At 43.3% G+C, this 70,027-nt stretch overlaps 6 protein-coding genes across 7 annotated transcripts; 4 read left to right on the top strand and 2 right to left on the bottom strand.

Moving 5' to 3' along the window:
* The first annotated feature begins 22,709 nt into the window (after positions 1-22,709).
* On the top strand, positions 22,710-23,735 carry LOC122010731 (F-box/kelch-repeat protein At1g80440-like). Its single transcript, XM_042567224.1, has one exon. The coding sequence runs from the start codon at positions 22,710-22,712 to the stop codon at positions 23,733-23,735; it is 1,026 nt and encodes a 341-aa protein (XP_042423158.1).
* Positions 23,736-31,725: 7,990 nt separating this feature from the next.
* Positions 31,726-32,754, top strand: LOC122010730 (F-box/kelch-repeat protein At1g80440-like). Its single transcript, XM_042567223.1, has one exon. The coding sequence runs from the start codon at positions 31,726-31,728 to the stop codon at positions 32,752-32,754; it is 1,029 nt and encodes a 342-aa protein (XP_042423157.1).
* A 14,189-nt stretch (positions 32,755-46,943) lies between these two features.
* On the bottom strand, positions 46,944-52,744 carry LOC122008704 (ABC transporter G family member 39-like). The gene is made up of 19 exons (XM_042564531.1): positions 52,347-52,744; positions 52,138-52,258; positions 51,979-52,067; positions 51,661-51,905; positions 51,520-51,596; positions 51,385-51,435; positions 50,900-51,292; positions 50,546-50,827; positions 50,005-50,482; positions 49,817-49,920; positions 49,586-49,745; positions 49,305-49,513; positions 48,901-49,233; positions 48,545-48,835; positions 48,260-48,477; positions 47,956-48,183; positions 47,717-47,888; positions 47,383-47,637; positions 46,944-47,300 (listed from the first exon to the last, which is right to left on the bottom strand). Exons 1-19 carry the CDS (start codon positions 52,697-52,699, stop codon positions 47,043-47,045), a joined length of 4,317 nt encoding a protein of 1,438 aa, XP_042420465.1. The 5' UTR covers positions 52,700-52,744; the 3' UTR covers positions 46,944-47,042.
* Positions 52,745-53,267: 523 nt separating this feature from the next.
* On the bottom strand, positions 53,268-54,496 carry LOC122008708 (ras-related protein RABA5a-like). Its single transcript, XM_042564535.1, has 2 exons — positions 53,786-54,496; positions 53,268-53,703 (listed from the first exon to the last, which is right to left on the bottom strand). The coding sequence occupies exons 1-2, from the start codon at positions 54,108-54,110 to the stop codon at positions 53,384-53,386; spliced, it is 645 nt and encodes a 214-aa protein (XP_042420469.1). The 5' UTR covers positions 54,111-54,496; the 3' UTR covers positions 53,268-53,383.
* A 125-nt stretch (positions 54,497-54,621) lies between these two features.
* On the top strand, positions 54,622-60,048 carry LOC122008706 (acyl-protein thioesterase 2-like). Of its 2 annotated transcripts, XM_042564533.1 has the most exons (11): positions 54,627-54,757; positions 54,923-55,005; positions 55,194-55,307; positions 55,403-55,517; positions 57,512-57,548; positions 57,759-57,828; positions 57,958-58,062; positions 58,443-58,593; positions 58,693-58,775; positions 59,460-59,553; positions 59,636-60,048. In XM_042564533.1, the coding sequence occupies exons 3-11, from the start codon at positions 55,277-55,279 to the stop codon at positions 59,721-59,723; spliced, it is 774 nt and encodes a 257-aa protein (XP_042420467.1). In that variant the 5' UTR covers positions 54,627-54,757; positions 54,923-55,005; positions 55,194-55,276; the 3' UTR covers positions 59,724-60,048. The 2 variants fall into 2 exon arrangements, with proteins under 2 accessions (XP_042420466.1, XP_042420467.1); XM_042564532.1 differs by lacking the exon at positions 54,923-55,005 and having other exon boundaries at positions 54,622-54,757.
* A 489-nt stretch (positions 60,049-60,537) lies between these two features.
* LOC122008707 (zinc finger CCCH domain-containing protein 28-like) lies at positions 60,538-64,099 on the top strand. Its single transcript, XM_042564534.1, has 2 exons — positions 60,538-61,626; positions 63,778-64,099. The coding sequence occupies exons 1-2, from the start codon at positions 61,152-61,154 to the stop codon at positions 63,954-63,956; spliced, it is 654 nt and encodes a 217-aa protein (XP_042420468.1). The 5' UTR covers positions 60,538-61,151; the 3' UTR covers positions 63,957-64,099.
* Positions 64,100-70,027: the final 5,928 nt, after the last annotated feature.

Here is a 70,027-nt window from a genome sequence, read left to right as displayed (position 1 = left end):
ATCCATCAAGGGGTTAGGACTAGGTCATTCTTTAGAAATGAGTCCAATGAGGTCGCTTTGATCTCGGAAATTGAACCTAGATTAATTGATGAGGCATTGCATGATCCTGAGTGGATCATAGCTATGCAAGACGAATTAGGTCAATTTGAAAGGAGCCAAGTATGGGACTTGGTTCCCAGACCTAAGAAGACCACCATTATTGGAACCAAATGGGTCTTCAAGAACAAATTGAACCAAAAGGGAGAGGTAGTTAGAAACAAGGCAAGACTTGTAGCCAAGGGCTATAGTCAAGTTGAAGGCCTTGATTATGATGAGACATATGCTCCAGTGGCCCGATTAGAGTCCATTCGCTTAATGCTAGCTTTTGCTGCACATAGAGGTTTCAAGCTCTATCAAATGGATGTAAAATCGGCCTTCTTAAATGGTCTCATTAAGGAAGAAGTTTATGTTGAACAACCACCGGGATTTGTGAATACCGAATCTCCAAATCACGTGTACAAGCTCAAGAAAGCACTTTATGGGCTTAAACAAGCACCACGAGCTTGGTACGAAAGGTTGTCAACATATCTACTAGAGAAGGGCTTTGTTAGAGGACAAATAGACCCAACACTATTTCTACGTAGAGATGGTGAAAATATTTTTGTAGCCCAAGTATATGTCGATGACATAATTTGTGGCTCAAACAACAAGGGCTATTTAAATGAGTTCATCACTCACATGGAGAGTGAGTTTGAGATGAGTCTAGTGGGAGAATTGACTTTCTTCCTTGGACTCGAAATCAAACAAACTAGAGATGGTATTTATGTCCATCAAGCAAAATACACTCAAGAGATGCTCAGAAAATTCAATATGAGTGACTCTAAGGAAGTGTCCACTCCAATGGCGACAAACACTCGCCTTGACAATGATGAGAGTGGAAAAACAGTTGATCTAACGCAATATAGAAGCATGATCGGTAGTCTTCTATATCTCACAGCCAGTAGACCCGATATACTTTTTGCTGTGGGCATGTGCGCTAGGTATCAAGTCTGTGCAAAGGAATCTCATTTAATTGCAGTTAAAAGAATTTTGAGATATCTTAAGGGCACAATAAGAGTAGGTCTTTGGTATCCTCGTACCGAGTCTTTTGACTTGATAGGTTATACCGATTCCGATTATGCTGGGTGCAAATTGGATCGGAAAAGTACGAGTGGGGGTTGCCAATTTTTAGGGTCATCTTTAGTTAGCTGGTCAAGTCGGAAGCAACATTGTGTTACTCTCTCCACGACCGAGGCTGAATATATTGCCATGGGAGAGAGTGTATCGCAATTGTTGTGGATGATACACACCTTAGAGGATTATGGATTTTCTTACAAGGGCGTACAAGTGCTATGTGATAACATTAGCACGATTAACCTAACTAAAAATCCAGTCCATCATTCAAGGACAAAACACATTGAAGTGCGTCATCACTTCATTAGAGATCATGTAGCTAGGGGAGACATTGCACTCACATATGTTGAGTCAAAGTCAAACCTAGCTGATATTTTCACCAAACCCCTTCCGGAAAATGAATTTAGTCATTTAAGGAGGGAGTTGGGAATGTGTTTGGCTCCTTAGGTCATTAGAGTTTCACCATGATCAATAAGGACTATTAAAATGACAAGAGTAATTGGGACAAAAATTTGGGCAACTTGGGAACATCTCACATACACTATAAGGTTTAACAAAATGTTTTTGTTTGCTAGAAATGGGGTGAGATGCTAGGATCAACCAAATTATTCAAAATGTATCATGCATCCCTTGAATAATTAGGTTGAAGAGACATTAATTGAGTTTGGGGAACACCATTACACAATTCATGTGTATTTGGTTCCTAGATCTTACTCATACATTCCAACCAAGGAATCTTGGTTGGACTTTTGTCTAGAAATTGTCTAACATAGTTAATGTGTGTGGTTGATACTTTTTGCTTGATACATTTCATGACTTTGATTGATGTTAGGACAAGTTGATAAAGAAGTATTAGGAACTAAGACTTATTTTGACAAACTTGAAACTAATCATAGAAAGGACGAATTTTGGAATAGGTTATAGGTAGCCTATGTCAGTTTTGGGACTTTGCTTCACTACAGATTGTAGTTTCAGCAATTTCCTAAGTTTGTGGAGATTCACTGATTTTGAAGCTAAGAATCGAGAAGGTTTAAATTTTGAATTTCTAAGCCTTGAATGAGTTCAATTCTTGAGAGCAAATCATTAGGAATTATCCATCTGATATCACTAACTATAATCTATGGGCTTCTAGGATCCTAGGAAGTTGTTGGAACAAAATTTAGGACTTTTGATACGAGTTTCAGATATCAGAAGTCTGAAGTATCAGACACTGATCGGTCGCTGGACCGGTCAGGAGACTCCCTGATCGGTCCACAGTCCGGTCAGGGGCTCTCTTGCGACAATCATATCTGAACGGTCTGCAGACCGTTCAGATATCGAACAGAGAGTTTGCGGACCGATCAGGAGGTTTCCTGATCGGTCTGCCGACCGATCAGGAAATTTCGATAGGTTCTGTTCGCGTTTTGAACGGTCCGGAGACCGATCTGAAGGATGCCTGATCGGTCCAGGGACCGATCCGCTATCTCCGATCCAAGGATCTGATCGTTCAATCCTTCTCCTGATCGGACGGCCGTCCGATCGGGTTGGTCACCTACCCTCTTAAAACCTCCCATTCTTTGGCGTCTCACGCGAACCCTACCTCTCCGCTTCTCTCGTTTCTTCTTCCCAGCGCCGGCCGACCCTCGTTTCTTTCTCCGACGAACGAAGTAATGCCTCCAAGGTAACTTCCTCTTCCCATTCTATTCATCCTTAGCATTTTTTTTAATTTAGTTCTCACTGCATTTGCGTTTTTGGGTCGGTACTCATCTGTTGTGGCATTGTGCTCCCATGTGTACCCCGGTCATGTCCCATTTCCCATCCTTAGGAAGAAATCTGCAGGGGAGGGTACCTCTAAATCGGATAAGTCCAAATCTAAGGTTCCTACCTCTTCCCGACCTCAACCATCCAGTTCGGGGAGATTCCCGAACCAACAGTTTGAGAAAAACTTTAAGGACAGGATTTTCAAGTTGCTCCCGTGTAGGTCGGTTGATAAGAAGTACATGAACGAATTTTGTCCGTCCATAACCGAAACTATCGCCTACTACAAACTTGACGCCTTGGTATATTTGGAGAGAGACATCAACCTTGACTTAGTCTCGGAATTCTATAATAATCTTCATCAGACCTTGGATGGTAATTATAGAACCCGAGTGGCTAAGCAAAACGTTGATTTCAATATGATTGACTTCTTGGGTTATTTGGCTTGTCGTGTAAGTACGGGGTTGCTCTCTTTCTACCCTGATTTGCCAGACCCCGTGCCTCCTCCTCTCGATGCCTCACCTGACTCAATCTATGAGTATTTCTTTGGACACCCCAGACAGGATGGATTAAATGAGTTGGATGACGACTTTCCCACATTTCCAGCCCTTAGTCTTTCTCCTCCTGACTATATCCTTTTTAAAGTGGTCACACAATGTCTTCTACCGATCACCACTAAATCGTTGGCAGAGATTCGCCCGTATCACTGTCTGATGCTTTACGGGTTACGTCGGCGTCTAGATTTTGATATCATGTCCAATATCTATGCATCCATCGTATTCCATAGCACGCCAAGCGGCGACAATGTCTATATGCCTTATGGGCATGTCATTACTGATTGGCTCGAGACTTTGGGTATAGATGTCTCTAAGGGGAGGTTGGTGAAGATGGTTCGCCAGGATTGTCGACTTGGGAAGCGTGCGTTTTCCAAATCTGGCATCCTCAGTCAGGATGGGACCATTAGGTGGATGGATGGGAGGGCACTGGGTGAGTTACCACTCCCACGACAGGGTGCTCGTGCTCCTGCTCCAGCTGCACTTGTCGAGGCGGATCCAGATCTGCGCTGGCAGATCGCGGAGTTGGAGGACCGATTTGATCGCCACGAGGAGATGGTGGCTGCTGAGTTCGTTGGTCTACGTCTCCACATTGACCGACGCTTTGAGACCCTACAGAGACATCAGCTGGCTACTCATCAGGCGTTTATGGGATGGATGGCCAGCCACCCACCACCTCAGCCTTCTACAGACGATCCATCTTCAGGCAGCGGCGTGCCCCCTCAGGGATTCTCTTATCCTGTTGCTGATGACACTGCTCCTCATGATGAGGATGCGAGTTGATTTTGATTATGTGATTGATTGTTGATTGTGCTACTTTATTCTAGATACGATGTTGATTGCCTGTCCTGGATGGTTGCTATTTTAGACATTATGTTTATTTTCATGCGTTTTGTACTCCTATGATATCTTTTTCATGCTATGTATATGACATTGCTTGAGTTCTATCATATCTTACTTTTTTTTTGTGGATTATGATATGGGTTTAAGGGGGAGGTGTTTGTCAGTCCTCACATTTGTTTTTATATATATACCTTTTCGGTGTTTGACAAAGGGGGAGAGAGTATTTGAAGTTTAGAGACGAATTGCAAACTCAATATGAAAAAGGGGAGAAGATATTTGAGATATATCCGTCTTAGGGGAAGGATCCGATTTCCTAAAATTATGGATATGAAAGCATTTCGATCTAAACTTAAATCGTGTTGTCAAACAACAAAAGGGGGAGATTGTTGATACGGTCTGACCTGGATGTTGTTTTGATGTTGACACGATTTAAGTTTCAATCGATATTGAATTAACTCCAACAAATCAGGGTTGACTTGGTTGACCTGATTAATCTGATTGGGAAAAGTCCGAGCAAGGAGCTTGGCACGGGAGAAGTCCGTGAGTGAAGCCAGGCAATTGGAAAAGTCCCGGTGAGTGAAGCCAGCAATTGGAAAGTCTGGTGAGTGAAGCTAGATTGGAAAGTCCCGGTGAGTGAAGCCGGAATTGGAAAGTCCGGTGAGTGAAGCTGGCAAGGGAAAATCCAGATGGATCAAGGGTGATCGGACATCCGGTATTGGGAAAGTCCAAGTATGGAAACTTGGCATGTATAGTCGGAGAAGAGCTCGGTAGCTCGGTCTCTGTGTCAGGATTAAGGGTAGCAAGCTTGGAAGCTTGCCTCTTAAATCATGACCTTGGATCGGTCGATGACCGATCCGATGCTAAGTAGCACGGGTGATCGGTCGGCGACCGATCCGGTGTTACTAAGTGTGCTCGATCGGTCTACGGACGATCAAGTAAACACCCATAGCATATTGTGTTATTCTGATCGGTCCGCCGACCGATCGGTGAGAACTTCGATGGCATCTGCGAATACCGATGCTATCAGATCGATCTTGACGGTCTCGGGACCGTCGATTGATCTGATCGGTCCGGAGACCGATCGGGGCTTATCGACACGATCGGTCGAGGACCGATCGAGTTGTCTGATCGGTCGCGGACCGATCGATGTGATCGAAAAGAGATTTGAACGTATGGATCGGTCGCGGACCGATCCATACTATAGTCTGTTTTGCATGCACTTTCTCCGATTCTTTCTGATTCAAAGTTGCTTTTGCCTAAATATTTCTAACCATCTGCTGCAAGATTTTGAGGTGCAGGTTACTGGTAATTTGCAATTGGTTGATTTCAAATTGAGCTTCATTAGTAGAGGATACCAGAGAGACTTTTGCTATGTTCCACTGTAAACCTGTTAAAGCAGCAAAGTCGTGGCTGCGATCTGGCGGTGATCCGGCATCGATCAGCTCAACTCATGGTGATTGGGTGGAGCTCAGAGACACCAGTGAAGACCAGAATTCCATTGGTGTGAGCTCAGATGATCAGATGAGAAAGAAGCGTGATTGGCGATGCTATGGCTGGATGCAGAGATTTGCTGCAGTTTGGCAGGGATCCGTTGCGGGCGAAAGGCAGAGATGGCAGAGACATAAAAGGCTGGTTGAAGAGAGGGTTAAGTAGAAGTTTTTCTCAGAAAAAAAACACTCTCTGTCGATCGGTGCAAAAGCTTTGACGCTCGGGGCTGAGAAGCGGCTGTCTCGACTTGCTCTCTCTTTCACTGACCTTCGCGTGACTGTAAGCTTAATTTTGATTCTCCTAAGTCACCAAGCTCAGTAAGTCTTGTGCTATATTCTACATACCTGTTGAGTTTTTGTTGAGAGGTCACTCCACCGAGAAGGAGAAAGTTCATAGCCGGGTGTTCACCGGGGTTGATCTACCGAAGATCGGCTTGTCCACCTTACGGACACCGAGGAGTAGGGGCAAGTTATCCCCGAACCTCGTAAACACTTGAGTCACTGTGGTTTGCTTTGTTTCTTCCCTTATTCTTATTCTGTTCTTAACTGGTTTTCCGCTGCGCTAACCACTCGTGTGAGTTTTATCTTTAAGTTTTAGCTTTTGAAGAGGCTATTCACCCCCCTCTAGCCATCCAAGATCCTAACAACCTCAACGCGTCGATGTAACGAGGTTCGGAGATAAACTCCTACTCCTCGGCGTGTCCGTAAGGTGGACGAGCCCTATCAATCCGTCGGTGGATGAGTCCCCGGAGAACCGGCTAATAATCACTCCTTCTGGGTGGAGAAACCTCGCCACAAAGTTTTGCAAAAGCAATACAAGAAGGAGTATACAGCAAGAAGCAAAATACAATACAATTGTAAAACCTTCGCTTACTTGCCTTCTCTTCGACTGGATGAAGCAGCAGCTTCAAGCAACGCCTACAACAGCAGGAAACCAGTCGTAGAAGCTCACACGAAGCTTCGGAACTCAACAAAGCTCAAGAGCACAACAGCAGCTCAGTAGAAAGAAGAGGAAGAAGTTATCGCGCAGCAGCAGCCCTCGACCCCTTTATACCTGCGAAGAAGACAGCGAAGAAACTAGCCGTTATCAGACACCGATCGGTCTACGGACCGATCAGGCCGATCGGTCCCGGACCGATCGGTTAGTGCACGAACCTTCATGCGTACTTCGATGCGTGGACCGATCAGATGGATCGGTCCACGACCGATCCCTGCCTTCTTCCGCGACATCGTCTCTGATCGGTCCCCCGATCGGGACATCGATGCGGACGATCGGCTGCCTCTTTTCGCCCTCTGCTGCGATCGGTCACGGGCCGATCGATAGAGTTTCGATATCGATCGGTCATCGACCGTCGAGCAAACAAGGTATCACCGGATTGGTCCGGTGACGATCCGAGCTTGGTTTTGCCCAAACCAAGTCCCAAGACTTCAAACCAATATCCGGTCAACCTTGACCTATTGGTACTTCATCCCTAGCATCCGGTCACTCCCTTGACTGCTAGAACTCCTTGCCAAGTGTCCGGTCAATCCCTTTGACCTACTTGGACTTTCAACACCGGAAGTCCGATCATCCTCGATCCATCTGGATTTTCCCTTGCCCGGCTTTACTCACCAGGACTTTCCACCTGGCTTCACTCACCAGGATTTCCACACTGCCTAACATCCCAATTAGGACTTTCCCACTACCTGGCTTCACTCACCAGGACTTTCCAACTGCCTAACATCCCAGTTAGGACTTTCCCACTGCCTGGCTTCACTCACCAGGACTTTCCCCGTGCCAAGTCTCCATACTTGGACTTTTCCAGTGCCAAGTCTCCATACTTGGACTTTTCCAGTGCCAAGTCTCCATACTTGGACTTTTCGCGTGCCAAGCTCCCTGCTTGGACTTTTCCGTGCCAAGTCTCCATACTTGGACTTTTCCAGTGCCAAGCTCCCTACTTGGACTTTTCCGTGCCAAGTCTCCATACTTGGACTTTTCCCGAATCAGGTCAACCAGGTCAACCCTGACCTACGGTTGCACCAATAATCTCCCAAACATCTATTCTTGTCCCACATCAAGAATAGAACTCTCTCACGAGTGTCAAACATCAACATGCAACACAACTAGGTCAACCTTGACCTAAGGTTGCACCGACAATCTCCCCAAGTCAAACATCAAAATACAACTCGAGTCACGTCAACTCGAGTCGGGTCAACCAGGTCAACCTTGACCTAAGGTTGCACCAACAGAGACGAGCTGAGACGAAAAAGTCAACACTATTGACTTTGGGCACCGGGGCGCCCGGAACCCTTCCGAGCGCCCGGACCTGGATTTTGACCAGGATCACGTCAAACGTGATCTGATCCAACGAATAAAATTTTATCCCCCCAGGGCACCCTGACCAGTGCTATAAATATAGCACTAATTTGCACAGATCATTCATCTAACTTGTAATTTATTTTTCTCTGTGCTTTATTTTCTTTTGTACTGTCAACGCTGTAAGAGGCTACTCCGCCCAGAGGAGAATCAGATAGAGCGCCATCTTTGCCTTGGATTAGCAATCCTCTGATTGCAAACTAAGTAAACCCTCTGCGTCTGTTTTAGATTCTGTTTATTTAGTCTCTGTTTCTTTTTAATTACAAGTTTCTTAAATTAGTTGAATATCCGAGAAAGGTTTTGTGTTTATTCTTGTAGGGCAATTCACCCCTCCCCTCTTGCCGGCCTCCAAAGGGATCAATAAGTGGTATCATAGCAAGGCGCTTCAGGAGGACTAACCGCCGATCGAAGCAACAAGATGGTCGGACCAAGCATCGTCCCACCAAAATTTGAGGGGAACTTCGCAGACTGGAAGCGTCGTATGGAGGTATTTCTAAGAACTAATTTTGAAATTCGGTTTATAATGAAGTATGGTTTTTTAGCTCCGACGAATCAAGATTGAGAAGAAAAAGAAGAAAGCAATTGGACAAAGAAGGAGCAGAATGAATCTGTAGCAAACAGCTGTGCGGAATATCACCTACTGAGCATGTTACCGCCTCAAGAGGTCAACTGTATTGGAAGCTATTCATCTGCTAAAGAACTCTGGGAGAAGTTCCTGGAACTCCACGAAGGTACGTCTGAAGCAAAGCTCGCGAGAAGAGACATCCTCCGAAACAAGTTGATGAACATTCGTCTGGAAAAAGGTGAGAAGGTAGTCAATCTACACGCAAAGGTAAAAGAACTAATTACTGATCTTGAGAACCTCGGAGAAACGGTAACAAATCGAGATAGCATACGCTACGCACTCAACGCGTTTTCTAGAACTCCAGAGTGGACATCAATCATCGACGCCTACTATATTTCAAAAGACCTGGAGGTAAGTACTTTAGAAGAGTTGTTTTCTACTCTTGAGCTACATGAAACCAGGTGTGCAGTTACAACAAAAGACTCAAGTCAGATAATGGCGCTGAACGCAACCAAGAAGGATGAACCTGAGTCAGACTCCGAAGAAGACCAAGAAGTATATATGGTAAGAAACTTTAAAAAGTTTTTTAGATCTAATAAATTTAAAGAAATGCAGAATAAAAAGAATCCAAGAAATAGAAGAAAAGTGCGTTGCTACCAGTGTCAAAAGGAAGGACACTTAAGAGAGGATTGCCCAGAACTAAAGAAAGACAAAATGAAGACACCCAAGAAACACAAGAACCTAAAAGCCACTTGGGACGACACTTCATCATCTAAGTCTGAGATTCAAGAATATGCGGGGATAGCACTGATGGCAAGCTACGAAGGACAAAGTACATTAGAACCCAGCATCGATGAAGGGGAGCGACCTCAGATAGAAGTAGCGAAGTAGGGGGAGATTCAGGCTTCAAGTCTGATATGGTAAGTGAGGTATGCCTCTTACCCCCTGATGAACTTTACTTTGGTATTAAGGCAATGGCAAAATCCATGTATAAATTAGAAAATAAAAATACCAGATTAGAAAATGAAATTTTAGAAACAAAAAGAATTTTGGCAAAATCATGTCTTATAGAGGATTTTGAAAAATTGAAACTTGAAAATGAAAAACTAAAAGAAGAAATAGAAAGATTGAAAAAATATAATGGTCCAAATATTTCTACTTTTAGAAATTATAGAAGTTTAAATTGATATTATAGATTTCATCAAAGTAAAATTAGAAATATATCAAAAATCTATGTACCTAGGAAATACTTGGTTAATCCTGTAGGTAGGAACCTCTACTGGGTTCCAAAAACATGTTAAATTTAAAATTAAAATTAGACTTAGCATTTTCAGCAAGGAAATTAAACAACTAATTTCATTATGAGGCTTTGTCTAAGGAAGTGGTTGTTGCTCCAATAACCAAGAAGTTCTAGTGCCTCGCCACGACCTGGAAGTCAAGTATCGAAATGAAAATTTTAATTGACTAACTGAAAAAGCATTAATTTAAAATACTTAATGCTTTAAAAGAGTTATCCAATTTGTGTTAAAAAAATATATATTTAAATTTTTTAACTTGACTTAGAAATTTTGTTTAAAAATTATCTTAGAAATTGTTTATGAAAGTTAACTTAGAATTTTTTTTTTTGCCTTAAGATTTTTTTTAAAAAAATTTTGACTAAGAATTTTTTATAATAATATTGCCTTAGAATTTTTTTTTTAAATTGACTTAGAATTATTTCTTATGAATATTATCTTAGAAAGTTTTTTCTAAAAAATGTCCTACTTAAATTTTTTAGAATTTACCTTAGACTTGTTTATAACCCTAATTTTTTATGTGATCAAAGGAGGAGAAGTATGTTAAGTCTAGGGGAGGTAATATAATTTTTCAACTGAAAAATATTTGAATATAAATTATTTTTATTGCATATGGTTACCCTAACTTAACTTGGGTTGCTCACATCAAAAAGGGGGAGATTGTTGGAACCCCAAGGTGTTTTGATGTGATCAAACAAGCTAAGTTAGGTCCTGCGTTTGTTTAACCCTTGTGTCTAAGTGTGCAGGAATTTAGGAACACAGGAAGTCAAGCGGAAGACACGGCTAGCGAGAAGGACGACACGGGGAGAGAGCCGACGGGCTCGGTGCGTCCGAGGGACGAGGTGACCGCGGAAGAGTACACCGGTGGATGAGAAAAACGTGTGTGGCGTTCAAGGGACGAGAAACCGGGAAGTAAGGCTGCTCGAGGAAAAGGTCGGAACTTGGGTTTGGGTAAGCCCTATTCCGGATGGCCGAGATCACCCAAGTTAGCAGAGCTAGAGCGAACAAGACCCGGACCGAGACGAGCTGAACCAGAGACGAAAAAGTCAACGCTGTTGACTTTGGGCTCCGGGGCGCCCGGAGCCCTCCGGGGCGCCCAGAACCCTTCTGGGCGCCCGGACCTGGATTTTGACCAGGATCACATCAAACACGATATGATCATTGGGGGATAAAATTTTATCCCCCCAAGGAGTCCGGAACCCCTTCGGGGTGCCCCGACCAGTGCTATAAATATAGCACTGGTTTGCACAGATCATTCATCTAACTTGTAATTCATTTTTCTCTGTGCTTTATTTTCTTTTGTACTGTCAACGCTGTAAGAGGCTACTCCGCCCAGAGGAGAATCAGATAGAGCGTCATCTTTGCCTTGGATTAGCAATCCTCTTATTGCAAACCAAGTAAACCCTCTGCATCTGTTTTAGATTCTGTTTATTTAGTCTCTGTTTCTTTTTAATTACAAGTTTCTTAAATTAGTTGAATATCCGAGAAAGGTTTTGTGTTTATTCTTGTAGGGCAATTCACCCCTCCCCTCTTACCGGCCTCCAAAGGGACCAACATCCACTTGTTACCCGTCTTGGAGACCAGCACCACATTCGCGAGCCAGCTTGGGAATTGCACTTCTCGTATATGTCCGGCTTCCAGAAGCTTCTCGACTTCTGCTCGGATGATGACATTCTGTTCCGCGCTGAAGTCCCTCTTCCTCTGCTTGATGGGTCGAGCGTCCGGTTGGATATAAAGCTCGTGCTGTGCAACGCTCGGCGAGATGCCTGGTAGCTCGTGTGTCGACCACACAAAGACGTCATTGTTACGCTGTAGGCATTTGATCAGCTTCCCCTTTGGGTCAGCTTCCAAGTCAAATGCAACGAAGGTGGTGGCCTCCGGTCGGCCATCTTGGATCTGCACTTCTTCTTTTTCTTCATAAACTAAGGTGGGAGGTCTTTCAGTTATAGCATTTACCTCGATCTGGGGGGCCTTCCGAGCGGACCTCGACTCAGCTCGGACCATTTCCACATAGCAGCGCCGCACTGCCAACTGATCGCCTCTAACCTCTCCCACTTGGTCCTCGACAGGGAACTTGATCTTCTGATAGAATGTTGAGACGACGGCTCGGAATTCATTGAGGGCTGGTCAGCCCAAAATGATGTTGTACGCTCAGGGCGCGTCTACTACGATGAAGTTAGTGGTCCGCGTCCTTCTGAGCGGCTCTTCACCGAGCGAAATGGCCAATTTCATCTGGCCGACCGGCTAAACCTCGTTACCAGTGAATCCGAACAGGGGCAATGTCATAGGCAGCAGCTCAGCCCTGTCGATCTAAAGTTGGTCGAACGTCCTCTTGAAGATGATGTTGACCGAGCTCCCTGTGTCAATAAAGATGCGATGAATAGTATAATTTGCTATTACCACTCGGATAATGAGGGCGTCGTCGTGAGGCATTTCAACTCCGTCGAGGTCGCCAGGGCCGAAGCTGATCTCGGGCCCGTTCGCCTTCTCTCGGCTGCACCCTACGGCATGGATCTCCAACCGCCGGGCGTATGACTTGTGGGCTCGGTTGGAGTCTCCGCTGGTTGGCTCTCCAGCAATGATGTTGATTTCCCCCCGAGCGGTGTTGCTCCTAATTTCTTCCTCCCAAGCAGACGATCTGGCTCGCTCTTGAGAGGCTTGGGGGTTGCTTCTTGGTTGATGCGGATGTCGCTGCTCGGGTGACCGTCTAGTTGTTCGACGTCCGACGTTTTGGTGATTATGATGTCGATCAGGCAAAGACGATAAGCGGCGATAGTTCCTTGGCTTAGTGACCGGGGCGAGACTCCGACAGTCACGAGTGTTGTTGGTTGCTGACTGATGAAGTGAGCAAAACATGGGAGTCCATACCTTTCCTCTCGTCTTAGGCCATTCGACCTCCATGTGTTGGACAGCGTGCGGTCTTGACTCCTGATGTAGCCTCATCCCCTCGACCCGGGGTCCTCTAGGTGGTTGATGAATGGCTTGAGGTTGCCGCTCGGCCGGTGTTGCTAACTCTGTCGGTGTTTCCTTTTTACGGGTCGCTTGCGCTTCCTCCACGTTGATGTATTCGCTCGCCTTTTTCAACATATGGGCATAATCGCGTGGCGGCTTCCTGATGAGCGAGCGGAAGAAGTCGCAATCCATCAACCCCTGGGTGAAGGCGTGCATAATGGTTTCGGATGAGATTGCGAGAATGTCTAGAGCAGCTTGGTTGAATCGCTGGATGTACGCTCGGAGAGTCTCTCTGGCCCCCTGCTTCATGGAGAACAGACTAAAGCTGGTCATTTGGTAGCGCCTGCTGCTTGCAAAGTGGTGGAGGAAAACCGTTTGAAAATCTTTGAAACTTCGAATCGATCCGTCTGGCAGCCTCCGGAACCAACGTTGTGCGGAGCTGGACAGGGTGGTGAGGAAGACCCTGCATTTTACTCCGTCAGTGTATTGATGAAGAGTGGCAGCGTTGTCGAACTTACCGAGGTGGTCGTCCGGGTCGGTTGTACCATTATACTCTCTGATCGCTAGCGGGGCGTAATGCTTTGGGAGTGGGTCTTGTAGAATCACCTCAAAGAACTGGCGATTGATCCGCTTGGGAGATGACTCGGATCGAGGCGCCTTTCCTTTCCTAGCATCCCGCACGGGCGCTTCATCGGATGATCCCTGGTTGGCTTGGGCCAACTCGGACGGAGTCTGGAACAGGGCCCAATAGAAGGGAATAGGGGCAGCGGGTGCTTCTCCTGGTGTTCCGATCTACCCTCTATTCTGCGCCCACGTGGAAAATTACTCCAGTCGGTCTTCTAGTGCCGCTCGGCCCCCTGATGCTGAGGTGGCCTGCTGTGCCAACCGCTCTGCATGAGTCTTTTGATGCTGCTCCACTATTTTCGTTGCTCGCGCCTGGATGAGCGCGTCGAGCTCCCCTTGGGAGAGCGTCACGGTATGTTGACGTCCAGCTTCTTCCATCTTCTTTGCTCAGATTCAGGTGCGTTCCCACAAACGGCGCCAATTTGATCCTATCCGAGAGTTGATGTTGGTGCGGGTAGCACTAACGGTCTAACCCAGGTTTTGATGAATGACAAATAGGTTAAGTTAGTTGTGTTGTTGTCTGACACTTTGATCAAGTGTGTAGGAAAAGTCCAGCTAGGTCGACGGGCTGACCGGATAGCTGGCGAGAAGTCCAAGCGGGTCGACGGGCTGACCGGACGCTTGGCGAGAAGTCCAGCTAGGTCGACGGGCTGACCGGATAGCTGGCGAGAAGTCCAAGCGGGTCGACGGGCTGACCGGACGCTTGGCGAGAAGTCCAGACGGGTCGACGGGCTGACCGGACGTCTGGCAGGTAAGTGAGGTAAGTCACTGGAGGGGAGTGACTGCGAGGACGCGTTCCCGGGAAGGGAACATTAGGCGTCGATCCGGCTTAGATCCATTTCGGATATCTAAGTCGAGATCGTGACTAGATTCCGGTCTCGGAAAGACGGAATCTAAGTCATACTCTTGTTGTTAATTTTTATTACTCAGCGTATCTATAAAAATGTGCTTACAATCTGTGCAGGGTTTTATTTTGCCTCGGACTAACACTGTTTTGCAGGTAGGGGTCCGGGGGGCCGGAATGGCTTCGGGCGCCCGGGAGGTCGGGGGCCTGGGAGGGATCCAGGCGCCCGGAGGCAAATTTTATCCCAGGACGACATTGACACTTGGAGCATGCTGGTTGGGAGTGTTACGTCACACTCCAGGCGCCCGGAGCAGCATATAAAAGAAGCCCCAGGCAGGAGCTTCAACACATCAGTCTTCTGAGAACTCTGAGTCCAATCACTCTGCTACTCTGCGCTCCAACAACGTTCACAAAGCTCCGACGACTCACTCCGGCTCTCTTTTTAATTCATTGTTTGTCGGTTAGCTTTGTTTTCTTTCTTTTCATTAGCAATATTTGTACGTAAATTGTAATTATCCGAATTGCTAGTGAATTGCCCAACGAAAGTACTCAAGGAGTACGGGCCTTCGAGTAGGAGTCGTCACAGGCTCCGAACGAAGTAAAAATCAACAGTGTTCATCTCTTTACTTCTTTACTTTTCCGCTGCGTCTTAACTCGAGATTTTCGAATCGATATTCACCCCCCCTCTATCGAATCTAACGGTCTTACAGAGTGTATTAGGGTACCGCTCTGATTTGGTGCAACCACCAATCAGACAGGGGGTGAAATCATTTTTTTTAACAATTCAAAACTGATATTATTATCTTTTTGGAAGATTTTTTCTCGTTGCATTTAAAATCTAAATTGGTACAACACCAACTTAGAGTTTCTATTTCTCCCGCACTGCTAATCCAAGACGAAGTCTTGGGATTTTTTTCCAGTTAATTTAGTGTGTGCAGGATAAGATGTCTCAACAAGAAGGCTTCAGCACAGTACGTCCTCCCCTATTCAACGGGGATGACTTTTCGTACTGGAAGAGGAGAATGGAGGTCTACATGAAGACAGACTACGACCAATGGATGAGCGTCACAAGGGCTTACAAAATTCCAGTAGACAACTCCGGGAACATAGTAGACCCTGAAGACTGGACAAATGATATAAAGAAAAAGGCATCAATTGAAAACAAAGCCATCAATACTCTACACTGCGGACTAACACGAGAAGAACTGAACCGGGTCGGACCACATCAAAACGCTAAGGAGCTTTGGGATAAACTGATCGAGCTGCACGAAGGAACAAGCGACGCGAAGGTAACAAAAAGAGATTTGCTGTTAAATAAAATTTTTAATATAAAAATGCAGGAAGGAGAAACGGCAAGTCAGCTCCACGCGAGGGTCAAAGATATCCTCAACGGTCTCCACGCGATAGGCCACCAAATGGAGAACCGAGACTTAATCAGGTACGCGTTAAATGCCTTTCCGCGAAACAATTTGTGGGCATCAATCGTAGATGCCTACAAAATTTCAAAAAATTTATCTAAATTAAAATTGGATGAACTCTTTTGTGAATTAGAACTTCATGAGCAAACTAACGCCGGGGTCGAGAAAGGTGTAGCTTTATTTGCAGGTTCCTCTAAAGAAAAGAAGAACAAGCCCGAATCTGAAGAAGATTCCGATCAAGACTCTGAAGACGAAGAACACCTGGTGAACCTGGTAAGGAAAATGTTCACCAGGAAAAAGAGAAGCTTCAGCAAACAGGATCTTCAGAAGATCAGTTCGCCAGCCGACTCAAGAAATGTCACATGTTTCGGATGTAACAAAAAGGGGCACTACAAGAACGAATGCCCAAGATTGAAACTTGACAAACCAAAGTCAACAAAGAAGAAAGCCCTCAAAGCAACATGGGACGATTCCTCCTCAGACGAATCGGAGGGAGAAAGGCAAAAGCACCAAAGTCACCTCGCGCTGATGGCTCGCGAAGCTGAAACGGAAGACGAATCAGAGGAATCGGAAGATGGGTCCGAACCCGAATCGAGCCACGAGTCCGCACTCGTTTCCGAAGGTTCCGAAGAGGTATACCTAAACTTAAATCGTAAATTCTTTAGAATTATCTCGTGTTTAAATAAAAAATTAGTTAAATTGGAAAATAAAAATAAATCGCTTCTTGAGGAAAATCAAAACCTCAAGGAACAATTAAAAAATTCGAATCCAACTCAAGATCGAACACTTGAGGAGGAGAATTTATCATTAAAAAATGAAATTAATAAGTTAAAAGAATTGTTGGAAAAATTCACAACAAGATCTAAAAATTTAGATTTAATTCTAAATAACCAAAAGACATGCTACAATAAAACCGGACTTTGATATAAGTCAAACTCAAACAAAACCTTTAAATCATTATTAACCCAACACAAAGCAACTAAACAAGCTTGGGTCCCGAAAGCGTGCTTAACCACGCAAGTAGGACTTAATCAATTCTATATACCTAAAGATAAAATACATTATATAAACTTGAATAAATCAGATCAAAAACTAAAATATAAATCTAAATTAAAATCAAAATTCAAAACTCAACAAAATTTAGATTATCACCAAGTTGATTATAACTACAAAAAGAATCGACACAAACCCAAAATCTAAATTAATGGCCAATAATTCAGGGGGAGGCTCCAGAATAGCTGGCACCTCCAAAACTAACCTACCCGACAGGGTAACCCAAAACAAACTAACCCGGCAGGGTAATTAGGATTAGTTAAAGAGAGACCAAGTCTAACTTAACTCATGGTACTGGTAAAGTTTTTGGATGATAGTACGTTAGGGAAGCTTGGGCATCGCATGTCTAGAAAGATATGGCTTCGATCTGGTGCATTTGGCCAAGTGGAACTGACCGAAGCTACCCTTAAACGAATCCTAACCAGTTAGACAAAGATTTAGTACTAAGTTCCGTGGATAGGACTATTCGGAAAACTTCGAAAGGTTGGTTACTTCTAATGATGTCCATGTGACTCACCAAGCTTAGAAATTTATCCGAAGAATGTCTATTTGTGGAAACCTAAACTAAATCTGAATCTAACACACGTTAAACCAAAACTCCATAATTAAAAATCTAATTTCATCTCACAAAATTATAGGATTCCCTGATTGATAATCTAGATCGGGTGAGATGAATAAGGATCAAATTAATTTTCAAATTAAATTAAAATTAATTAAAATTAAAATTTCAAATTTCAAATTGAATTTTAAATTAAAATTAATTAAAATTAATTAAAATTAAATTTTGAATTTCAAATTAAAATTAAATTTTGAATTAATTAAAAATTAAATTTCGAATTAAAACTAAATTAATTTTAAAATATATATATATATTAAATTAACTTTAAAAATTATTTTAAAAATTAAATTAACTTCAAAAAATTATTTAAAACAAAAATCAACTTTAAAAAAAAATAATTTTAAATTTAGCTTTAAAAATTTTATATTTAACTTAAAAATTTTATTCTAAACTTAAAAATTATTTTAAAATTATTTCCAAATTTTTTTAAAAAAATTATTTTAAAAAATCTTTTAAAAATCATTTTAAAAACTTTAAAAAAAAATTCTTTTAAAACATTTTAAAAATTATTTTAAAAACTATTTGAAAAATCATTTTAAAAACTTTAAAAAACTCTTTTAAAAATTCTTTAAAAAAAAACTATTTTAAAAATCATTTTAAAAACTTTAAAAAAAATTATTTTAAAAATTCTTTTAAAACATTTTAAAAATTATTTTTAAAAACTCTTTTAAAAATCATTTTCAAAAACTTTAAAAAATTCTTTTAAAACCTTTTCAAAATTATTGTTATTTTAAAAATTATTTTAACATAAAAATTATTTTAACTTAAAAATTATTTTAACTTAAAATTATTTTAATATAAAAATTATATTATTTTAACTTAAAAATTATTTCAAAAATTATTTTAAAAACTTTTAAAAATCATTTAAAAACTAGTTTAAAAATTATGTATCATTTTGAAAAATTCTTCTTATTTTTTCACTATAATAAAATTCTTTTAACTTAAAAAAATAGTGATCCGGCGGTAAGAATGGGGGACCCCATTTAGTAGAGTCAACATCACGTGGAGGTCGAAAGGTAAAAGGCCAACCAGAAGCTTGGCCGAGCTGATTATGATGGTGATAACCGGCTGAATCTTCCGAGCGGAAGCGATACACCCCGGCGGGGAGTCGGGGTTCCGACGCTCATGATGAACAGTATAGTAGAGCCGAGCGGATGGCCCGCTCGGCCGAAAGAATGAAACACGGCGAACAGTCCCGAGCACGCGACCAGGAAGCTCCCGAGCGGATCAGGAAGCTCCGACCGGTCGGACGTGAGGAAACCGCCGACCGGTCGGACGCTCGGCATGGAGACAAGGACAGAAACATCCTCTGACAGCAGGTGATACGCAGGATCTTAAGGCATGGGCTCACTGTCCCATAAATTTTGTTTGAAAAATATTTTCTTAAAAATTTCTTAAACCTATTTTTGAAAACTCAACTTTTCAAGTATTTTAAACCATGGTTTTGACACTAGTACTTTTGAACTTTAAAATTTTGATTTTTTGAAAATTAGATTTAATTATTTTACTTTATCGAAATTAGTTCTACCAAACTCTTTTGAAAACTAAAAGTAAAGTTCAAAATCAATATTTGCAAACTGAAATTTGATTTGCAAAAACTCAGTGTTGAAAATTATGAAAGTTAGAATTTTCAAACTTAAATCATTGTCAAAACTTAAGTTTTAAATTAAATCGTTTACAAACTTAGTGTTGAAAAATAAATAAGTTTTTGGAAAAATAAATTTTTATTTAAACTATCTAAACTTAGCTAGCTTTCTAAAAGCTAAAAGCTAATGCTTTAAACAAATTTTCAAAAGCTTAAACTCTCACAAGTCAACTTGACTATTTTTTTACTTGGTGTTAAAAATTACACTTTTATCGTTCAAATTTTGAACCAAACTTAGATATCTTTCAAAATTTGATTACCTGTCACAGTAACACTTCACTATGATTGTTTACCTTTGTTCATTTTTTGATGAATGCCAAAGGGGGAGAAGGGTTAGGTGGTTAAGTTAACTAAACCAATTTGAAAACACAAACTGACTTTAAAACCACACAAATGCATGTTGTTTCGTACATATGCTTTCACTAACTTAACCAGGTTGTCATTCCATCAAAAAAGGGGAGATTGTTGGTGCGGGTAGCACTAACGGTCTAACCCAGGTTTTGATGAATGACAAATAGGTTAAGTTAGTTGTGTTGTTGTCTGACACTTTGATCAAGTGTGCAGGAAAAGTCCAGCTAGGTCGACGGGCTGACCGGATAGCTGGCGAGAAGTCCAAGCGGGTCGACGGGCTGACCGGACGCTTGGCGAGAAGTCCAGCTAGGTCGACGGGCTGACCGGATAGCTGGCGAGAAGTCCAAGCGGGTCGACGGGCTGGCCGGACGCTTGGCGAGAAGTCCAGACGGGTCGACGGGCTGACCGGACGTCTGGCAGGTAAGTGAGGTAAGTCACTGGAGGGGAGTGACTGTGAGGACGCGTTCCCGGGAAGGGGACATTAGGCGTCGATCCGGCTTAGATCCATTTCGGATATCTAAGTCGAGATCGTGACTAGATTCCGGTCTCGGAAAGACGGAATCTAAGTCATACTCTTGTTGTTAATTTTTATTACTCAGCGTATCTATAAAAATGTGCTTACAATCTGTGCTGCAGGGTTTTATTTTGCCTCGGACTAACACTGTTTTGCAGGTAGGGAACAGTGAGGGTCCGGGCACCCGGGATGGTTCTGGGCGCCCGGAAGTCCGGGCGCCCGGAGGCAAATTTTATCCCCAGGACGACGTTGACACTTGGAGGATGCTGGTTGGGAGTGTTACGTCACACTCCAGGCGCCCGGAAGGGATCCAGGCGCTCGGAGCAGCATATAAAAGAAGCCCCAGGCAGGAGCTTCAACATGTCAGTCTTCTGAGAACTCTGAGTCCAATCACTCTGCTGCTCTGCGCTCCAACAACGTTCACAAAGCTCCGACGACTCACTCCGGCTCTCTTTTTAATTCATTGTTTGTCGGTTAGCTTTGTTTTCTTTCTTTTCATTAGCAATATTTGTATGTAAATTGTAATTATCCGAATTGCTAGTGAATTGCCCAACGAAAGTACTCAAGGAGTACGGGCCTTCGAGTAGGAGTCGTCACAGGCTCCGAACGAAGTAAAAATCAACAGTGTTCATCTCTTTACTTCTTTACTTTTCCGCTGCGTCTTAACTCGAGATTTTCGAATCGATATTCACCCCCCCCCCCTCTATCGAATCTAACGGTCTTACAGTTGAGTCGATGGGCGTTGGGGGTGTGGCGCTCTCTGCTGACTCCACATAGACTCTGGGATGACGTGGTCTCAGGTGAACTTGCAATAAAACCGAGCCGGGAAGGGGATCCCGGCGACGGCCCTCCGACGCTCAAGTCAGGCGAGAGGAAATCGAAACAGCGTAACGAGGCCAAGAGCTACAGTAGATGAGAATGCATACCTTCGTCAAAGGTTGGAGACCCTTATATAGGGCTCCCTGGAGGCGCGTGCACGCTCTTCGAAGCGTGCACGCTCTTCGAAGCGTGCACGCTCCTCAAAGCATACCTAGAAATGGCTGTGTCAGAAAAGTGCGTCTGACGCCATACCGCAACTGTCTGAGCATATCTCTGATGCGATAGTAGAAACTTCCACCGTACGATTATCTGTCTAGTCCAACCGCTGACCCTGCTATCTGTCTCCTTTGTCCTTTTTTGTGTCTTGTCTATTCCTGGGTCCGCCCAACCAACCACCCAGGTGGTCGGACGCATAGGCGTGCCGAACCGAACGGGGAGACCCCCTGATTGCTCAGACGAGCATACGTTCTTTAGTTGGTCAACAACTCAGCCGAGCAGACGAGCCGCTCGGTGCAGCAATTCCTTAGTGGGCAGATTGAGCATCGGAAGTCCGACCCATGGTCGAGCTATATTAGCGCCAGCTCCGGCGACTCCTGGCCGATCGGACTTTAGATCTGGCCGATCGGACTTTAGACCTCTTCGCTCTGCGAAATCTTTTGGTTGATCATGACCTCCACGCGTCGTTGACCGTCGCCCATGTGGGCCCCTCCCTACGCTTACCACCGGATCAACTATTATGAATGATGTTATAATTTTTTTTTTTAGTTTATCCATCCTTATCTCATGCTTAGCTTCAAACTCTAGAGTCTATTTGGTGTCAAGATGAGATCCTCCGGTCATCATATCAGAATAGATTTTCTTCTCTTGAAGTCGGGTTAAGACCATGCGGTTATTGAAGTTACTACGAGATACTATAGGGCAATGATGGAGTGAACGTACTCTAATATCAAGTTGATAGGAATCTGGGTGTCTATCACGTGGAAAAAATCGAAAGAGAAAAAAATGGAAAAAAAAAAAAAAAGATAGGGTGATCGCTTCGAAAAAATATTAAGAAAAAGCTCAAAAATACAAACATAAAATGATAGATCCACAAAAGTAAAAAAATGATACATCATGAATTTATATGTATATTCCTAAACTTTACCCTGATATCATTACTTAAAATAATTACAATGTTTCCATAATTAAAAAATGCATATGCATAAAATATGCATTTTTTAGTAAATAATTTGTATACAATTTTAGAAATTGTCTAAAAAAAATTGAATCAGGTAATACTTAACTTGAGGCGCTGGTAGGCTTCCAAAATCAAATAGATGGATGATTAATAATAATAAATTTGATTAGAATTTGGTGGGCCAAAATTAAATTATATATATATATATATATATATATATATATATATATATATATATATATATATATATATATATGTAATTAATATATAGAGATGATAATTATTAAAATATTTTAATAATGATTTACAAAATATATTCTGGTTTACCGATTTTAATCATTTAATACTATCCGATAAATAATTACATATTTAATATCTCTTAATATTTATCTAGACTTTGTCTTATCATTTGCTCCGAAACAATTAATTAATTAATTTTCTTTTTTAATAAATAATTAAAAACTTTCTCACCTAATTTAAATTAACAATATACAATGATATGCGTTGAGAAAAAAAATATAGTGTCTATTCACACGTAAATTCAGGATCCACTATTTTTACTTTCTTGGATCCACCATTTTTACGAGTCTATCATTAAAATTTTTCCCTCGAATATCATTTTTTTTTAATTAAATTGTTGGTAAATAGCTATATAATCCAGATTTAGGGTTAACAATAATCTTAATTAATTATCTAGGAATAATATGGAGGCGGACTTGATACCAGGATTGCCCGCCGATATTGCTCTGGAATGCCTCCTCCGGCTCCCCTTCCATGCCTTGGCCGGCGCTCGGTGTGTTTGTAAGCGATGGAGGCAAAAAATCACTTCTCCGTCTTTCTACGGCCTCCGAAAAGCCGGCGGTCACGCTCGCCCTCTTATTGCACTCATTCAATGGAATCCTTCTGGAGGCCCTGGCTACAAGAACCTGAACTTGTTCGAGCCGACCGCGGGGGTATGGACCAGGCTGCCCGCCGTCCCTGACTGCTCTAGCTACTGCCAGGTGGCCGCCGTAGGGCACGAACTGGTAGTGATAGACGGTGGCAGGCCTCCCACCGGCACAGTCCACGTGTACAATTTGTTGACCGGCGTCCGGCGTCGAGGGGCGACTATACCGGGCCCACGGAGGACTGCCTTCGCGTTCGCCGCCTCAGCAGAGGCACGGATGGCGTACGTGGCCGGGGGAAAGAACGAGCACGGGGAGTCGCTGCGGTCGGCTCTGGCCTACGACGTGGCGGCGGACGCGTGGGTGCGGCTGCCGGACATGGCGCTCTCTCGGAAGGAATGCAGGGGGATCTTCGTAAACGGAGCGTTCTGCGTAGCCGGAGGCCAGGAGATGTACCACTGGACCTCTGAGGTGTTCGACGTCGCGGCGGGGCGATGGACGGCGAAGCATGGGATGCTTCTGGAGGAATCGTTGATCAATCCGTTTATGGGAGCGGCGGCGGCGGCGGAGAGCAGGTTGTATAGGTGCGGCGGGAAAGTAGAAGTGGATGTCTGCTCGGGCAACAGCGGCGAAGGCGTGGGCGGGTGGAGGAGGCTGAGGGTGGTTCCAGAGAAGCTAAATTGGTTACCTGCACAAGTGGCGGCTGAGAACGGCGGGGTGATGGTGTTGGGAACCTCTCTGGCACGGCGAATTCCGTGCATTTTGGAGGAGGGGAAGTGGCGGCAGGTGGTGATTCCGACGGAGTTCGCCGGCCTTGTCCGGTCTTTGTGCGGCTTCCAACTTTAGCGATCATCGACTGAAAGTATTCAATTTTATTCTTATTTTTAATTTGTCATGATTAAGAGTTTAGGGTTTTTGTGGGCACGAATTTGTGGGCTTTCCATTTGTTAATGATTAAGCGTTCAATTTGGTGGGCGAACCTGAGATTATGCAATTTCCACTTGTATTGATAAGAATAGTAACATAAGATGTGTTTATTTGGTGTTGGATGATAGGAAAAAAAAACCTTCTAAAATTTATGGTTGTCATGTGTACGTATATTATATGACGCTGCGTATTTTTAGAGCATGCATATTATCAGAGAATGTCAGGTGTCAGGGTCTGTCGGATGAGAGAGCATGTACCTGACAAGAGGTTATATCATTCCCTGATATTGTTGTCGCTTAGCGCTTTCCATCCTGTCCGAGTTCAGCTACAGATAGCTCGGGATGACTGTTCAGATATACTACCGGCTTGAATCTTGATGAGAAGGGCGAGCTGTGGCGAGGAACCCATCTTTCACGCCTTGATCGCTAAAGGGCTGGCCAGGAGTTATCTTAGTGAAAGCACCAAGTCGGGTTACACGGCTTGAGTTGGGGAAGTCCGATCAGTTGGGGGCAAGTTAGGAACTAGTATAAACTCCATCTTATGTCTAATATGGGGGACCTGCCCTGCCTGTGTCCGACTAGGAATTATACGGCTGATGACGTTAGACGGTCTAACTCCCTCTATCTCCTGACTATTAACTGTCACGTCCCCTTAACTTTTGACTGTCACGTCCCCTTGACTATTAACTGCCCTTGACTGTCACGTCCCCTTGACTTTTGACTGTCTGGCCTTATCGGGTCCCACTTTTATACACCGTATCATAAGCATCCCCTCTAAGTCTAGTCGAAGGAGGCTCAAGTCCGACTGACTAGAGCCTAGCACGCTTATGACTCCACTTGCACACAAGGGACTAGCGTGTAGCTGATTATCTTTGGCAAGACTGAAATCGGTATCCTTGTCACCGTGCTGCTATCGGCCCAGTGAAGGTGGCGAGTCATAGTATTGCCATTGGCCCGACAATGTTGGAGCAGATGAAGACGATCCAACACTCAGGTTGTTAAAAAGTGTTCGCAAGAGCAGTGCTAGCTCATACCTTGTGCCGGGGTGGAAGTCGTAGCCCGATCGAGAGGTTATTGGTTGCGAGATCATACTCGCTTATAACTCGGCTAGGGCGAGAGTCTAGAAAGTCGACCGAGAGATCGTTGGTCGTGAGAGCATGTTCACTTATAACTCGCGCTGGGGCAAAGTCGAGAAAGTCGACCGAGAGGTCATTGTGAGAGCATGCTCACTTATAACTCGCGCTGAGGCGAGAGCTTGGAAAGTCGATCAAGAGGTCGTTGGTCGTGAGAGCATGCTCACTTATAACTCGAGTTAGGGCGAGAGCCTGGAAAGTCGACTGAGATGTCGTTGGTCGAAAGAGCATGCTCACTTATAACTCCCGCTGGGGCGAGAGTCTGGAAAGTCGATCGAGAGGTCGTTGGTCGTGAGTGCATGCTCACTTATAACTCGCACTGGGGCGAGAGCCTAGAAAGTCGACTAAGAGGTCGTTGGTCGTGAGAGCATGCTCACTTATAACTCCCGTTGGGGCGAGAGTCTGGAAATTCGACCGAGAGGTTGTTGGTCGTGAGTGCATGCTCACTTATAACTCGTGCTGGGGTGAGAGTCTGGAAAGTCGACCGAGAGGTCGTTGGTCATGAGAGCATGCTCACTTATAACTCGCATTAGGGTGAGAGTCTGGAACGTCGGCCGAGAGGCCATTGGTCGTGAGAGCATGCTCACTTATAACTCTCGCTGGACAAGAGTCTGGAATGCCGCCTGAGAGGCTGTTGGTTGTGAGAGCATGCTCACTTATAACTCATGCTGGGACAAGAGTCTGAAACGCGGGTCGAGAGGCCATTGGTCCTGAGAGCATGCTCACTTATAACTCGCGATGAGGCGAGAGTCGAAAATGCATGCCGAGAGGTCATTGGTCGTGAGAGCATGCTCACTTATAACTCGCGCTGGGGCGAGAGTCTGAAACCCCGACCGAGAGACCGTTGGTCGTGAGAACATGCTCACTTATAACTCGCGCTAGGGCGAGAGTTGAGAATGTCGACCGAAAGATCGTTGGTTGTGAGAGCATGCTCACTTGTAACTCGCGCTGGAGCGAGAGTCTGGAAAGTCGACCGAGAGGTCGTTGGTCGTGAGAGCATGCTCACTTCTACCTCGTGCTGAGGCGAGAGTCTGGAAAGCCAACCGAGAGGTCATTGGTCGCTTGCAGACTTATCTTCTTTGACCCTTGGAGCAACTTGTAGTCATAGCTCCCGTTTTGTCATTAGGCCTTGGCAAAATTTGAATCTTACTCTATTTTGAGATTGGAGTCAAACGTCAAATTATGATCAATGTTTCCCACCGCCTTCTACTCTTATTCCCAAGCTAATCGCATGGAATTCTTGGTCTTCTAGGCATGACACCAGTTTCACCAAATCAACCTCATGATTTCCCTATCTTTTTCATCATAAATGTCATTTTATAGGAAAATGACACATGTCTGACTGGTTTCCTTTGATATGACGGCTGACATATGCTTTCTGCACGAGACTCGATAGCGCCTCCCTTCTGGCGATCTGACGGTTATCCTTTGCAGTGCCGGTTCGATTGTCTAGCTCACATCCCGATGCCCCTTAGTGGTTTCAGTTTAAACACCCTAAAGGCATCGAGCGGCTGTTCATCGATACTTCTTCTTCCCTGCTTGCTTGCCTTAGCGTTCGTGCTTTTCTTTCGTAAGTGTTCCTTTTCCTTTTCTCTTGCTTCTGCGTTTTTCAGATTATGGCCAGATAAACTTTAGTCCCCTAGTATGTCTTCTTCCGCTCCGATTTTGATAAAAGTGATCTTAAGTCGGTGAAGTCTAGCCTGCAACTTTCTGACGACTACACCTTCCACATTCCTAGGCCCGATAATCATCCCTGTCATCCTCCTCCTGGTCGTGTGACCTTCTTCATGGATCAGCTTCTTGGTGGTCTGTGTTTCCCTATCCCCTCTTTCTTTTCAAAGTTAAGTCAATACTTTTGTATCCCCTTATCCTAGTTTGCTCCTAATGTCTTCCGTTCTGTGTGCGGAATGGTAATCCTGTGCCGTCTATATGACCTTTCTTTGACTCCTCAATTTTTTCATCATTTCTATTCTCTCAAACGATCGGAGTCCGACGTTTTTATGGCGCAAGCTTAGCCCGGGTGTAAGTGTTGGAGCAATCTGGGTACCCTAGGTTTTGATGTTTGCGCAAAGGTTTAAGTTAGGATTATTGTTGTATTTGATATGCATTGTGAGTGTGCGGGATACAGGTACAACAAGGAAAGTCCAAGGGTGAGTCTTGGCGGTGTAAGTCCAAGCATGTAGTCTTGGCAACGTAAGTCCAAGTGTGATCTTGGCAAAGGAGGAAAGTCCAAGGATGAGTCTTGGCGGTGTAAGTCCAAGCATGTAGTCTTGACAATGTAAGTCCAAGTGTGACTTGACAATGGATGAAGTCCCGGAGACGCGACCTCTTGGAAAAGGATGACTCGACAACAATGCCAAGATCGATGGAAGCTCCAGAAGGCAAGACGTGAAGGATGGGGAGACATTCGAGGGACGCAAGGCTGATAGAGGAGGTTAGAAGGCTAAGTCTAGGTTGGTCGAGCGAGGACGAGTGCTGAGTGAATGTACTCGGGGGTTAAATCCTAGGATTAGGGGGGTACTGTAGCGTTACTATAGCAGTACTGTAGCAATCGACTGGTGGTTTCATCAGTCGACTAGTGTAGTCGACTGGGGCAGTCGACTGGTAGCGAACAGAGGGTTGGTATCGAGCCGTTGGGCTGCAACGGTCGAATTTCCATGAAGGGGCAGTCGACTGCATGTTTTGGCAGTCGACTGGTAGGCGGGGTTTTCTAACTCGTGACCTATATAACCAAGCATTGGAAGCTTGGTTGAAGTTGACGAAATAGACTTGGTTAAAGTCTATTAGAGTCTCCCAAGCCCTCGTGTGATCGGTGTGCTTGTATTCAAGTGTTTGTGGCGAGGTTTCTCCACCGACAAGGAGCTTGAGCTAGCCGGAGGTTTTCCGGGGAGTCATCCACCGACGGATCGGGATCGTCCACCTTACGGACAGTCGTGGAGTAGGAGCTTTATCTCCGAACCACGTTAAATCAACGTGTTAGGTTTGCTTTCTCTTGTTAGTAGTTATTTTTGTATTTCCGCTGTGCACTAACATTATAGGAAGTGATCGATTTGGGTGAGCCGCTATTCACCCCCCCTCTAGTGGACGTCAAGGTCCCAACAGTAAGTTCTTCATAGGCATGCCTTCTTCTAATAAGAGCTGGAAGTCCCGTTTTTTATATGTGCAACTACCTGATCCCGTGGCTTGGCCCACTGAGTGGCGCTCAGGTCTTCCCCCTCCTTGTGAGTTAAGTGACCATCAACACCAGCCAGATTGCTTCACTGCTTCTGAGAAATTGGTCGCGATGCAACTCCAACTCCCCTCCTTGCTGCGGAAGAGTGTGTTGTATACCTTTGGGCTGAGTCCCATCCAGACTCCCCTGATTGCTTGATAAAATCAAGCAACTCTACCCTCATGTTTTCACTAACTGAGGTATCTTCTTTCTTCTGTAGAAGTCATCATGTTCATTAATACCAAGTCAATGGTCGGCTACCAGTCGACTGATGAAAATACCAGTCGACTGCTACAGTAACGCTATAGTATGCTGCAGTAATGCTACAGTAACCCCTAATCCTAGGATTTAACCCCCGAGTACATTCACTCAACACTCGTCCTCGCTCGACCAACCTAGACCTAGCATTCTAGCCTCCTCCATAACCCTTGCGTCCCTCAGATGCCTCCCCATCCTTCACATCTTGCCTTCTGAAGCTTCCATCGACCTTGTCATTATTGTCGGGTCTTCCTTTACCAAGAGGTCGCGTCTCCGGGACTTCATCCATTGTCAAGTCACACTTGGACTTACATTGTCAAGACTACATGCTTGGACTTACACCGCCAAGACTCATCCTTGGACTTTCCTCCTTTGCCAAGATCACCCTTGGACTTTCCTTGTTGTACCTGTATCCTGCACACTCACAATATATATCAAATACAACAATAAACCTAACTTAAATATTTACCCAAACATCAAAACCTAGGGTACCCAGATTGCTCCAACAGTGAGGTGGACCCGGCCGGTTCATTAGAGTTTGTTAGAAGATGACATCATCTGCAATCATAGTTCAAGGAATCTTGTTTGTACCCAGATGTACTTTCTTTGTCGTTTAGTTCACCTACAGAAGTTTCTAGAGAATATTTCCCATCAAATGAAACAGTTGTCATATGATCACATATTGTTCACATATCATTAATATAACAGATGTATTTATATATTGAGAATATTTTCTGTTAAGCTAATTTTGATCAAGTATATGTAAAGGATGTAACAAGATTGGAGCATGTTCACCTCGCCCTCCGCTGCCTTGCGATCTACCGCCGTCACCAAGAACTCGAACACCACGACCACCACCACCACCATGATGACCACCTCTATATTCTCCTCACAATCTGCCGCTATCACCGGGACACCGACTGCCACAACGACCACCTCCATATCCTTTATCGTCAGACATCAAGAGAAACCAAGTTTAGGGTTTAGGAAGGCCGGATCACATATTGAGATAGAAAGGGGTGAGCGAGCATAGGAATGAGCTGTGAGCGTAGGAATGCTCGCATTCATACGAGCTACATAGGAGAGCTACAAATGAGGCAGTTGTTTCTATTCTAATATGGGCAAGCTTATAACGACTATGTTTTAATTTAGTATTAATTTTAAAATATATTTTTCTTTAAAATTTTATTTTCTCGTATTGAATCATAGTCGTTAACTCGCAACACAATCATGATTCATCGAACCGAACATGACACAATTATGGTCATGCTACCACATACAACACTATGCCCAAATTTATTAGTTCAGATTCTCTGTCCCGAAATTTCTCTGTCCCCATGTCCCACTGTCGATCGGGTGGTCCAGATTACATTTCAAGACATCATAACATCTTTAAGATGTGTGCAGTATCCTTGTGATGTGCAAGACATCCTTAAGATGTAATCTGGACCGTCCGATCGACAGTGGGATATGGGGATAGAAAAGTTTCGGGACAGATGATCCGAACTACAAATTTATTGATACACGACTTAACCCATTTTATATAGAGTATCACAAAATATCTATAATTATAAAATTTCAAGACCCCAATTTCTTATTTTCCGTATGATCAATAAATATAAGTTGAAAAAACAAAGTTTGAAAATTGTCATTGGTTATCGTCTTATAAAAATGGATCAATGTATTAATATTTTGAACAAAAAAGAGCAGAGCTAGTCAAAAAACGAGCAACAACAATGATGAAAGTGGTTCCTGATTCAATTGGACTGCTCTCTTGCTGATTGCCGGGTAGTAAAAGGGAAGGATGAACGACAGTTTCACGAGGAAGAACCGAAGGAGCTAGCAGAAAACCATCAATCCAGTTTGGATTAATTATTTAGTTTTACCTTCGTAAAATAAATAAAAAATTCAAATTATTTGTTTATTTATTATTATATTAAAATTTATTTATTAAAAATTTCATCAAGTCAATTTTTTTAATTGTAGACATTATTATTTGTATAATTTGATTAAATTGTTTATCTAGTAAACGAAACACATGATGTACAAATAAAACATGTTGTTTTATCAATTTTTGACATGTTAGAAATTTAAATATAGGTTTTTATATATGCAAATAAAAATAAATCATGAAAATAATCAGGATTAAAACGTGTTATATTTTATGTCCAAACTGAAACCTCGCAGGCAAACAAGGAGAAGACTGTCTACTAAGTCGGCCAAAGCACAAATAATTAATTATAAAAAACAAATACATAAATTATATGACTATGTTCTCATGCAATCACGTAAAACTTTACTCCATATTCATCTAGATAAGATGGCTTATCATTCCCAATATTAAACAATATCTTCTTGACGAGACTACCACATGCCATTTTAATACCCAACATTCATTGATAATGCCGCACAAACTCCATTGCTAACTCTGTAAACTAGTCGTATACTTCCTTGATTCCTTGGTCACACACTGCAATAGTATTCCGCTTGTTACAATTGGTATTATGGTTAGTGATGAATTCAGAAATTTAAACATGAAAGACGATTATTACGTAGAATAAAAGATAATATCCTCTATCTCTATTAATAAAACTCATAATACTAAAGATTTCATAGTCGGTAAAGGAGAGCGATCACCGATGTCGTCTCTCTCTGAATCCGCCCCTGATTGTGATCACTGTTCTTGATGTCAAGACTTTGGTTTTATATTGAAAAAATTATCTTTCCGCATGTAAGCTGTTGTAATATGATGATAGTGAATGTCAAAAAAAAAAAAAACATATAATAAAGTTTTATGATTTTCTTTTTAAAATAGTAAGAATTAAATAATCACCTACTTTTGCACACACAAAAAAAGAAAAAAATAATAATTAGGAAATATGTACCAAAATTGAAAAACAAATTTAAAATAGTAAAACTTAATCATATAATTAAAATGATCTAAATTGATCAAATTAAAATTACATTAATTAGCCAACTATATATTATTGAATAACTTCTTGGTATATCTTGAATTTTTATGTGTCTTAAGAATAAATCAAATTAACAAATTTGCTAAGTCACTGATAAAGATTATGTTTAATAAGAATATATAGGTAATTAAGAATTTTCTGTCTTTTATTACACTTAATTTTGTTTTTTTTATATATTTTTTATATTATGGATTTATATATTACATGTATTAATAATACATAAATAAACTTAGGTAACTAAAAAATAATTATAAGTATACCATATATAAATATGATAGTTAATTATAATCCAGGTTTAGGTTCAGGGTTCAGGATTAGGAAATTACGCGCGATAGGATGGATGCAGAGTTAATACCAGGCTTGCCTGACGATGTTGCTCTCATATGCCTCCTCCGCCTCCCTTTGCATGCCTTGGCCGTAGCTCGACGTGTCTGTAAGCGATGGAAGCAAGAAATCACTTCGCCGTCTTTCTATCACCGCCGGAAGGCCGCAGGCCATGCTCACCCCATCGTTGCACTTGTTGAATCGAATCCTAGCAGTCGTTACAAGAACCTGATCTTGTTCGAGCCGACCACAGGTGTCTGGAATAAGCTGCCCACCGTCCTGGACTGGCGTGTCCTGAAATGGTGCATATTCCGGCAGGTGGCCGCCGTAGGGCACGAGTTGGTGGTGATAGGCGGCGGAGGCATGCGTCGCAGCGCTCCGGTCCACGTCTACAATTTGTTGACCGGCGTTCGGCGTCGGGGGACGACGATGCCGGGCCCCGGGAGGATCTCCTTCGCGTTCGCCGCCTCAGCGGAGGCACGGATGGCGTACGTGGCAGGGGGACAGAACGAGCACGGGAAGCCGCTGCGGTCGGCGCTGGCCTACGACGTGGCGGCGGACGCGTGGGTGTGTCTGCCGGACATGACGCGCCCTCGGAGGGAGTGCAGGGGAATCTTCGTCGACGGAGCGTTCTGCGTCGCCGGCGGCAAATGGAGGCTTGACTGGACCTCTGAGGCGTTCGACGTCGCGGAGGGGCGGTGGACGGCGAAGCAGGGGAAGTTTCTAGGGAAGGCACTGATCGATCCTCTGACGGTAGTGGCGGCGGAGGAGGGCAGGGTGTACAGCTGCGGTCGGAATGGGGTGGTGGATGTCTGCTCGGACATAGACGGCGGAGGGTGCCGAAGGCTGGGGGTGTTTTCCCAGGAGCTATATGGGTTTCCTGCACATGTGGCGGCGTGGAATGGCGGGGTGATGGTGATGGGAACCATTCGAGCAGGGAAAACGGCGTGCATTTTGGAGGAGGGGAAGTGGCGGCAGGTGGCGTTCCCGGCGGAGTTCACTACCGGCTGTGTCCAGTCCTTGTGCAGCTTCCAACTTTAGCGATCATTGAATCCAGAAACTATCCAATTTTATTTTATTTTAAATTTGTTCATGATTATGCCTACAAATTTGTCTGCCAACCAGAAATTATGCAATTTTTACTTGTGTTGCTAAGAATAGAAAGTAATAACAAGTTATTTGGTGTTGGATGATAGAAAAAACTAATAATTGTCGTGTTGCACAAATATAATTAGGAGGGTCAAATAAATGAATCCGATCCAATGATCTAATATGAGTCAGATCCGAAAAAAATTAAATTCGAGTTGAACATTTTAAGATTTGGATCGGGTTCGGATTGAAAGGTTTCAAGTTGAAATTTTTTGAGTCGGATTCGGGTTGACCCAAATTTAAAGTTTAGCGGATTTTTTAGAATTTAAATTAAATTTTATTTTAAAAATTAAAATCTTTTTACGTATATTAATATAATGTTAATATGATAATAATAAAATATTGAGATAAAAGTAAAAATTATAAAAAAAACTAGTTAAAAAATCATTTTCAATCATATTATTCCGATTGGATTCGAATTGATCGGATTCAAATTTAAGTGTTTTGGATTGAATTCATATTAATTCAAATTGAATTCTAGTTAGGTAAAAAAAATTAATCCAACTCAAATATAATCCAATCTATCTAAATTGATATCCTTAAATATAATATACTTCCAACTCTCTATAAATGTGATGTGCAGTGCAATTGTAAAATTAACAATAAGAAAATTGAAGTTATATATATTACAGGTTGACTTTTAATTGTTTCGTATTTATAAATCAAGGAGAAAGCTATCTATTTCGAGAATTAGTCGAGTGAAAATTAAATATTTAGATTATCAATATATACTTCAAATTATATTACAATGTTCCCATGCAGTCTTGCACGCAATTCTGCATGGGTGATCTAACTCCAAAAATCCGTCGGTTCGGATTGCAGGTTACAATTCATTTATATAAAACTGAAATCGCTAGTAATCATTGGTTAATCGTGATATATTTGATATGGTACATGATAATAAGGTCGGATAGTTAATATGGTCGGAAATCAAGTTTACAGGACGGTCAGAACTCAGAAGTCAAGTCCATGGAGTGGTCAAAAGTCAAGCTCACGTGGTCAAAAGTCTAGCCTACGTGGTAGTCAAAGGTCCGGATTACAGGATAGTCCCGGTCGGGCATAAGTGACATTCTTGGGTTAAGCCTACATGGCAAGTAGGAACTTAGAAGGTAGGACATACAGGTCGGGATATACGAATCAAGACTTACAAACATGCGGAATATGATATACGAACCAGGACGTACAGGTCGGGATATGCGGATCAAAGACATACAGATTAGGATATGCAGACTAAGGCTTACAGGTCGGGATTTACAGGATAAGACTCACAGAGCAGGATACGCGGACCAAAGACATACATGTCAGGATATGCGGACTAAGGCTTACAGGTAGGGATTTACAGGATGAGACATGCAGAACAGGATATGTGGGTCATGGCGTACGATTCAAGATGTATAGAATAAAATACGGAGCAGGATTGGGCATACGGGACAAGACTTAAGGAACGACAAGCGAAGGCCTCGATTGGTAGGGCGGTAGGCGCAGGTCTGGATTTATCGGGATCTATCGAGTGGCAAATGGAGGGATGGACGTACAGATCTAGATTTACGAGGCGATGAATACAAGCCAGGGAATGCGCCAGGGAACGTAGGTCTATACCCACAAGTCAAGATTTGCAGGTACGAGGATCTAGTCCAAGGTTAACAGACCGGGGCAGACGCACACTATACAACAATCAAGCCGAGGAATCGTAACAACCTGTCAGACAATAATCACCGCATGTCAGGGAATATGCTAACGGTCTAGGGCTCATTGCACACCAATCCCTCCCTTAGACCTATAAGAAGATGCCACATGTCATTCACCGCCAGACAAATCCTGACACTCGGCATTCCCTGACACTCGTCAGACTCCAGAAGTATCTACTACCATATAAAAGGGAGGTTTTGTCTCTACGCAGGTAGACTCACTCATCTTTTCACATTTCATCATTTACTTTTCGTCCTTTCACTGTACTTCTGGGGAAAAAGTACATGACTTGAGCGTCGGAGGGTCTGACCCGAGGACTTTTTCCCTGGTTCTTGGTCTCTAATGACCTGGGTGCTTGTCTGAGTGTGTGCAGAACCCTCGCCTCATCGTCCCAGTCATCACCCCCCCCCCCATCATCCACTCGTGGGAACCCTTCCCGTATGTACCAGATCAACCAAGCGTCTCTACGACTTTCCGTCAACAGCAAGGACAACGCGGCTAGCCTCTGTCCGACTCAACTTCCAGACGGGATCAAATTTGACGCCATCTGTGGGAACACATTTACCTATTCCGGAACGTGAAGATGGAGGGCTTTGGTCGAATCAACGTAACCATGACGGCTAGAGAATACGAACTATTCAAAGAAGCCAAAAAATAGGCGGCCTCTGAAAAGCAAACTACCGCCTCCCGACCGCGAAAGTTACCCGAAGCTTCCAAAGAACCAGCTCACGCCTCAGATCGAGGTTCTAAGAGAAAGCAGCCCGTAGAATTTCCCCCGGCCTTTTACAGGGATCCCGGCAGGGTTATTATCAACCAGAATCAGGATGCTACAACCACAAGGAGCAACCACAAGTTGTTGGTGCAATTTCCAGTAGGTCAAGGTTGACCTAGTTGACCAAGCGTAAACCTTGGTCATGGTTTCGATGTTTGACAATATAAAAAGACATGTAGACATGGACAATGCAGGTGCAGTTGTCCATGCGGAGAGATACTGATCAGGGTCTGATCAGGTTGGATGAAGAAGAGTCAAGTAGGTCAAGGTTGACCGGATACTTGACTGGGAAGTCCTAACTGGGATGTTAGGCAGTTTGGAAATTCCTGGTGAGTGAAGCCAGGCAGTCGGGAAATCCTGGTGAGTGAAGCCAGGTGAAAATCCTAGTGAGTGAAGCTAGGTGAAAGTGAAAGTCCTGGTGAGTGAAGCCAGGCAGTTGGAGAAAGTCCTGGTGAGTGAAGCCAGGAAACCCTGGTGAGTAAAGCCAGGTAAAAGACCTAGTGAGTGAAGCTAGGCAGTTTAGAAGTCCTGGTGAGTGAAGCCAGGCAAGGGAAATCCAAATGGGTCAAGGTTGACCAGACATCTGGTGAAAAGTCCAAGCAGGGAGCTTGGCACGGGAAAAGTCCAAGTATGGAGACTTGGCACGGAGAAGACCAAGATGAAGACTTGGCACGGAAAGTCGGAGAGGGCTCGGTAGCTCGTTCTCCGGACTGTGGTCAGAGAGGGCTCGGTAGCTCGTTCTCCAGACTGTGGTCGGAGAGGGCTCGGTAGCTCGTTCTCTGGACCGGACGAAGTCAGAGAGGGCTCGGTAGCTCGTTCTCAGGACCAAGTAGGGTTTAGGGTTGGGAGCTCTAAACCTGGATCGGTCTGGTAACCGATCCAGTGATATGCTGGGTTATCTGATCGGTCTGGTGACCGATCAGTAACCAAACAGAAGTATTCTGTTGCTTATCTGATCGTTCAGTAGACCGATCAGTGATCGATCAGTAGCATACGGTGAAGTTCCTGATCGGTCTGCAGACCGATCATGAGACGATCAGAAGGAGATCACCTTCGAGAGGGAAAGATCCTGATCGGTCATGGGACCGATCAGGGAAGGACCTGATCGGTCTCCATGACCGATCAGGGAAGGGCCTGATCGGTCTTGTGACCGATCAGGACCCTTGTGGACCGATCAGGATGAAGCCTGATCGGTCCACATCCTAGCCGTTGCGTAGCAACGGCTAGTTTCTTCTGTGTCTTCTTCGCAGGTTATAAAAGGAGATCAAGGGTTTCTACAGCAAGTCTTCTTCTCTCCCTTCTTCTTCTTCCTGCTGAGCTCTCGCTGCCGAAGCTTCGGGTGAGCTTCCTGTTGGTTTTCTAGCTGAGCTTGGATCCGAGAAGTTGCTGCTTCATCAGGATTCCAGTCGGCAACGAGAAGGCAAGCAAAGGGTTTTACATTTCGATTGTTCTTGTTTGCTTTCTCTACTGTTGTACTCCTTATTGCTGTTGCAAAGAGATTGTGGCGAGGTTTCTCCACCCACAAGGAGTATTTATTAGCCGGTTCTCCGGGGACTCATCCACCGACGGATTGATAGGGCTCGTCCACCTTACGGACACGCCGAGGAGTAGGAGTTTATCTCCGAACCTCGTTACATCGACGAGTTTGAGGTTTGCTATTCTCCGTTGTCGTTTCTATTGTTTATTTCCGCTGCGCTAACCTGATTTGTAGAAAGAAACGAACGATTTGGGGTCGGCTATTCACACCCCCCTCTCTAGCCGTGATCATCGATCCTAACAAGTGGTATCAGAGCGAGGTCGTTCTTCGTTGGATCAACACCCGAGGGAGCACGAGCTAGAGAATGGATCTATTTGGAGAAGATGTCACGATTCCACCCTTTTACGACCGCGACGACTTCGCGTTTTGGAAGGTAAGAATGAAGTAGTTTCTTATGACTAACCTTGAAAATTGGAGTTGTGTTCAATTAGGTTTCAAGCCTCCGATGGACAAGAAAGGAGAAACCCTAGAGAAGAAGGAGTGGACCAAGGAACAAGTCCACCAATCCCTAGTCAACGATGAGGTATTGAAAATTTTTGAATTTTCTTTACCTAATGATGTTTTGTGTAGGATAGGTGGATATAACGATGCCAAGGAGTTGTGGAATAACTTGGCAAAGTTCCATGAGGAGAACTCCACTTCAAGTCATGAAGAGGAGTCAAGTGAGCCATGTAGCTCACTTCATGGAGGAATGAATTTAGAAGTTGAGGGCCACTCAACATCTAAAGAAGAAGAAGAGGAGAGTTCTTCTTCAAGTTCGGAGCAAGAAGAAGAAGCTTCTACCTCCGGAAGGGATGAAGGAGAGAGCGTTCATCCATCCTCAACTCTAGGTAACTCAAGCCATTTAGTTTCTAGCAAATTACACATAATGTTCTTTGAGTGTAGGGAATTTGGGCATTACAAGAGTAAGTGTCCAAAGAGGGTTAGAAAGACTCCACCGGCGCCAAAGGTCAAGGAAGCCAGAGTCCCAACACGCAAGGGCAAGGAGCACGTGGTGTGCTTCCAATGCAAGCGAAGGGGACACTATAGGAGTCAATGTCCGAGGGGGAGGCAATCTCACAAGGACAAGAGATTGAGCACATGTATAGGGGGAGCTAGGGCAAACCCTAAGGTAATCTCTAAGGCACATTCTTGCAATTCTAGTAGGATGCATGCTAGTAGCCTTATTGCTATTGTCAAGAATGATAAGCATGTTAATTATAGGAATCAATACATGAGCTTAGGAGTCAAACATGTTAACCTAGATAAGGATAACACTAGGAAAGCCAACCCTAGGATCAACTCATCCAAGGTTAAGGGAAACCTAGATAGGAATCCCAAATCATCTAGACATATGCCTAGGAATACCTCAAAGAAAAATGATAAATTAAAGCTTGAGGTATTAGAGAAAGAAAATCAAGTCTTGAGGTCAAGACTTGACTCTCTAGAAAAGGCTCTTGAGGATTTGACTCTAGGGTCTAGGGGTCAAAAACTCAAGTCCAAGGACAAGAAAGGTTTGGGTCATAAACCTAAGTCCCAAGTGGTCAAGCCCACTTATCACAATGTTCCATTCGATTATGGAACAAAGTCTAGGGCTAGGAAGACCATCACCAAGGTCACAAGGGGAGCCACCCCTAGAGTTGATCTTGATGAGTCCCAAATGACCAAGGCTTTAAAGCCTAGGAGGGTCATTAGGAGGGTTGCTAGGGAAGTCATCCCTAGTGAATATTTAGTGAACCCAATGAGCTCCAATAGGTATTGGGTTCCTAAGAGCGTGATTCCATCACGCTAGATGGTTTAGGGTGTGCCAACCTTACTTGAATAGGTAATTAACCTAATCATGGCAAAAGGTGGCACTTTAGGATTTTTCAAGGTGTGATCAAGCCTCGAAAATGAAATGAAAAATTATTCCTAAGGTGATTAGAATGTGCCAATCAAATTTGAGGAGTTTTCTAGAGTTAATCTAGTTGGTACATAGTGATCTAAAAATCCTTCGTATATGATTTTAGGTCTATTACACTTAGGAATATAGAACCTATGGCAAAATGATCAAAATCATCAAAAATGGCAACTAAGGCTAGAATTAGGTATTTCCTATACCTTTACATGTTATTTGCCATATATTGTTTGTCATATGCCATGTCATGACATCATATTTATTTTATGATCATTTAAAATGTCATGATAATGCTTAGGTTGTTTAAATGTCATGCTTTATTTAAGTTTCATACTTTATGTCATGACATCATGACACTGACACATGTTATTATGTATGATATCATTTTATGTCATGTCATCTTCTCTTGCATTTATAATCAATGAAATTGATTTAAGGTTAAAAACACAATTTGATATGGAGATCAAATTGATGTTTAGAAAATGCATGAGACCTTAGCCTAAGATAACCTAAACCCATATCTCACATCAAAATTAACTTGGATGTGTTTGATACACCTTAGATGTGTGTGAGATATTAGGATGATGAGTTAGGAACAAGGTGCATAGTTCTTGTACCTAGATGAGCCTAATTCAAAATTGGGGATCATAGGGAAAGCTTATGTACAAGTCATGTACATTTAGCCCAAAGATTGTGGTCCTAAATTAAATGGTTTAAAATCATTTCAAAATTGATTTGAAAAACCTTGATGAAGCTTTTTTAGTGATAGCATTCATCATTGAGCAAAGTGATACAAAGATGAGTTAACTTTGAGCTATTTCAAAGACTTGTGAACTTTGTATCAAGATTAAAAAATGGAAGTTATTTTCATAGAAAACTATTTTTCCTTAATAGTATATGTTATGAGGAATGTATCCTCAAAATTTCACAATTTTTGGAATTTTCTGTAATTTTCTAGAGGTTTCTGAATTTCGTGGAGAGAAATCAGAACTTATCAGACCTTTATCAGGTTTGTGGACCGATCAGAAGGGTTTCTGATCGGTCCAGGGGAGCCTGATCAGTCTGGTGACCGATCAGGGCGTGCCAACCTGCTGAATTTCGACTGTTTGTCTGAAATTGCAGCTATGGAAGTGGTGTTTTAGAGTTCTAAAGGGTTGAAACTCTCCAAGACATTGTTGGTGCAATGGTCAAGGGGGAGTTGACCTTTAGGGGGAGTTTTACCTATTAGTCAAGGAGAAGTTGACTTTTATGGGGAGTTTTTACTCGTCGAAATTTTTGAGGATGAGTGATATGGGATTATCACTAAGTTGATTGTTGAATTTAGTTTCAAGGGGGAAATTAAGGGTTTCAATGAAAGTATGGGACTTTCATTAGGAAGAAACTCTTGACCTTGATTCACTCCTTTTGATGTGTGTCAAAAAGGGGAAGAATGTCTAGAGAATGTTCAAGGAAGAACATTGGAGTTAGTGGAAGAGTTTGTTGATCACGACGAGTGAAGTTGTGAACAACGATAACTTACTCTTCAGGGGGAGAGTTTGTTGATGTGTGCCAATAGGGGGAGAATGAAGGGTTTAAGTTAGGCCTTCATTATCTAAGAAGGAGGTTGCCTTCTTAGAAGGAGAATGTAAGGTTGTAACTTATGTTTCATTACCTAGTGGCATGAGGAAAGTTGAGGCTATTGGATTAGCCTAACTTAAAGGTATTGTCAAACATCAAAAAGGGGGAGATTGTTGGTGCAATTTCCAGTAGGTCAAGGTTGACCTAGTTGACCAAGCGTAAACATTGGTCATGGTTTCGATGTTTGACAATATAAAAAGACATGTAGACATGGACAATGCAGGTGCAGTTGTCCATGCGGAGAGATACTGATCAGGGTCTGATCAGGTTGGATGAAGAAGAGTCAAGTAGGTCAAGGTTGACCGGATACTTGACTGGGAAGTCCTAACTGGGATGTTAGGCAGTTTGGAAAGTCCTGGTGAGTGAAGCTAGGCAGTCAGGAAATCCTGGTGAGTGAAGTCAGGTGAAAATCCTAGTGAGTGAAGCTAGGTGAAAGTGAAAGTCCTGGTGAGTGAAGCCAGGTAGTTGGAGAAAGTCCTGGTGAGTGAAGCCAGGAAACCCTGGTGAGTAAAGCCAGGTAAAAGACCTAGTGAGTGAAGCTAGGCAGTTTAGAAGTCCTGGTGAGTGAAGCCAGGCAAGGGAAATCCAAATGGGTCAAGGTTGACCAGACATCTGGTGAAAAGTCCAAGCAGGGAGCTTGGCACGGGAAAAGTCCAAGTATGGAGACTTGGCACGGAGAAGACCAAGATGGAGACTTGGCACGGAAAGTCGGAGAGGGTTCGGTAGCTCGTTCTCCGGACTGTGGTCAGAGAGGGCTCGGTAGCTCGTTCTCTGGACCGGACGAAGTCAGAGAGGGCTCGGTAGCTCGTTCTCCGGACTGTGGTCGGAGAGGGCTCGGTAGCTCGTTCTCTGGACCGGACGAAGTCGGAGAGGGCTCGGTAGCTCGTTCTCAGGACCAAGTAGGGTTTAGGGCTGGGAGCCCTAAACCTTGATCGGTCTGGTAACCGATCAGGACCCTTGTGGACCGATCAGGATGAAGCCTGACCGGTCCACATCCTAGCCGTTGCGTAGCAACGGCTAGTTTCTTCTGTGTCTTCTTCGCAGGTTATAAAAGGAGATCAAGGGCTTCTACTGACCCGCTCTCCTTCTTCTTCTTCCTGCTGAGCTCTCGTTGCCGAAGCTTCGGTTTCCTGCTGGTTTTCTAGCTGAGCTTGGATCCGAGAAGTTGCTGCTTCATCAGGATTCCAGTCGGCAACGAGAAGGCAAGCAAAGGGTTTTACATTTCGATTGTTCTTGTTTGCTTTCTCTACTGTTGTACTCCTTATTGCTGTTGCAAAGAGATTGTGGCGAGGTTTCTCCACCCACAAGGAGTATTTATTAGTCGGTTCTCCGGGGACTCATCCACCGACGGATTGATAGGGCTCGTCCACCTTACAGACACGCCGAGGAGTAGGAGTTTATCTCCGAACCTCGTTACATCGACGAGTTTGAGGTTTGCTATTCTCCGTTGTCGTTTCTATTGTTTATTTCCGCAGCGCTAACCTGATTTGTAGAAAGAAACGAACGATTTGGGGTCGGCTATTCACACCCCCCTCTCTAGCCGCGATCATCGATCCTAACACAAGTTTCTATGGTAGAAAGCTCTCTGCCTAAAGACTCGAAAAGGGGAAAGGCTACCGTCCTCCGTGAAGAACGTCGGGGGGAGCCAGAAGAAAAGTGTCATTCTCCTCTAAGATATTGGAGGAAAAGCTGCCTAAAGGATATAAGCCCCTTGCTATTGGGGAATACGATGGCAGCAAAGATCCTGAGGATCATCTTCGCAAGTTCAGAAACGCGGCCCTGCTACACCAATATAGTGACGCCGTTAAGTGCCGAGTATTCTTGAATACTCTATCGGGCTCTGCCCAAAAGTGGTTCGATGGACTACCGCATGAGTTCATCACCTGTTTCTTAGATTTCAAGACCGCATTCCTGCGCCACTTCGCCAGCAGCAGGAAATATCAAAAGACTGACCACTGCCCATTTGCTCTCAAGTAGAGGTCCTCTGAGCCGTTAAGAAGATATATCAAGCGTTTCAATCAAGTAACTCAGGATGCCCCGGTAGCCACATCAGAAATACTCATGAGCGCTTTATCTCATGGTTTGACAGAGGGGGAATTCTTTAGGGACCTCATCAGAAATCCCGTAAGGATTTTTGATGAGATGCTAGAGAAAGCCACTAGCTACATCAATGTGGAGGAAGTGCAGATGACTCGAAGGAAGGCTGACAAACCGCCCTCCTCTGCCAATAAGCCGGAGAGAAGAGTACCCCAACCGCCTGCTCAACCTCTCCCGCGCTCTTGGGAAGCCCGACCTACCTTCCACCCCGGTCAGGATGTTCGGCCGATTCCGCGCGTAGCCGCAGTCCATGCCCCCCCCCGACCTGGGCCTTGGGGGTCACGCTATTGCACTTATCATCGGTCGCATACGCATGCCACCATCGATTATTTTCAATTCGCCCGTGATTCTCGTTATGCTGCTGAGCTGGGTCTGCCACCCCTCGAGCTGGCTCCTCAGGTCCAAAGAATGATGGAGGAACGACGCAATGCAGGGGGGCAGGCAAGCAGACCCAGGGCAGATCAAGGAGGGCCTGGCGTGTAACAACAAGGACGCACCGGGGAGCAAGGGGAAGCTCGCGAAGCTGAGAATAGGGGCAATGCAGCCATCCGGGACATAGGCATGATCTCTGGAGGGCCTATTGATGGAGATTCGGGCAGGGCACACAAATCCCACGAACGCCGGTTGGAGATTCACGTTGTTGGATGCAGCTAGGAGCAGGCTGCTGACCCTGTCATCAGCTTTGGACCACAAGACTTGGAGGGACTGGAGCTGCCTCATGATGATGCCCTCATCATCAAAGTTGTCATAGCCAATAGCCGTGTGGCCAGGGTCTTCGTTGACACTGGGAGCTCTGTCAACGTATTGTTTAGGACTGCTTTTGAAGAAATGCAGATCGACGCCAGCGAACTCCAGCTGGTGGCCACTTCTTTATATGACTTTACTGGTAACGAGGTAAAACCCATGGGCCAGATCAAGTTGGTCATATCCTTGGGGAGCGAGCCATTAGTGAGGACCAGGAGAAGTACCTTCATAGTGGTAGATTCACCCTCGTCTTATAACGTCATTTTAGGGTAACCAGCTCTACATGAATTCCGAGCTGATGTCTCTACCTTTCACCAGAAAATCAAGTTCCCCGTGGGAGAGCAGGTCGGGGAAGTTAAAGGAGAGCATCAGGTTTCTCAGCGATGCTACATTGACATGGTCAAAGTGGAGGCTCGCAAGGCGCAAAGGACTCAGGACGGGGTCGTGCATGCCATTCAAGAAGAACCTATGCCTATGGCGGAAGAGCCCATCCCTTGGGAGGAAGTCCAGTTATATCCTGAGCGCCCAGAGAGTCTCACTCGTATAGCCGGTGACCTGTCGCCTAAGCTTAAAGAAGAATTGATCTAGTGCTTGACCCGTAACAGGGATGTCTTCACCTGGTCTGTGGCAGAATTACCAGGGGTCAGACCCGAAATAGTAGAGCATAAGTTACATCTCTTGCCCGACGCCCCACCGGTTAAGCAGAAGAAGCGGAATTTCTCGGCCGATCAAAATAAAATTATCCGACTTGAAGTGGATTAGCTTAGGAAAGCGGGTTACATTAGAAAAGTACAATTCCCGTTCTGGCTCTCTAATGCGGTCTTAGTGGCGAAACCCAACAATAAGTGGAGAGTTTGCATAGACTTCCGAGATTTCAATCTTGCCAGTCCTAAAGATTGCTATCCTCTTCCCAGAATTGACTAGTTGGTAGATTCAACCGTCGGTTGTGAAAGGATTTGCATGCTGGATGCTTATCAGGGGTACCATCAGATCCCCCTAGCCCTAGGGGATCAGGAGAAGGTCAGTTTTATTACAACTAATGGTACTTTCTGCTACACTGTTATGCCTTTCGGACTCAGGAATGCTAGAGCTACGTACCAAAGGATGATGAATAAAATCTTCCGGGAGAAGACTGGGCGTAACGTGGAAGTTTATGTGGACGATATACTTATCAAATCCCCTTTAGCCGCGAACCTGATAGCGGATGTGGAGGAGACCTGCGGCACCCTCCGATAGTATGAGTTAAAATTGAATCCCTTGAAGTGTCTGTTCGGAGCCAAAGGAGGGAAATCTTAGGATACTTGGTGATGGAACGGGGAATTCAAGCCAACCCTGAGAAGGTCCAAGCACTCCGGGACATGAAGGCTCCCCAAAACCTGAAGGAGGCGCAGAAGTTGGTGGGCAGGATAACAGCCTTGTCCAGATTTATCTCCCGATCAATAGACAAAGTAGCACCCTTTTTTAAAGTGCTAAGGAAAGCTTCCAAATTCCAGTGGGACGAGGAATGCACGCAAGCTTTTGAAAAGCTAAAAAAGTATTTGGAGACTTTACCTTCTTTATTCAAGCCTATTACAGGAGAGCCGCTCTGGGTCTACCTGTCAGCCACCCCTGAGGCCGTGGGGGCGGTGTTAGTAAAAGAGCAGGATATTGTACAATGGTCAGTGTACTTTTTTAGTCATCTACTAAAGGGGACTAAGTCTAGATACATAGTTCTGGAAAAGTTGGTTTACGGTCTGGTGCTCATGGCCCGACGTCTAAGGCCTTATTTTCTGGCACATCCCATCATGGTCTTGACCAATAGTACCATGGATAAAGCCCTTGCCAATGTAAAGGTTGCTGGCCGGCTTATCAAGTGGGCGACAGAATTGGGAGAGTATAATATAGTTTATCAACCTCGCATGACTATTAAAGTGCAGGCCTTGGCTGATTTCTTGACCGAGATTTATTAAACTGATTCTGAAGAAATTTGGAAGGTATATGTGGATGGATCAGCCACACAGTAGGGAAGTGGCATCGGAGTTCTTCTGATATCCCCTCAAGAAAATATCTTGTAGTTAGCCGTGCGGTTGAACTTTAGAGCCACTAACAACGAGGCAGAGTATGAGGCTTTATTGGCAAGGCTGCAGGCAGCTCGACATGTGAGAGCTACCCGAGTAATCATCTACTCGGATTCTCAATTAGTAACCCAGCAGGTAGCAGACAACTTTGAGGTCAATAGTGATAAGCTATACGTATAACGAGAGGCTTATGAGAAAATGAAAGAAGAGTTCAAGGAGGTCACAGTGAGCAAGATTCCCAGAACAAAGAATGGTCGAGCTGACAAGTTAGCCAAAATGGCCAGTTCTCTGACCACATGGGTCTTGGACAGGTCAATAGTGCAGACGTTTCTCATAGCCCAGATAGATCTTCAGAATAACGTGGAGGAACTTATTGATTGGAGAACCTCAATGATTATTTATCTTCAACAAGGTATCCTACCAACCGACCTAGAGGATGCACGACTGTTTAGAAAAAAGGCTCATGCCTACACCATGATAGGAGATCAGTTATATAAGCGGCCATTTTCCAGACCCTTACTCAAGTGTTTAAGCATGGAAGAGGCGGAGTATGCCTTACAAGAAATACATCGAGGGTGTTGCGGCAATCACGCTGGAGGCAGAACATTAGCTCGCAGGGTGCTGCTGGCCGACTATTTCTGGCTTACCTTATAGCAGGATGCTGAGCAGTTAGTGAACACTTGCTTATCTTGCCAGAAACATCAGAATCTGACGCATATGCCCACCTCAATGCTAAAGGTGTCCATAGTTTCTTGCCCGTTTGATCAGTGGGGTATGGATATTGTAGGATCATTCCCTATGACGCTCGGTTAAAAGCGATTTCTTCTTGTGGCAGTGGACCACTTTTCTAAATGGGTGGAAGCCGAAGCCCTGGGCAGAATTACAGAGGGAGCAATTATTAAGTTTTTGTGGAAAAACATTCTGTGCAGATTCGACATACCCCATAAACTAGTATCGGATAACGGAAGATAATTTCAAGGTCGGAAGATTCAGGACTAGTGTCAAAGGTTCGACATTATACAAGCCTTCACATCCGTGACATACCCGCAGATTAATGGTCAAACAGAAGTTATTAACCGAGAAATTGTGCGGAGACTTAAGGTTAAGTTGGATTACGTTGGAGGAGATTGGGTGGAAAAATTGCAAAGTATTCTCTAGACCTACCGGACATGACGCGCCCTCGGAGGGAGTGCAGGGGGATCTTCTTCGACGGAGCGTTCTGCATCTCCGGCGACAACCGGAGGCTTGGCTGGACCTCTGAGGTGTTCGACGTCGCGGCGGGGCGGTGGACGGCGAATCAGGGGATGCTTCTATGGCAGGCACTGAACAATCCGACGACTGTAGTGGCGGCGGAGGAGGGCAGGGTGTACAGCTGCGATCAGAATGGGGTAGTGGATGTCTGCTCGGACATAGATGGCGGAGGCGGGTGCCGAAGGCTGGGGGTGTTTCCCCAGGAGCTGTATGGTTTTCGTGCACATGTGGCGACGTGGAATGGTGGGGTGATGGTGATGGGAACCAGTCTGGCAAGGAAAACGGCGTGCATTTTGGAGGAGGGGAAGTGGCGGCAGGTGGCGTTGCCGGCGGAGTTCACCACCGGCTGTGTCCAGTCCTTGTGCAGCCTCCAACTTTAGCGATCATCGTTTCCAGAAACTATGCAATTTTATTTTATTTTCAATTTGTGAACTCGTAGAATCTCAACTTCTACTGCTAAGAATAGTTAGTAACAATCTGCCACAATGTTTCATATTATAGACAATGTTCATTGACTCTGGATGAATTGTCCTGCTCTGCTCATCTTCTTTGGAAGTTGAAAACTTTGATCGAAAATGCAAACACAAACGCAAACAGCACCGTGAAACCCACCACTGCAACTGCCACCACGCCTAAGAAGTCATGCCGAAACCCAAAGAACCTCTCGATGAAGTCCTGCACCTTCTCGCCATTGTCCATCGTCTGCTCATAGTCGCCGAACTGCGATGCCACTAGTCCGTACAATGTCCACGCGACGGGGCAAGCCCAAGAGTACCATCTCCACCACACTGGAATCCTCTGCGACCACCAAACAGAGCATCCTCAGCTCGATTGGAGGAGTCATAAGAGGAAATATTGCGCGGAAAGGGAGAAAACTTACAGGTCGAGGAACAAGAAAACCAGCAAAAATGTTCCATATCGCGTAGAATGCAGTGGAGACGATGGCCGCAATGTCACTGTTGGGCGTCATGGCCACCGCCATCATGCCGTAGAACGTGAAGTACATGAAGGTGAAGAACATCAAAAAGAGGTACCAAAAGAACTTCTCTAATGTCCACTCGAAACCAATCATGCTGTAGACAATGAGCCCATAGATTACAGTCTGAAGGAAGATGTGAGGAACCTCTATCAACACCTGCGTTCGAATTGGATGAATGTGAGAAACAATCATTGAGGGAGAGAGAGAGATATTTGCACTAGCCATTCAACAATACCTGAGAAAACGCGTAAGGAAGAGCAGAGTACATTCCGGCCGCCTTCTCCCGGTAGAAAACAGTTCTTTCTACATCGACGATCGGCTGCACAGTTTGGCCGTTTTGTATTCCGATGAAGAGGACTGCGGCGTACATGGAGCCCAAGGAGTTGAACAGATCTTGCTTCGTAGTCCTGCAAAATTTTCAGTCATTGGAACTCAAGATTCTCTCTGACATTCGAACTCGTTTTGAGAGCTTACACTTTCTTTCCGAGTCTCCAGAAGATCGTTCCGAAGATCAAGGCGATGACTGTCGTGAAGAAAATTCTTGTGGCAGTGTAAGATGGATTTCGCCAGTATGACTTGTGCTGCTTCCACAAACAAGCCATGCACTGCGTGAGAAAGGATTGCGAGTACTTTGTGGGAAAGAACAGGTCTTTTGAACCAGGAGGAGGCGCACTCAGCTCACTGATTAAAGCTTTGTTTCTCCTGCAATGGTAAAGTAAACGCCATGAACAATAACTTCGAGTGCTATGGTCGTGGAGTTCATGTATTGATCTTCTACCTGTATAAATCAGAGTTTTTGTATACTTCAGCGAAGTCAACGCCTAAAATCTCTTCCTGTGCCATGGTGGAAACCTCCAACATCCATGTCGCAGGATTGTAGCCATGCTTTATTTTTCTGACTCCTTCGATTCCCTCAAAGTACTCGATCAAATTAGAGGAATCACGTCCCAAGGGGCCGACGTAGATTTCTTCCCCTCCTCGTTTCATCAAAAAGAGCTGCAATTTGTGTCTAATGTCAATTTCAGTACTGAAGCTGTGCAAAGTTGTTTCAGTAACATCGCACCTCATCAAAAGCTTCAAAGATGTCGATGCTCGGTTGGTGAATGGTGCAGACGACAGTCCTTCCGGTATCCACAGTGTTCCTCACCGTTCTCATCACGATGGCTGCTGCTCTCGCATCCAGCCCTGAAGTCGGTTCGTCCATGAATATGATGGAGGGATTGGCGACGAGCTCGACAGCAATGGTGAGCCTTTTACGCTGCTCGGTCGATAAACCATTAACGCCAGGAAGCCCTACCAGTGCTCCTCTCAGTGAAGTTAGCTCTACCAATCCCATGACTTCTTCGATGAACATCTGTTTCGACAAATCTCATCAAGGGACTGAGCACATTTAGTCTTTGTATGTATCGATTTACTGACCTTTCTTGTTTCAGCATCTACTTCAGGCGACAGCCGAAGCCAGGCAGAGTAGAGAAGAGACTCGTAGACTGTGACATGAGGAGAGTGGATATCATTCTGCTCGCAGTAACCAGAGATTCGAGCAAACGTCTCTTGTTTCTTGGGATAGCCGGAGATGCAGATGCTTCCATTGATGTAGCCACCAGTTTTCCTGCCGGCCAGCACGTCCATGAGGGTGGTCTTCCCTGCTCCGCTCACTCCCATCAGTGCAGTAAGAACTCCTGGCCTGAAGGCTCCACTAACACCTTTCAGTAGCATCAACCGATCTTCTTCGATGCCCTTGTCTTTCATTTCCTGTGATTGTGATCGACAACTTTTAGTTCTGTTCATTTTTGTTTCAAGAACATGTCAGGATGAAAGTTCACCTGTGGCATGTCGACAGAGTATTCGATATTGTCGAAGGTGATATAAAGAGGAGCAAAAGGCAGCACCATTCCTTTCTTTGTGTTCCCTGTGGAAGCTTCAAAACCTTTACTGGTTCCTGCAGGCGATAATTCGATGCTTTCGCCTGTCCTATTTGCTTGTTTCTCCTTCAGTGCCTCCTCGGAGATGACTGCTTGACCCTTTCCTAGTGCTGCAGTGGCCAATCAAGGAGAAATGGTGTGTAACAGACCATCAAAGAACTCATTAACTAGTTGGTACTTACGGTCGAGCCAGTCGAGGAAGAGCACGAAGAGGATGTTGAACAAGAAGATGTATCCGAGCAGTGCACCTACACCGATCCAATACCAGTTTGAATCGACGAAGATCCCACGAGCCTTGAGGATTTGGACTCCCAGTGTAACATTGCTCACTTCTGAAACAACCTGTTCCAAGATTGTTGGAGAAGATTGTTATCTGATTTTCATCGAGCAAGAAGAAATGAGATGACGACTACCTTTTGCCAGCTATGGCCGAGGAACTCATTCACTGCAATGGCGTTTTGTGCATACATCAGAGGAGATGACCAGTAGCCCCAAATCCACCATTTCTTGATATCATCTGCAAGGAAAGCTCATTTTTACTACTGTTGTTGTTTTCTGGTTGGGATAGAAAGATCATTATCGACAAGTTTTCAATCGATACCGCGAGATATTAGAAATCCACCAAGAACCAAAAGAACAAGCTGAGCAAAGGATCCAAATGTATCTGCAACAACCATTTCCCTCCCAACAGCCGCAAGAAGCCTGAATAGCCCAGATGCCATCTGACTGATCAAGACTAGCAGAAGATAGTGCCTGAAAAATCTTTCCATGTTTGGATCGAACCCGATGACGTAGTATGTCATGGCTATCCAAACGGCACACTCCAAGAACGATATGGGAATTTTCAAAATCCATGTAGGCATTGCATATGCCCATGATGGATAGAACCGAAGGTCCCTTTGTTTGTAGAATATGGGAAGTTTGGCAATACTCATAGCAAGTTCAGCGAAGCCATTAAACAGATGAGTCACCAATCCAAGAAACATGGCGCCGAAGAAGATAACTCCATCCTCCACTGAATCATGATGCATCTTTGTCCTAAGGAAGACTGTCATTGCAATGGCTCCGAGAATTACAAGCTGCAAAATTATCAATTGTTATACCGAGTTATCGAATTAGTCGAATTGTTTGCTTTCACTCACCTGGACTACTTTGAAGATATATACAAACGAGTTGCGCTTCATCAGCAGCCATTCCCTCGAAATGCAAGCTTTCAGCAACTCCATCTTGCTGATCCCATACTTTGAAGTAGCCAGTGCAGCGGGATGATTCCTTCCCCTATCGAATTCGACACCGATCTCTTCTCCAAGCTTTCGGCCAATGTGGAATGACTGGAAGGCTTCTGCAAACTCATTGACCGGAATGTACCTGTGTGGCTCGCCTTTGTTTGCCCAATACTGGTGTTGGTCCTTCCTCGAAGTGACCTATACATTTCATACATTGAGATTTCAGTATTGGATTAATGATGGTGACTTCATGACACATTTCATACATACTTCTTGCAGGAAGTCTGCAACACCTTTCCTTTCAGGGCACTTGAAGCCCATCGCTTCAAAGAAATCGAGAACGAACTCTCGAGGACCCTGATACACAATTTGCCCCTCGGAGAGTAGAACAATGTCATCGAACAATTCGAATGTTTCTGGAGCTGGTTGAAGCAATGCAATGAGTGCAGTTCCACCGAGGATGTGAACCGATTGTCGAAGGGAGTTTACGATCTGGTAAGTCGTGGAGCTATCAAGGCCAGTCGAGATCTCATCCATGAACAGAGCCTTTGCCGGTCCGACAAGCATCTCACCTGTTGTGACACGCTTCTTTTGTCCGCCAGAGATCCCCCTTATCATTGAATCACCTACCATTGTATCAGCACATATTTCCAAACCCAAGATCTGTTCGATCGATCGAACACGAAAATTTTCTTATGTTAATGTTTGTAGCAATAATTTCATCTAATATATATATCTTCTTAAGTGGATCTTACCTTGAGAATGTAATCAGTAACCACACTCTCCTGACCTTCAACTGATATAGCCTGAAGATGCACCATATCGAAAACTGGATTCAGATTCAATGAAGAAGAACACTGTTACATCAATAACTGGAAATCGATTCTAACCTTCATGTAGACATCAATGTCAGGATCTGGCTTGATATTGGCTTCCTTTTCTCTTCTCGATAGCTCTGTCAGCATGTCTGCAATTGCATTGTGTTAGATTGCGTTATGTTTTTTTTTTTCCTTCTCTTGTTGTTTACGTACCATAACGAGTTCCAACTCCTTGGCATCTCGCAGAGAAAGCCAGTGTCTCCCTGACTGTCATTTCCCCTATGTGAAGATCATGCTGCCCGATGTAAGCTGAGGTCCTCTGTGGCACGAACTCATCCATTTCATGGCCATTGTAAGTCACTCTTCCACTTACTTTCAGAGTCGAATCGAGCTTCCCTGACAAAGCTAGCAGCATGGTAGTCTTCCCTGAGCCTGGAGGCCCTAGAAGCAGGGTCATCCTGAAGTTTAAGAAGACTAAGCATCACTCAAGAACCCTTTTTTGATAGATTAACACTTGTATTATTCTCTTACCTGCAGGGTCTGATGATTCCACTTATGTCGTGAAGGATAGATATCTGCCTCTTTCCGCTGGGAACGATGTGCAGGTAACTCAGCACGTCCTTAATCACACACAAACAGTAAGAACAGATTAATGGAGATGGAAATTTCTTTGAAAACAGTGATTCTCACCATGATTTTGTTGTAGAAGAAGTTGAAAAATGTGGGAACGCCACGGTTCCCCACGTAGGCCTCTGCTTCGACGTCGAGATGCTCGAACCTGACTTCGATTGTTGGGTTATCGATTCCAACTCTGTGAAATAGTTCATATTTTTCATCTTTTTTTCGATCGTTTATGTGAATTTCTTAAGTACGAACTGTGAAAAGATCGATTCGTATACCTTTCCATTCGATTCCTGAGCTTGAGGAGAAACCTCTCGTTGTCCTCCTCGGCCGTCCGGACGAGCCTCTCGAGCAGCCTCTTCCGGTCATGCACGTCGAGGTCGTGGATGTTCACCTCCTGCCCTTCGTCTCTTTCTCCTCTCATGATCCCCTTCCGCATGCGGTCGTAGGTGGGCAGCTTCTCGAGAGCCGCCCACTTGAGGGCCTCCTCGTCGTCCTCGTCGCGGCTCGACCGTCCGAAGATGTCGGCCGACAGCGTCCGCCGCGAGGAGGCCGTCCAGTGGAGGCTCCCCCTGAAGCTCCCCTGCATGCTGCCCCCGCCAATGCTCCCCGCTCTGTTGATGCTGTTCATGCTTGCTTGCTCACCTTCGATCGCTCAATCTGGTTAGTAATGATGCTCGGTATATAATCGTCTACTCTTTGATTTATTCCTTCTCAAATCGGTGATGTTTGCGAGTGAATTAATGGCGCAGCTGAGTTTGGTAGGAGGAAAGAAGACTTTTGCGGGGTTTAAATATGAGGACGGTGAAGGTAGAAGAATAAGACAGGGAGAAAGCTTAGTTCTTGCCGTAACTCCTTTTTTTCTATCCTCCAATTTTCTTTCTTGATTTATCTGTTTGCTTGAAAATCCATTGATTACTTCGTAATAATCGCGAGAATTATGTCTATGAAATCTGTTGTATTAGTGGACAAATCCTTTTGTTTAAGATCTCTCTGCCGTGATTGATGGTGCAGGGTTGCAGGCGTTTGAAGAACCACGGCCAACTCATGTTTCTATTGATTAATAACGGTAAAATTAGGCTAAGATCTATCACAAGATTTGGAGGTTTGACTCGTGACATTGCCGGCTCATAAATACGTGCCGCCTATTTACTACATAGGTTTGACTTTGTGACGTCGACGCCACGTTGACCTTCTGATTCAACTAGAAAAAATCATGTGAAACTGTGAAGAAAGATACAATCTAAAGTCAAAAGACTTAATCAGCAAGCAATATTTCTCAAAGAATACGAACAAATTCGACAAAGAAAACAAATCACGATGAACAACACCACAATCTCCTGCGCCCATCAGCATCCGCCTGTAGAACCACAGGCTTTCCATGGGCGAGGTCCCCCTTCTCAGAATTAGGGAAGGAGAAGTAGGAGGCCTTCCTGCTCACAATGTGGTAGATCTCTTCCACCACTGTCTGGAATGCAGCCGTGACGTTGGAGGAGTCGAGTGCAGAGGTCTCCATGAAGAAGAGGCCCTGGGCCTCAGCTAGGGTTCTTCCCTCTGCTGTGCTCACCTCCCTTGTGTCCTCGAGGTCTGTCTTGTTGCCCACCAGAACCGTCACAGCGTTCATGTTACAGTGCGCTGTTTCAATTCTGACCAGATTTAGCTATTTTGAGCTAATTGACTTTCTGACGAGACCGAGAGAAGGTGTTGCAGTGCTTACTGTGTAGCTCTTCCAGCCACCGGCCGACGCTATCGAAGGTTTGCCGGCGGGAGACGTCGTAGACCAGCAGGGCTCCTACGGCGCCGCGGTAGTAGGCGGCGGTGACGGCCTTGAACCGCTCCTGCCCGGCCGTGTCCCAGACCTGAGCTCGGATCACCTTCCCCTCGACGTCCAGGGTCTTGGTCTGGAACTCCACGCCGATGGTGGACTTGGAGTTGGGGTGGAACTGGTCCCGGGCGAACCGGGAAAGCAAGTTGGACTTCCCCACCGCAGAGTCGCCGATGAGGACGACCTTGAACAGGTAGTCCTGCGGCCTCTGATCCATCTTCCGTCCTGATCTCTTCTCTTCTCCTGCGAAGGACTGACAATGGCGGCGAAGGGAGGCGGATCGATTACTTTAGGAAGCGGTCAGGTTCGTGTTCTTTGCTTTCGAAGAAAGCAAAGCGGTTGGTGACTGATAGCTTGGGACATACTTCACCTCCATAACGTAATTCAGCTGCTATTCCACGTAAAGCATACAATGACCGGTGGCCGTCGTTGTACTGAAGAAGCTCACAGTCACGCTGCCGGCCTTGCGGTCCTCCTCGGCCAACCCTAAACCCTAAATTCTGAATAAATATTATTTATTTATTTATTATTTATTTATATTAAAATGGGTATTTTAATATGAATTTTTATAATTCAATATATTATATGGATAATTTATTGGATGTGCATCGTCTCGAACAGTGGGCGCGCAACCTGATCTGGGGCAGCTTTATACTGGGCCTCGGCACGAGGGCACACGGGCCCATCTCCTCGATCAGCGAAGCCTGCCAATGTCTGCAATTCAATTCATGGATCTCGAACCGCTCGCCTGCTCCTTCTTGATCAGGAGGGAGACGTCTTCTCGATCTCAACGTCGCCGCGACCGGAGAAGGGGCGAGATTCGGAAGGTCGAAAGCAGCAACCGATTCTCCGATCTGATATTAGGTTTTGCTCCAAATCCAACGCGTTTTGGATCTTTACTCTTGCGGCTTGTTGATTTGTTTGGGTTCCTCCGTTGCCGTCGATTATTCTTCTTTTTATGCGATTTCCCCACTCCTTTATCTCTGTTTTTCTGTCCCGAGATTCCCGACCACTTTGCTTTTTGTCCAGTCGCATCGATTCTTTTGAGCAAAACCCATCGATGGTGTTCTGACTGATGCTTCATGCGGGTTCTCTGTCTCAAGGTCGTCAAGGTTGGAAAGTTTCTTTCCTTTTAACTATTTCTCCTTCTTTCCTCTGCTTCAAAGTTGGCTTTTTGGTTGATACGCCTTTACAGGCAACATATCTTAGTGGATTCTTATTCAGCTTCTGTACTTAGTCCTTGCCAATGGATTTGAATAATAGATATATGTGCTTATATAAATGGTGCTTTTTTTCGCAGGTAAGGCGTGTTGGTTTCGCAGTCATTGCCAGTAGAATCCGGGCATTGCTTGGGGGGAGAGGGGGTTTTGGTGTTGCTGCGAGATGAACTACGGGAGCAGTTCGATTTCTTCAGGTTTGTTTTGCTGTGTTTCTAACGTTTCCTGTCTCTTGTTTTCATTGTACCTCCTTGGGGATTAATTGGTCTTATGCGTTTGGATTGAAATCAAGCTGCTAAGACTCCGGCCAGGGCATTTGACTTCGGAAGAACCCATGTGGTTCGACCCAAGGGGAGGCATCTGGCTACTGTTGTGTGGCTTCATGGCCTTGGTGATAATGGAGCAAGGTAATGGATACTCGCCCTTTATCTTCCTTGCTTTGCTGTGTGTCCAGTGTCTGTGTGATTTGATATTCTGAATTATGGTGTTTTTTAGACTGATTTTGGTGTTTGCAAATCTTAAAATGATTTCTACTGACTGCTTGTTGTCTAAGTGAAGCCAAAACCATTTCACCTGCCTTTTAGTATGGGGGATAAGTTTACGTGGAACTGACAACCAGGCAATGTTTTCTTTAATCTAGTAAGAAGTGCTATGTGACATAGAATCCCATGAATATGCAATTGTTGCTGATATGCTATCTCTCTTCACGGGACTACATCATCTGTGTTCTTAGGAAATCTTTCCTCATCAGATTGTGAAGGCTCTTCTTATTATGCTCGAGTTGACTACTAGCTGAGACATTGCTTCTCTAAACATTGAGAAGTGCCTTTTTTGGATTTTTCTTATGATTGCCATTGCACAATTAGTTATATATTCTTTTTGGTTCCAAATCAAAGAGATTTTCTGTAACTATTCTTGATCCTGCATTAGAATTCACAGTTGTACTGTATAATACCATGATGTTTTTAGCTTAGATAGTTGGATTTGTTCCATAAGTAGTTATTACCCAATGATACTAATTAGACACTGAGTACCTTTATTATTTCCTTTACTTATTGTTTCAAATTGCATCAAATTAGGGTTGAAACCCTTTTTAGGATCTATCTTTTCATTTATCATCATAACATGAAATTAATAAGCCTGTAAAAATGGATCTATGTGTTGGCGCCGCGGGCCGGCAAGAGGGGAGGGGTGAATTGCCTGAAAAATAAGAAATACCCTTCTCGTTCTTTCAACTCTAAAAATGCAGCAGTAAAATAATAAAAATGACAGAAAAATAGAGAAAATACTCAAGAGATTGACTTGGTTACAACCTAGGTGGTTGTTAATCCAAGGCGGTTGAAAAGCTTAGAAACGATCTCCTTCTCTGAAGTCGGAGAAGCCTTTTGCACACTAAGAAAGTTCAAGCGTTGCTAGGAATTGAATACTAGAGTTGATTGGTTATTTCCTACCTCTAGGGCTATTATATAGCTTCTGGAAATTCTATCTTGAGTGTTGAGGGCGCCTCCAAAGGGATAAGTGGATAAAGTTTTATCCGCTTGCCAACGGCCAATTTGGCCAAGTCGAGGGCGCCCTCAATGCTGGGTGCCTTCAAGGTTGTTGAGGGCACCCTCAATGCTATTGAGGGCGCCCTCAATCTGATGAGGGCGGAGGCGCCTCCAACGACTGTTGAGGGCGCCTTCAGCTGTTGTTCCAGCATTTCTTCATTTTCACTTTAACTTCCGAAGTCCCAATTGCTTGGGTGATTGCGGCCAACCAAAATAGGGTTCACCCGAACCCAATTTTCGGCCTTCTCCTCGAGCAGGCTTCCGCCCGGCTTCTCATCCCTCGAACGTCACGCGCGTTCTTCTCGTCCACCGGTGTACTCTTCCACAGTTTTTTCGTCCTTCGGACGCACCGAGCCCATCGGCTCTCTTCCCGTGCCGTCCTTCTCGCTAGCTACGTCTTCCGCCAGACTTTCTGTGCTCCTAAGTTCTTACACACATAGACACAAGGATCAAAACCAAACAGGACCTAACGTAATTTGGTTGATCACATCAAAACAACCACGTGGTCCAACACTATGCATCGACATTTAACTTTACATTTTTTTTGGACATGTATGCTAACTATTCATGTATTACCTATAGTCGCATGATTACTTTCATGAGAATTGTTGTCTTCATTGCCTAAGATCCAATAATGATGTAACCAACTCCTTTATAGTTTGCTTATGTCTATCTTTTGTTAGACTACATTTGAGTTTGTATATTTAATTGTTTTGTAGCTTTGCATAGAACTCAATGAAGGGGTAAGATTCATTTATGATGATATTTAATTCTTTTGTACACCTTATTGCTTTTATGCTTGTCTTTCGTGACTGTTGCTAGTTGCATCTCTGATTGACTTTTTTATACTGCAGCTGGTCCCAACTCTTGGAAACCCTCCCACTCCCAAATGTAAGAATGGGATAAATCAGCTATTATATCAATACATTCTATATGATCAAACTCGAGTTGCTCTCCTTTCTGGTGTTTGGTATCATGATAATGTAGACATGTCATTCTCTACCACATTCTTTTAGCTATTATAAACTTGTGCAGTTCGTTGCACATGTTTTATTCTTCCTGTTTTCCATCATATCTTTACAATCTTTATTGCAAGTGCAGATTAAGTGGATATGCCCAACTGCCCCTACCAGGCCTGTAGCAATTTTTGGTGGATTTCCATCAACTGCTTGTAAGTTGACTAGATTATCTGTACTATTAAATCTTTATTTGTTTCTCTTAAATATCAATTAACTTTTTTGCTTGGTAAGCAAAATCATACTATTGTAATACAATGGCTAAGTTATTTATTGTTTCCTAGGGTTTGATGTTCAAGATCTGTCAGAGAATGGTCCTGATGATGTTGATGGATTGGATGCCTCAGCTGCTCATGTTGCAAATTTGTTATCTACGGAGCCTGCTGATAGTAAGTTTCTGTGGAAGCAAGCATATTAAAAGGTGTCAATATACCATGCGAATTTGTTGGAACGTTTTTCCTTTTTCTCTGTAATTTTTCCCAACTTGTCATTGATTATACGGAAAGAATCAAACCAAATATGCATTAGAAATCAAGTTTTGCCACATGCTTCAAGTGGTACAAGTTGAGATGAAAGTCTACAGCAGCATCTTACTCCTGCAAGCAATAAATTCAGAACTCCTACACTTGTTCTTCGGAACACTTTCCAACTTGTGATTCTTTATGTGCAATAAACTTTGAAAATAATGGCTAAACACTGTTATAGGTAGCTTATGCATTTGATTAATTAGAATTAATAATGTATGTGCTTTTTTGAGTTGCAATTGCAGTCAAACTTGGTGTTGGTGGCTTTAGTATGGGTGCTGCTACTGTTCTCTATTCCGCAACCTGCTATGCTCATGGAAGATATGGAAATGGCAAACCATACCCCGTCAATCTAAGTGCAGTTGTTGGTTTAAGTGGTTGGCTTCCATGTGCCAGGTATCTTTAAAACAGAGGCAATTCTTGTAATGTGATTGCTTGTACTTTCATTTTTGAATCCAGAGAGATCTGTTTTCCAATGACATTATAATTCTTTAGGAGCTTGAACAACAAATTGGAAGGTTCTGAAGATGCTGCAAGACGTGCATCATCTTTGCCTATTTTTCTATGCCATGGAAAAGGTATCATGTTCTCATGCAAATTAGCTTCGTACCTCATGTGAAATGTTCTTCGAGTTCCATCTTCTATGTACAGATTATATTTGTTGGGTTTGGTGAAATAGAATAGATGTACATAGGAACTGCATATGGTATAAGATACAACGCCACATCTTATTATCCACCTAACCATAGGAATGTAGTTTGTGGATCGAAACCATTGAATTGGAAACTCCTAATGCTGTGACTAGTAGGAAGGAAAGGAGAGAAGGATAGGAAACCATGAGATTGATTATGTGGTGATGAGGTGAAAAGGAATGAAAGGACCAAATGCTATCAATTCATCGCCTCCTCAGAGTCCAATTCATCTTCTTCTGGTATCCATCACACAGGGATGCTTGTCACCTCATGGACCAATCCCTCAAGGTCCACATTGGATATCATCAGCAACAAGCATCATACTGTGCCATGGTTATTCATGGTCTTCGTGTCCATTGATAGCTCTTTCCTTGGCTTCTATCCATACTTGGACAGTTGCAAAATTGTCCCCCTCCTAAGTAATCATAGCCGCATTGTCTTTGAAATGGACTGGAAGTTTTAGAAGTCACATCTGATTCTCTGACCAACAAAAGAAATCTAAACTACAATTTTTCTGCATTGCAGTTATTTGTATAACTTATGTCATTTTACCATGATACGATACTCCAGGAGATGATGTAGTGCAATTCAAACATGGCGAGAAATCAGCTCAGGTTTTGAAGTCAACTGGCTTTGAGAATGCCACTTTCAAAGCATACAATGGGTCAGTGACTATTTCTTGCAGAACTGTTCAGTCGATGAAATAGCTTATACGAATGATAGTCACAATAATTTGCTGCATACAGGCTCGGCCACTATACCGTCCCTGCTGAGACGGATGATGTCTGCAAATTTCTCACCACGACGCTGGGTCTCGATGGGTCGCAATCGTAACCAAGAACAATCATGCCGGATACCGCCTTGGAGTGAAAATAAGTTGGTATAGTCCAATAGAATATTACATTGCTAATTTTATATGTTTGGTTTTGGGGTTTCTTGTGGTAATTGTGTCTTCATTGGAGAGTTTGAACATTTAGCACCAACTACTCTTTTTGAGATCACTTAATTCTTATGGGCTATAAGGGGTGGTGGTTTATCATGTCCTTTTTAATTCAAGCATCGTGTTTTACTTTTTGTGTGTTGTAACATTCTTGTTGACATGCATGTTTCATCTTGAATTCCTTGTTTGAGTTTTAAGGTTATTCTTGGCCCATCATAATGCACATATATTCAGTCAATTTGTCGTGGGTGTTTCAATCTTGCGATGTACGATGATATACTTTCCAACAAAGTCGACTAGGCCATTTCTATTAGTTAAATTTATATGAGTTTTTTTATAGCCTCCTAATGTCATATTAATGTCACATTAAAAATGAAAAACTTTTTATTCTCTCTATAATAAAAAAAAAATCTCCCTATAACTTTGTTGTAGATCCTGTGCTATAAATTATATAATTCTTTATATTATAAATCATGATATAACATAACTTTATCATTAATTAAGGGTTTCATTTTCAAGAGAAAGTTTAAGAGAAAAAAAGATAGATTTAGTTTTCAATATTGCTCTTTAACTGTAAACCTTATCTTTATAATGATATAAGTTTTTTTATTGAGATTTTTTAATTTTACAAACCCTTTTAAAGTTTGCATTGAAGATATTCTAAGATATGAGATTATATTGTATCTCCATGTTTAAGAATGATGTTAAATTTGTTCTTGCATGATTTGTTACGATGGATATCTCCATCTTTAAGAATGATGTTAAATTTGTTCTTGGATAATTTGTTAGCTAACTTAGTGGATAAGGGATAAGTTGATCTTTTGCTAGACTTTGAATGATTGCCCATATATTGCACGAGTTTTCTTGTTCTTTTCAAATAAACATCTAATTTTGGCAAATTTAGATAGGATTTTTTAAAGCATCTGTGCAGGTGTGCATATAGTGAGTATTTATTGCATTTCTCATTTGTAGAAAGAGTATTTATCATCTTCTCTCTTTAGTTTCATCAAGTAATATAATGTTATATATATATTTGTAAAATTTTACCTTTTCCATTTAGATAATATTATTTTATTTTCTTGTTTACTTGTTTTCTTCTCCCTTCGGTTTTCCCTTCCTTCTCCCTGCCGTTCCCCCTTCCCTCTTTTGGACGGATTCCGTTGAATAAACTAAACGCCGTTACGGCCTCTCCCACGTTTACTGCTACCACTTTACGCACCCTTTCGTCTTCCGCATCCTTCTTTATATAGTAAGCTTTCTCTTCCTGCTCCCTCACTCGCTCCTCTCCTCTTCCTCTTCTCTTCCTCGTCGTCGTCGTTCCGATGGAGCCGCCTCCGCCCAGACGACGACTCTCGGATGATCCTCCGCCGCAACGGCAAGCATTCTCCACGTTTCCGGCCGCAAACACGCCGCCTGCTCCGATTTCATCGGACATGTGTCTCCCTCCGAACCTCTCCCCCTCGAACGGTTCCTTCTACAAGACCCGCCTCTGCCACAAGTTCATCGCCACGGGGACCTGCCCATACGGAGATTCTTGCACCTTCGCGCACGGCTCCAGCGACCTCCGCCAGCCGCCGCCCCACTGGGAGGATATCTCGCGGCCACACCGGGGCGGAAGGACCTACCGGGATTCCTCCTATGGTGATGGAGGAAATGCGAGTGGGTTGCATCGCTCGAAGGGCGCCGGTGGATTTGGTCCCTTCGGCAGGAACCAGAGCGTGCCGAGGAGATCGGATTCGAGGTCCAGAAGCGATTGGGAAATCGCCGGACGCTACTCCAATAGGCATGGTTTCGCAGGTACCCTACTCAAATTCGAATTTAGCGATATCTTCAGTGGCTTCCATTGCTCTGCTCTTCTTGTTTGCTTTTCCTTTTCAGCAAATGAAATTTTATTTCCGTGATTTGTCAATGCGCTGGCTGATACATTGCTCTGTGCTATTGTGCGTTTTGCAAATTAGGAGTAAATTGAGATTTCTAGGTTATTTCTTCACAGAGAAGTGTGTTTGCACTTCTTGGTTGAGAGTTTGGGATTGGAGAAGTGACAGTTAATATACTTGAAGAACATGCTGTCTTGATACATTGTGTTGTGAGTAACCCTAAAATTCATTTATTGAATTGGAGAGGAGACAATGGCCATCAATGAAACAACAGATTAGTCACTAGAATCCAGAAACTTAAAGCCTCGCGTTTTGATGATCATGAATAGAGCATAAATACAGATTTGTTTCAGTTTATCAGCCATATGAGAATACAATGTGTAGGGTAGGGGTGTCAAAAAATGAATCCGACCTGACGACCTGATCCGAGTTTGACCCGAAAAAAATCGGATTTGGGTTGGGGTTTCGAGTTTGGGTTGGAGAGTTTCGGGTTAGATATTTTTGGGTCGGGTTTGGGATGACTCGAATTTAAGTTTTAGTAGGTTTTTTGGGGTTAAATCAAATTTTATTTTGAAAATTAAGATGTTTTTATATATATCAATATCAATATTTGTATGATAATAATGGAGTATTGAGATAAAAGTGAATAATTATAGAGAAAATAGTAAAGAAAAAAAAAGTCATTTATAATCGGGTTATTTGGGTCAGATTTGGGTTTTAGGGGTTTCGGGTTATATTCGGATTTTGGTTCGGAACGGATTTAGGTAGAAATTTTTTATTTATATGTTTTTTCAACCGGACCAGAACCTGACCCGACCCATCACTATGGGCATTGCTTACCATTCAGTATTGAGATGTGACAGGATATTGCATGTTAAATTTGTGTATCACCATCAAAGCTTTAAACATATCATGTACTTATATTTCATCTCTGAGAAAACTACAAGAAGTGAAACCTATTCAAGGATCTAGATGATAGTTTTTCAAAATTGTTTCATCAAAAATGAATGATTAAAGTTGCTGACGTGTGACCTAGAGGTCATAAGTTTTAGTCTCGGAAAATAGCTTTTTGCAAAGCAAGATAAAACTCTATACAATAGACTCTTCCTCGGGACCCCGCATTGGCGGAAACTTTGTGCATTGAGCTACCCTTTTAAAATTTATGATTAACATGTATAGTTTGCATAGACACATTCTTAGGTTTAAAAGCAGTCATTAAGATTACATGAATATATTGAGCAGCTAATCTTTAGGACCAAATTAACTAGTAAGCTTTTCCAATGTTACATCGAAAACTATGTTTGCTTACTAGTAGAATTGCTACTTGGGATGTTTATGGTTGATATGCCATCACACTTTCTGGTCCATGGAAACACTTGATTAATCATATTTATTCTTCTCTAAAAGATTCAGCATTCTCCTAGGTTCAATGCATACAATTGGCTACTCAAGTTCCTCGTTTTTAGAATAATGCATCTCCTGTTTCAGAACATTCACTTGCAAACCGTAAAGAGCATTTTTTTTTCTTCAGCTTTATGCATCTCAAAACTATAAACTGTTCACAATGTGGATGATGCTGACCTGACTAACTCCTTTCTAGACCCGCCTAACCTTTTCTTTATTGTAATGGCTTCTTGGCACACCAAATTTATAATGCGGCTAAACATTGAAATGTATAAGGTAGCTATCTGGTTGGGCCTCCTGAGAAAGTTAAGCACAAAATGTCCTTGTCAATTAAACTCTAGATTAAGTTTTACTCCAAAAGTTTAGGTTTTATTCTCCTCTTTATAGTTCAATGACATCTCAACTAATAAACATGTACAACGATATACAAGGAGAATATTCTTTTTTTTTTTTGTGCATCCTTGGCATGGTTTTAATTGAACACTTTCCATCACATTAACTTTCAGCAAGATGCTAGAATATGTTATATCTGTCCATTGTCAATGTGGATGTTGCATCTTGCAATCCTTCCGTTTCATCTTCTATAAGAAACATTCATGCTCTTATCATTCATCTTGATTTGAGATCCTTTTCCCCCCTCTTTGAATCATGTTATTATTTTTGGCAGAGTCGAAGTTTGAGGTGGATATGAACTCTGGAGGGCTCCCAACATCTACGAATGATGATCTAGATCCTGCTCTTGCAGGGACAGAAACAGTTTCTAGTTCACAAAATTCGAGAAAGTGGTTCCCAAAACTGGAGGGGATCAAGAAGCTGAATGGCATTTATGCAGATTGGATCGACTAGACAAACAATTTTAGCCTTTTTTTGTTGAGGCATGTAGTATAGAATAATTGCTGAGACAGTTGATGAATCATAGTTAACTGGTGGGGTTTTTTTTTTCTTTTGCAACTAGTGATGTGGTGGTGATACTATAAACTCAAGGATGCTTTGAACATTACATGAAACTTAAGGACAAAAACGAAAAATTTGCAAAGTTTGTGGCATGTTGTGTATAGTATAATTGGAGAGACAGTTGAAAGTTAGTTAACTGGTTTTTTTAATCATTTTCAACACTTGATGGGATTATAGCCATTGATTTTTTTAATGGTTTTTTTTTATCACTTGATATCATTAGATGTTGCCAGGCTACGTTGTTTTTTTTTTAAAGAAATAATATAAGAAAAAAAATTTCATTTAGCCTTTTATTTTAAACGTATTAACTGCAGAAAAGAAATAATAAGATTTATTATGTACCTAAGATTCAAGTAAAGGAGGTGAAGTTTAATGCAACATAGCAAAAATTACATCAAATATACTCAAGATTTATCTGTTGAAACTCATCTAGATAACAATACCAAGATACTCAAGATTGGTATAAAATAACGTCTATTACTCTATTTAACAAAACTACGCTGACATTACCTTCCTTAAATAATATCAATACACTCAACTTTCATATAATTCTAATCTAAAATAATAAAAAAAAATTTCTCATATTCTCAGTAACAACCAATTTATCAGTCATGGTGGCAAAGATGAATACGTTTGTCCCCAGCGCCTCCGTCAACCCGTCCCAAGGTTAATATGGAGGAGGTAAATCACGGGCGACTACTAACCTTTGGAATAGTGACTAACACATAAGGGAGACATTTACCTCGGCTTTATCGAGATTTAAACCCCAGACCTCATGGTGACAACAACTCATGTGCTAGCCAATAGACCCATCCGAGGGGACAAAATTGTACGGGTAAACTTTTTATAGTGATCGACACTACCGTCGAAACGGCCCCTTATCAAAAACCCCTGAAAAAAATTTTGATGAACGATACCACTTAATTGATAAAAACCTGTACAAGAGGATATTCGAACCTGGCACAACCCAATTTACCAGTCATTCTCACATTATTGATCACATTCCATGGCAGAATTTTAAGCACATTTTCTCACTCCAGTCATGGTATTTCTATTTCAATTAAAACAAATAGAAAAGATTAGTTACATATTGCTTCCTAACGTTGTAAGTCATCAAAAGCATATAAATGAAATGCAGATGCACTTGGGAACACAGACTTAGAATTTTTTATGCTACTTACCTTAGGTGGTGACTTGAGAATTTTTCATGCAATGATCACCGCTTAAAAGGTTAAAAAAGCTTATCTCTTTACAAATGACTTGGAACCGATGGAGTGACTAGAATGGACCTTTTGCCACCAAGATGCGTGTGCCAATTAAGGTAAACTCATTTTCAATCTTAATAAAGGCTATGTATTCAAGTTAAAATCGAACTGAATTAATTAAAATTGAATAAACCAATTTTTTTAAACTAACCGAGCTAATCAAATTTTTCAAAAAAAAAACTAAATAAACCAAACTAATAAAATATCAATTAATTCGGTTGAAAATAAAATTAACTAAAATTTTCTAATTAGTGCTAAAAATTAATTAGAAATCACAATAGTGTTTAAATTGAATTCATCGTTACAGAATTTTTCACCAATTCATTTTTTATTCGGTTTAAGCAAATATAAAATTTTAAAATTAAACCAGAACTCAATAAATTTAAAAAAAAAATAAAATAAAATTCTGAAATAATCAAACTGAATTTTTAAATTAAATCGATTTAGTTAATTTATTCGGTTTAATGGAACTTCTACTTATCCCTAATTGAACTCTTTCATGAAATTGTCATCCTCGAATTTATCCTGGCTGACAAGTTATGATAGTAACAAAATACGAGCAAGATAAAAAGTCAAAAAAAAAAAAAACTAAGCTTGAGGGCTTCCACTAAACATTATCTAAAAAAAGTCAAACAACGTATATAGGGTCTCATGAATAACCAACAAGCCAATGCTTGGAACTGAATGAGAGAAAGGGATCCCATCTTTTAGCTCCCGCCCTCAAATGAAATGACTGTCCCTCCCCTCCTCTCCCCTCTCCATTTCTTCTCCATCTATCAAGAAGATTCGTCATTGCATGACAACTATGTTCAATGCATACCTCCGTAATGCTTCCGCCCTCAAATGAAATGAGAGTCCCTCCCCTCCTCTCCCCTCCTCTCCATCTATCAAGAAAATTCGTCATTGCATTACAACTATGTTCAATGCATACCTCCGTAATGCTTTTGTTACTTTTAGTACCTTAGTCACTTGTGTTGGTGCAATATCCCTCAGGTCAAGGTTGACCTGGGTAACCAAGCTGAGTCTTGGTTTGGGTTTAGATGTTTGACAATAAGATATTGATTGAAGAAGAGTCAAGTAGGTCAAGGTTGACTGGATACTTGACTGGGAAGTCCTAACTGGGATGTTAGGCAAAATGAAAGACCTAGTGAGTGAAGCTAGGCAGTATGAAAGTCCTGGTGAGTGAAGCCAGGCAGAAGAAAAGTCCTGGTGAGTGAAGCCAGGCAGAAGGAAGCCCTGGTGAGTGAAGCTAGGCAGATGGAAATCCTGGTGAGTGAAGCCAGGTGAAAGTCCTAGTGAGTGAAGCTAGGCAGATGGAAAACCCTAGTGAGTGAAGCTAGGTGAAAGCCCTGGTGAGTGAAGCCAGGCAAGGGAAAATCCAGATGGATCAAGGATGATCGGACATCTGGTGCTGGGAAGTCCAAGTAGGTCAAAGGATTGACTGGATACTTGGCATGAAAGAAAAGTCCAAGTAGGTCAAAGGGATTGACCGGATACTTGGCACAGAGAAAAGTCCAAGTGGGTCAAAGGGATTGACCGGACACTTGGTAAGGGAGTCCTAGCAGGTCAAGGGAGTGACTAGATGCTAGGCATGACATACCAACAGGTCAAGGTTGACCGGATGTTGGTTTGGGAGGTTTGAGACTTGGTTTGGACAAAAATCAAGTACTGGATCGATCAGTGGATCGATCCAGACCTGTCCCAGCGAACAGAGAGCTTCTGGATCGATCCGTGGATCGATCCAGAGGTCCCAATCGATCAGTGGATCGATTGGGACGCGACTGCTTCGCGCGATAAGCGCTGGATCGATCCGTGGATCGATCCAGGCGCGTTTTGGCGCTCTGGATCGATCCGTGGATCGATCCAAAGCCTCCCCGATCGATTGGGAACATTCGAATCGATCGGGATCCGACCGTTGGCGTCGTTTATAGCTGCAGGCGTTCGATGGCTGCGCAATCTCTTCTCCGATTCACCCCAGATTACTCGCCAGCTCCTCCACAGCGCTCTCAAAGATCAGATCGCCAGTTCTTGAAGGATCTTGGAAGCTTTCCAAGTCAAGAGGCGGATCAAAGCCAAGAAGAGAAGCTAGGGTTAGGGTTTTGTACTCATTGTAAGCTTGTAAGCTTGTATTTCTTGTATCCTTTCCCTCTCTTCTTGTATTGAGTATTGTAGGGCTTCTCCGCCCTTGGTAGTTACCACAAAGGAGAGTTTTATTTAGTGGAGGGTGTGTGTGTTGGTGTGGATCCTTGGATTAGTCACCTCTTGTGAGGTGGATACCAAGTAAAACCAACCGTGTTAGCGTTGTGTGTTTGTTTCTGTATTTTCCGCTGCACATCTTTGAAGGAACAAGCAACGCCGAGCACCGAGCGAACGCGACGAGCTATTCACCCCCCTCTAGGTACTTTTGGTCCTAACAAGTGGTATCAGAGCAAGGTTGCTCTTCACCGGAATCACCGCCGGAAGGGGCAAACATATCAAGAAAAGCTAGAGGGTGAAGAAGTTGGAGCAAATTCTTCAAGTTCAAGATTCTATCAAGCTCAACTTCAAGATGCAATTCCAAGATGGACTTGGATTTGACACAAGGGTGGCTCCACCATACACATCGGCAAGCTTCGATTCTTGGAGATCAAGAATCGAAAACTTTCTTATGATGGAGATAGAGCAATGGTTTGCTCTAATGGAAGGCTTCAAAGCTCCAACGAACTCCAAGGGCAAGCTTCTAAAGAAAAGCAGATGGAGCTCAGAGCAAATTCAAAGGGGCGAGGCAAATGACAAAGTGACCAAGCTTCTGGTCAACTTATTGCCTAGCCACATCTTGGCTCGAGTTGGAGAATTCGAAGATGCCAAGGAGCTTTGGAGCAAATTGGCCAAGCTTCATGAAGAGATCCCCTCCACTGTACAAGATCATGAAGAATCCAAAGAGGGTGACTCTTTGGAGCAAGACCAAAAGGAGGATTCCGAGGTTGATAGATGCTCAACCTCCGAAGAAGAGGAAATCCAAGATGCTTCATCCTCAAGGGAATGCAACGAAGGGAACAAGGAGGGAGCATACTCCTTGTTTCATATTCAAGATGATGAAGCCTCCACCTCTAGGATTGAGGGGGAGCAATCCTTGGTGACACCGGATCAAGAAGAAGGAGAAGCTTCTACATCCAGGTCAAGTGAAGAAGAAGAAGATGGTGCCACCTCTGAAATTCAAGAAATATCAAATGGAGGAGCAAGTGCCATCCTTATACAAGAAGGTATAAATATTTCAATTAATAATAAAAGTCATATAATATGTTTTGAGTGTAGGGAACATGGGCACTATAAGAGCAAGTGTCCCAACTTGGCCAAGAAGAAGGGCCAAGTGGCACAAAAGGGCAAGGAGAAGCCCAAGGAGACCACCCTCGGGACAAAGAAGAGCAAGGAGCACATTGTGTGCTTCTTGTGTCAACAAAAAGGGCATTACCGAAGTCAATGCCCCAAGGGGAAGAAGATGGTCAAGGCTCAAGGAGGTACTAGTCAAGGGGGAGCCTCCAAGGTAAAAAGGAAGGTAACTTTCGTTGAGCCTATTCCCTTGCAAAATGGTAAAAAGCATGCTAGGTCAAATTTTTATCATTTTAATGCGATTTACCATAAGAATAGGAAGCATGAGGGCTTTAAGGAAAAGCATGTGGCCCTACATGCCAAAACTACTATCCCTAAGGCTAGGAATGTAGGTAAAAACCTAGGCAAAAACTCTAAGGATTTTAGATACAAGCCTAGAAACAAAAATGCTCATGGGTCAAATACTAAGGACTTAGTGAGAGAAAATCAAGTCTTGAGGTCAAGGCTTGATAAAATGGAAAAGACCCTAAAAAGGATGGAAAATATCCTATTAGGGTAAAATGAGCATAACCTAGGTTTAGGGGTACAAAAGCCATCCAATGGCCATAGAGGTTTGGGATACAAACCAAAGGCTAAGAAGGATGTGCCCTCTTACCATAGAGTTCCATATAGTTATGGAACAAACCCTAGGTCTAGTGGTCAAGCCAAAAATACTAGGGAAGTCATCCCTAAGAGTATTTTTGCAATAAATGTGACTAAGACTTCTAAGAAGTCTAAGAAAGTCACAAACAAGGTCACAAGGGAGGTTATCCCTAGAGTTGGCCTAGAAAATGTGACCAAGGCTTCTAAGAAGCCCAACAAGGTCACTAGGAAGGTATCTAGGGAAGTTATCCCTAGTGAGTACCTAGAGCATCCAAGGAGCACCAATAGGTGTTGGGTTCCTAGGAGCATCTTCTCTACCCCATAGATGGGTTAGAGAGTGTCAACTCCGATTAGAAGGGTAGTTAACCCAACTTTGAGGAAATTGACACTCAAGGAGCATTTTCAAGGTTTTTGTTAACCTTTGAAAATGAAATGGAATTATTGATTACTCGTTGAAAGAGTAAAATGTGCCTAATGGTGGAAGAATTGATTTTAATCTTAAATGGCACATATTGGAAAATTCATAAGAACTATCAAGTTGGGTTTTTGGTATGTTCTTAGGCAATTTAAGGCAATCCGGGCCTTAAATTTAAAAGTGCTACTCTTGAGGAAAAATGGAATATGCCAACATTTGGGGACATGTTTATTTTAATTGGCATAAATTAATCAAGGGAATAAGAAATGCAAACTTAGGCTTTGGCATTTTCTTGAAGCACTTTAGGGCAATCTAGGTTTAAGTTGTAAGTT

This window comes from Zingiber officinale, chromosome 8A (assembly GCF_018446385.1).
Source record: "Zingiber officinale cultivar Zhangliang chromosome 8A, Zo_v1.1, whole genome shotgun sequence".
Classification (NCBI taxonomy): Eukaryota; Viridiplantae; Streptophyta; class Magnoliopsida; order Zingiberales; family Zingiberaceae; genus Zingiber; species Zingiber officinale.
The sequence above is the reverse complement of the archived record's forward strand: the minus strand, read 5'-3'. Positions and strand labels throughout refer to the sequence as shown.

Bases quoted from the DNA above. Each gene is read 5' to 3' on its own strand.
- LOC122008707 (XM_042564534.1), top strand. From the start codon at position 61,152: ATGGAGCCGCCTCCGCCCAGACGACGACTCTCGGATGATCCTCCGCCG. The intron at 61,627-63,777 runs GTACCCTACTCA...TATTTTTGGCAG, and splicing joins CAATAGGCATGGTTTCGCAG to AGTCGAAGTTTGAGGTGGAT.
- LOC122008708 (XM_042564535.1), bottom strand. From the start codon at position 54,110: ATGGATCAGAGGCCGCAGGACTACCTGTTCAAGGTCGTCCTCATCGGC. The intron at 53,704-53,785 runs GTAAGCACTGCA...GAATTGAAACAG, and splicing joins GTGGCTGGAAGAGCTACACA to CGCACTGTAACATGAACGCT.
- LOC122008706 (XM_042564532.1), top strand. From the start codon at position 55,277: ATGAACTACGGGAGCAGTTCGATTTCTTCAG. The intron at 55,518-57,511 runs GTAATGGATACT...TTTATACTGCAG, and splicing joins CTTGGTGATAATGGAGCAAG to CTGGTCCCAACTCTTGGAAA. The intron at 57,549-57,758 runs GTAAGAATGGGA...TTGCAAGTGCAG, and splicing joins AAACCCTCCCACTCCCAAAT to ATTAAGTGGATATGCCCAAC.
- LOC122010730 (XM_042567223.1), top strand. From the start codon at position 31,726: ATGGATGCAGAGTTAATACCAGGCTTGCCTGACGATGTTGCTCTCATA.
- LOC122010731 (XM_042567224.1), top strand. From the start codon at position 22,710: ATGGAGGCGGACTTGATACCAGGATTGCCCGCCGATATTGCTCTGGAA.
- LOC122008704 (XM_042564531.1), bottom strand. From the start codon at position 52,699: ATGAACAGCATCAACAGAGCGGGGAGCATTGGCGGGGGCAGCATGCAG. The intron at 51,436-51,519 runs GTTAGAATCGAT...GTGCATCTTCAG, and splicing joins ACATTGATGTCTACATGAAG to GCTATATCAGTTGAAGGTCA. The intron at 49,514-49,585 runs GTAAGTACCAAC...TGGCCACTGCAG, and splicing joins CTTCCTCGACTGGCTCGACC to CACTAGGAAAGGGTCAAGCA.